This window comes from Parus major, chromosome 12 (assembly GCF_001522545.3).
Source record: "Parus major isolate Abel chromosome 12, Parus_major1.1, whole genome shotgun sequence".
NCBI classification, from domain to species: Eukaryota; Metazoa; Chordata; class Aves; order Passeriformes; family Paridae; genus Parus; species Parus major.
The window spans coordinates 5,104,619-5,176,707 of record NC_031781.1 but is presented as its reverse complement, the minus strand read 5'-3'; the positions used below and the strand labels follow the sequence as shown (position 1 = coordinate 5,176,707).

Genomic DNA, 72,089 nt, shown 5'->3' with positions numbered 1-72,089 from the left:
TTCAGATTAATTCCCAAAACTGTAAAAAGAATAAATTAATGGAAGAAATGTGATTTTTACCAGCCATGGTGCTGTTCATTTTACAATATAATTTTCCTCTGCCTTTTGTTTAGTCTATTTAGACTTACCTTTTCAGAGAGTTTCAATTTCTACTTGTGTAACAGCTCCCTATGTATGAGGTCCAGTGCTAGCTGTGTTCCCCAGGTTCATGTTAGTAATTAAGATATTAGGAATTTGCCATACTATGGAAATATTCATAATTTTTAAATTTTTAACACAGTTGAAGATTTGCATGTGGAAGGCACATCATACAGGTCACAACAGAGAGGGAAAAACTTCTCAGGCTAAAGCCTGGGAGAGATGAGGGGAGAAACTATGAGTAATCTTGCAGTTTTCCTAAATTATAGGCAGATGTGCCCTTTACCCAGCTCACTGTGTACTAAATAGGAAATTACTGCTAACTCTGAAGATCTGTGATGCCTGGTACATGAAGTTCTACTCCTTCCTAATGTAGTTCCTTCCAGTCCTCTCTTTCTTTTTGGTAAAAAAAGACCTTTTCCCAGGTCTCTGTGCATCTCCTGTTGCCTCTGGAAGCTCTGTGAGATGGCTCGGGTGAAACACCCCATCACATAAGAAACAGTGAAACAGACCCAAAGAAACCCTAACAATGACCTAGCAAAAAGCCATCACCCAGCTCTGAAGGTAAAGCTGGAATGGGAGCATTTCTGTTACTACTTTAATACATTTCTTTATTTCCTTGGCATCAAAGAGGATGAGAAAGTTCCAGAGGAGAAGGAATTTTCTGCCACCTTCTTCCAGTACGATTTTTGTAGTAGGCACCTGTATAGCTGTCATAGAGGACTGAAATATTGTTTGTGCTTGCAGCAGCCAGAACACATGAACATTTAGGCCCTACTTACTTTTTCATGTCCCCATGGTTTTATATCCCTGCAGTGTGGGCTGTCCCCATGTCCACATTACTGCAACAGAACCAAGGTGGACTGCAAACAAGGAGAGCCAGGCCCAGTAAATTCAGAACAAAGATGAAGCAGAGGGGAAGGAAGTGTGGCCACACAACTGGGAAAAGATAAGTATAGAAATACTCCATAAAGAAGATACTATGAGGACTAGAATATTCACCTTTAGAGAAAAACAAAGCTCCTGTGTTTATATGATATTAACTGTGCTCTTTATGGTTCTCATCATTCCTATCCACTTCCCAGCTTCTCATACTATTACAATTAACCTCTGTACAAGATAGTTTACATCAACACCCACTGCTGAAGTACCCTTGACTTCAGTCAGGCCATACCCTTCCCACTGTTAACTTTCAAATATTGCCCATATTGTCAGTATTTTCACTGTATTTGACTGTGATCTTACCAACTGCTTAGTAAGTATTTGCAGGAAGATATACAGGGAATACTTTGGAGTTTTTTCTAAGAGACAAAGATGGAAAAGAGAGGCAGACAACATGCTTTTTCACAGTAAAGTTTAGATACCACAATGTAACTGTGCAGAAATAGTATTATAGTTTACCTGAGAACAAATTTACTGCTTTCAATTTATGGGCAGAGTGATTTTTTTCCCCTCAGATTAAAAATGTTTATGTAGTTTTGGAAAATCCTGATCAGGCCAAGTACAGAAAACCATACTAGGAAGACCTATTATAAACAGCAGTAAAGCAGCCCATCTTGTTTCATTATGCAAGCCAAATGAAACACAGAAATTAAGCCAAGAGCGGGAAAACAACTAAGACTTAAAACTGTGTTGGGAATACTCCAAAGACTCATTAACAGATGAAAAAGTATTATTATCTTATTAGGAGTACTACCACCCATACAGAAGCTCTGATCAAAACAATAATTAAACCACCAATAACAATCTCCCTGCATCATTAAATACTTTTGTACAAATAAATTAACTCTGCCAGCCAGAAACATCAAATGAAGATAATTTACCTCAACCAGCTAATAAGTCCAAATACTCAGAAAGATTCTTGCATTCTTACCTGGGAATTCGCTATCATTCTTCTTCCAAAAAAAGCTTTTACAGAAATGATTTTGACAGCATTCCTATAAATTTCTGTATTTACTCCACCACGGATAAATCAATGAACCATGTGGCTTGAGATAACAACCTGTCCCTTTGCCAGTGGTGAAAACTGATTCTCTTCCAACTAGCACATGCAGCTGGGCAGGAATATTTATTTCTGAGCAAAGTAAATGGACACTCAAGTGCAATTGTTGATATGCAGAATCTGGCAACAAATCAATACTGACTTTAAATACCCACTTCATGCCATTACTTTTTAATACCCATGAATCTTGTTAAAATCCCATAGCATGATATCCTGAAGTGACACAGCCTGCTTAATTTCTTTTGGTTTGTGGGTTTATCGAATTTGAGGCTTTAAGAATCCTGTTATTGGTGAGTGTCAGTTTCTAGCTTTTCTCTTTTATTGGCTTCCTTTGAAATATCTCTGGAGCTCTTGTATCTTCAATTTGATTTTTTTTCTTGTGTCTGAGAAGGGTGCATGTCTAAATTTGGCAGGTGTGTATTACTGCCTTGACCTTACAGAGGCAACCACTACTGATATCTGGGGTTTTAGGGGCAGATACACTGCCTTTATTTATGCTCCTTTGAGCAATCTAAAGAAGTGTAAATATATTAGACAATTTACCAGATCATTCAAAACTGCATTCTTGAGCCACATATATAGCAGTGCTAATACATGTGTACCATGTTGTAGTATAATTATCAAAAATCCAAGATCAGGATGAATAAAATTGGTCAGGCTAAAATCTGGACAAGTATGATGCAGAAACCAGGATCTGAAATTGCTATAAAGCAGAAACTAACCTTTCCAGATGCACTACCAAGGGTAGGTCAGGGCTGAGATTTATCAGCAAAGCAGCACTTGTAGGGAACTTGAGCCACTCCTGCCCACTCCGGACCTGTGTTGGGGAAAGCAGAGTAGTGTAGCATCAGAGGTGTGTTACTCTGGAAGCTTTTACTAGCAAAAAGCTGAAGAGATTTTAAAATTATTCTTTTGAAATAGATTGGATCCAAGAAGCGTTGTGTTACCATGAAGTCTTAATACGTATTTTTAGGAGCACCCCACAAGACAAGTTCAGCCTGTTCATGGAAGTGAGGAGACAGGAAACCCCACTGGAAGAACAGAGGAGAAAGAGAACTTTGTTTTCTGGTGTGCTAGACTCTACACCATCTTTGACTAACTACTGTTTCAGCCTTGATTTGTGAATATATTAAGTGGTGGAACAGGTTTACATATTTATTCATTTTCTCCCTTAATTTAAGAGGAAATTGCACAACAAATCTAACTGTACTGCCCTAGGGAAAATCCAGGCTGTGTCCCACAAGAGATGCAATGATCAACACAGCCACGAGCACCTGTATTATACCTGTGTTCCTGAGGAAATTCTACAGATTTTTGGAGCACTTGTAATGTGCATAATTCACCTCTTGCTCACCGGTGTAACACAATTATTGCTGCACTGTTGGAAAGCAGACCAGTCCCTGGAAGTGTCACTGAACACTTTACTATTTTGGGGCTCATTTTGTGTTCTTTTGTGTCATCTCTAAAGAACTATCTCTGAGGAGAAGATAGTAAAGCAGGAGGACTGGTCTGATCCATTCTAACAATCCCAATATTCCTAAATCATGCTCTTTAGTTTCCCAAATTAACTTACCTCACGGTTCCCCCTTTGTGCCTGGAAAGATTTATTGTTTGTATTCAACCTGAAAATCTGCTGGCATTAGATATATTAGGATACCCACAGGTGGTTCTTTTGTCATCCTATCACTGCAGTGGGAAGATAGCAAAATAAATCAATAAAAACAATGTCTTGGCTGATGCTTGGGGAAACCAATCTGTGGTTGAATATATAGCTCAGCAGCAGACTGCCCTATGCACAGGCAACACTAGGTACCATGGCTTCCACTCACTGGAGATCTCAAATAAGGATTCTGAGTTTTATTTAGTGTTTTCCCACCACTCAAGTTTCTTATTCTGTGTCCTCTTTAAAATAACAATGTCTCATCTTTATTGTTTGTTTGTTTCAGATATGCACCAGAGTGAGGGTTATTTTGCCACAAGGTCAGGTTTTCTTTCTTTGACTTGAGCACTGTTGCAGCAAAAGCCTGATATAAAGCTGGTTTTCAGTTGCCACTATCTGAGGCTCGTTTTCAAAGACTATATGCAAATCATGCCAGTGCTGCCTTCTGCACTTCCTCCATTTTATTTTCTATTGAGACTGAATGTGAAGAGCTGCAGTCTATTTAGAACACCATGGTTCTTGCAGCAAAAAAAACCAAAGCTATTTCCAGAAGTGGAATTTCTTAGAATCAGTGTATTTTCTTCTTCTTATAATAGAAATGAGTATGAGCATTCTGAGCCTTTAGTTATCCTCCCAGGTCTGAGAAGATGTGAGGAGAAGCAGAGTGGGTATGGAAAGAAAAGCAGTTGATTAGTAAATCCATTTAAGGATTTAAGCCTTTGTTAAGGAAGCAGCATTGAGACTGCTGGAGTGAAGTGAAACGTAAGAGAAACAAGTGGCAATTTACTCTATAGCTGCATTCCCCAAATTACTTTCCCCTGGGGATGTAGTGGACATCAGCAGGCACAGCTCCTGCAGGGAACAACTCCTGGTTGAACTTGTACCCCGAGACCCCCCAGCTCCAGGGCACACAGGGCAAGGGGCAAGGCACTGCCCACCATGCCACGTGCCCTACACAGGCACTTGTGCTTGTTGTCCTGGATTATGGGGGTCTTCTGGAGTCCAGATTAGCACAAGAAATGTGGCTCAGAACTCCAGCTAACCCAGGAAGGAATGCAGCAATGCCTGTCAGGATCTGTGCCCAGGTAAGAGCGGTGCTTTGTCCTACTTTTGCCATGGATTTCATACTGGATATCTGAAAACTCATAAAGATGTAACAAACCATTTAACAATCAAAGCCATTGAAGGGCCTCTACTGAGAAGCAGAGCTTTGGTTTTCTGATGTCCTGTTAAGGGAAGACTGGCACCATGGGCTTTGCAGATCTGGGTGATGAATTTCTATTTTTTAGCTTGAATACAGTGTGCAAGTACAGATCTAAAATGTGAAATACAGAAAGGACAAACAACGGCTGTTCCTTTACAGGCTCCCATGCCTACCATACAGAATATTTTTTACCTTGTCAATCATATATAGGAGGTATTCAGTGGAGGTAATCACACAATAGAAACATGCCTCCTGTTTTCCAGAGCTTTTAGGTTTGAATTCCCCTTTGTGCAGAGCCAGGTGTCCCATGTTTCTGTTGCAGGAGTGAAGCCCTGTGTCTCTCTGTCAAGGAAAGCATTTGTTAATTGCTTCCAAAAAAAACCCCAAAACGCTGGAGTGAATAAACATTTAACTAAATAGCTAAAACATGCATAAGGTGTCCTACGCAATTTTCAGCACTCTCAGCTGCAGCACAAGATGCTCGTGTAGCAAGAACAGCCATGCCAGATGTTAGTTAGGAACCTGCTTGTTTTCACTGTGGCAGGGTGGTTTTGACTCGGTGATAATTGTGCAGAGCCCTTGCAGAGGCAGAAAAAGCCTCTCTCAGCATATCTGAGACTTCTTCAGCATCAGTGTTTGTGCTTTGTTTGCATCCAGCCTGAATGGTCAGGAAGCCTTGCGGTGGGTTCAGGAGCTAAGGCTTGGTTACCTCGTTTATGAGAAACAGAGCCAATGCAATTACCATTGTGAAGCAGGAAAATTTGTTGGGTTTTTTTTTTTTTTTTTGGGTTTTCTGGGTTTGTTGGATTTTTTTATTGTTGTTTTGTGTTTTTTTGGTGAACATTCACTGCATACTGCAGCAAGAAAGAGTGTGGAGGGTTGATTACCAAAATTATTCAGTCAAGAGTTTGATTGACTCCGTTACGTCTCCCTTGCGGTCCGATTGCCGGGTGTTTGGGGGGTTTTTGTTCAACAACTGGACAGCAGAGGGTGCCAAACCCCAAGAGGGAGCGCACCCAGGCCCCGGAGCTCTCAGCATCCCCTGAATTCCCCGCTGGAATTCTGCTGCAGCGCCAGCGCTCCGGCTGCAACCTGGAGAGCCGCAGGTTCCCTCTCGCTGTGCTGGCTCCGGGCTTGGGATGTGTCAGCACTTCCAGCCCCGTTCAGAAGCTCTTTCTTTGTGGATCAATCCAGGCTCTTGCCAGCCAAGTCTTTTTCTCTCTGATGTGCAAGCGGTGCTCAGTGTTATCTCAGGAATCTGAAGCCACGTTTTGTTATCAGGATGTTGCAGGGACGACTCACTAAATTAAAAGCCAGCACTTGATCATAGAGAGCTGAGCACAAACCTTTAACACGTGCTACAAACGTGACACAGCCACTGAGGAACTAAATCTGTTTAACTCGACGTGGTTCACACACAGCATTTTATTTGGACAAGGAAACATGAGATTAAAACATCAGCAGCTCTGAAATCCCATTCTCATCCTATAGTGAATTATGAAATGAAGTGCCATTATATTAGCAGGCATTTCTTCCTGTTCTAGTAAAAATATATGCATTCTACATTTTCTGCAAACACTGCTCGTGGGAATGAGAAGGAAATTGGTCCTTGAGTAGTAACTAGTTACAGTAGCTTCTAAACAAGCCTAAAATTATTCTGATTGTATTTAGGAGCCAAATCCCGAAGCCTCTATTGTATTCAGATTCCTGTTCTTTGCTGGAGTCAAAAATTGCTCTACTTGGTCCAGGCAACATTTCTTACCTTCTTGCCAGTCCCTGTCCTGAGGATGAGCACTGTCAGATGGCCAATTTTACTGCTCACATACCTGATACACATCACTGGCCCATTATTTCTACGCAGGAACGGGATCCATCATTCCTAACTCAAAACTGTGCAGATAACAATTGATAATTTGTAAACAGTTATTCACTTTGAATGAGTTATGTAGGCTCTGTTTACTTAATCCAGCTATTTGTCAGCTTTATCAGTCACTTATCAACAGAAGCAGAAAGCAGGGCACACATAACCCATTCATCATGCCTCCTGTTGCTGCAACACACACAATATATATTGCACATGCCACAGCACTGGTGAAATAGCTCACAATACTACACTGCCAGCACAACTCAGTATAAGAGTTATTTTCTCAATGCCAAAAACTTGTGGGATGCTTCACAGAGGGGTAATGTTCCCACTCAGCCCCAACACTTGGGCCTGACAAACAAAGTGATTGCACAAGTGTGGCAGGAGGGTGGGCAGGGGTCTCAGCTGGACTGGGAACACCCAACACTCTATACAGCAGTGTAGGAGAATATTTTATAAATTTGGAAAAGAGCAGAAGACTCAGCTTGAGAGGCCCTGTGGTTCTTTAGGGTCCAAGGATGTACAATATTTAATTGTACTACACACAGCTTTGCACTTACAAAGCACCTCACAGGACTCGGTTACCCCTGTCCCTTCTTCCCTACCTCACACTTCACCCCGTGCATTTATTTTTACCTCTGAAATGTCTCACCTTGTCCTCCCTGGCAGGGCCTGGCCTGGCTTCATCCAGCCCAGGTGCTTCTGTTACAGCTTCAATCAAAACAAAATTGTCGTGAGCCTTTAATAAAAAGACTTAGTGGAAAACCAAGATTAGAAAACCCCCAACTTGCCCTTGTCTGGCAGTAAACAGTTCATCACTGCAAAAAAGCCACACAGCACCAGCCTCATGCAAACCCAGGGCACTGGGCTCAGCACACAAACAGTAAAACACAGGAAAGAGGCACTGGTGCTCTGTAACCTTTTCAGTAAAGTCTGGCAGGGAGATGGAGATTTAGAAGAGCTTTGAAAACATAAGCCCTTTCTTCTTAGGTCTTTACAGAGAAGGTGGAAAGCTGTTGTAAGGATTTAAAATATGGCATGAAAACATTTTTGCTTGAAAAAAACCCTCAACAGCACATTTTAAAAAGTTATCATTTTGTAGTTCTTACAAATTTACTATTATGATGTTTGCTCCTTATTCCCCCCCAAGATGTTCCTTTGTTTCACTTGGGGAAGAAAGTTGTGTGGGTTACTACTGTGACTGGTAATTTCCTCTCCAAGGGAAAGCTTCTGCTCTTTTTCAGTCCAAAAATCCACATGCCCCTTTTAAGATTGAAAAAAAATTAAAGCTTACAAATAATTCAATAATGTCTTCAAATTTAGTTAAATCACTTTAAAATGAGTTAGCTTTGGCATAGAAGCTAACAGGCTGAGTTGGTTCAGCTCCTTTTACACTAGTTAGGAAAGGGAGGTCTTGCAAATCCCCCTGGGATTTGTGACTCCCAAAAACCCTACTTTGAGTAGCCAGAACCTCCTAAAAAAGAATCTTCCAGGACACTGCCAAAGGGATTGTGGAACAATGTTAAAAATCAGTTAATGTGGCCAGGCAGTCACTGATCCTTAGCTCAGTTCAGACACTTGTGAATTCTGCAGTGGAGATGAGCCTTTTGAAGAGCTTCATACATTAAGAGAATCCATTACTTTTTTTCTGATTTATTTTATAATGGCTCATTTACATGCAGTAAGAAACGGTATTTTTATACTAGTTGGAGAGGCACAGATTGCCTCTCTGCAGTCATACAGGTTTTCAATTTTAGACAAGATCTTTAAAAAATTGACAGTATTATGAACTTCCAAGAGGCTTTTCAAAGTCACTTAGGTTTTTAAAATCTATTACCGTTATTTTTTCTGTCATATTCCAAAGGTTTATATTTTTGGACTCATGGTACTAACAAATCGTGTTATATGTATTGAGCAATATGAAAAATAGGGCACTAATGTTTTAAAGTCTCTTAAACATTTCTCAAATTGACTGTAAAATGTGGCATTTCTACAATACATGATTGTTTGGCAGGATATAAAAGCTTACTGGTTCTCATTTTGGGTGATTTGCATAACTTGTTCATGGCATCATTTGTAAATATTATGCCCATCCCAAGCTGCCACTGATAAAAAGAGTTAGATTGCTTTTGCCAAAGCATGTCATAATATAGATGAGGAAAAAACCCTTCCTGTCTAAAAAGAAGGAAGTTATACAAAGTGAGTTAAAATTTTATACTGCATTAATCTCAGAAATCACTTTTCATGTCTGTTAGAGAACATAAAAATGAAAAAAAAAATTCTTTTCACTGTGCAAAGTGGTTCTACAAGGGTTGGACAAGCCAAGAAGCAGTGGCTGTTCCTGAGGAGGTGTTTGCTGAGGGCAGGGTTCCTACCAGCACCCAGAGAGCCCCTTTGCCTGTGTGCCAGAGAGGATGGGCTGGGCTGGGAAGGTGGTTCTGGCTCCCCAGGCTCACTGAGGGTGAGCACAGAGTGAACAATTCTGCTTCAGACAGATGACAATTCTGTTTGCCCACTGACCTGTGCTGGCTCCTCAGTACTGACAAAACCAAACCACTGCAACAAATCTATTTCACCCAGAGAGACTCAATGCAGGGGGAAGGCTCATTTTATTTAGCAAGGCGAGGCAACTTCCATACAATCATTTTAGAACTTGATTTAACGTTCATGACTGTTCTAGAAGGTGGCAATTTTGACTGATGCTACAGAGTTGCCTGTGCTTGCTTAGGAAAGGCCCTTGGAGAGATGCTGTATTTCTATGGATGAAGGCTGTGGGGAAATGAGGCTGGCTGTCCTTGGAGGCTCTGTCACAGTCACCAAACAGGTGGATTTCTGGAAAGCACATGTATTTGTTTGCCTTCACAACCAAGAACATGTCATTGTGGCTGTCTCATGACCACATGAATAATTTTTGTCTCTGAAGTTATTTAGTGGGAAGAAATGAGTAACTGGGATACAGAGGGCTACGATGCTTGCTTCTCAGAGTTTCAAACTCACTGTTGGCAGCTGTGCCAGTATTCTTGTGCTATTTTTTATGCAATTAGTTGAACTAGCTGTTGTAAACTTCAAGTAACACACCAGGTCCTGAGAGATGGTGACATCTGTAGGTGTGAAGGTACCACTGTAACAAGGCACCATTTACACATGATCTGTAACTAAGCTCTCATATTACCATTGTGCTGCTGAGCAGGGATGGTAATACACTGCTCAGCCCCACTAAACCTGACATCTGGCCTAACTAAAGTGTTTGTCTCTTCCACAATGACCACGAAACAGCAAATATCTCAAAAAAGTGCTCTGGCTTCTGAAAACAGTAAAATTTAATGGCTTGCTTTGGATACTGCTTTTTCCCCAAATCTTGCATTTTTCTACTTCCTAAATTTAACAAACTACCAATAAATGGCTTTTTTCAATCAGACCTTAAAGCAAGAAAAGGAGATTGTAAGGCAGCAGCCAAGGCAAAGGAATCCCCAGGGAAAACTCTTGGTGTTATTTCCTGTTGTGAATCTTTGCCTGCCAGGTTGAATTTGGGCAAAGAGACAGAAAAGAAAGTTAGAATTTGTTTTTATCATGAAAGACAAAAAACAAGGGTCGGTCACTAATTACTTCTCTAAGGTGAACATAGTCTACTGCTTTAGTACAGAGTACTAACCTCAGGTATAGAACAGTGCTGGCACTTTAGTAGATATAGCAAATGAAAAGTACTATAGATTGTGTTCTTCCCATCTCAGCTGCAACTAGATTCAAACACAATTTCAAGCCCTTAAAGCCACAGTGTTTTGCCAAAGTGAGATTGCAAATACTTCTAGGAACATAATATTGGATATACCTTTCTTATTTTCTACACAGCAAGATTAACTCAGGTAATGAATTCATACTGATGAGTGGAGTTCAGGGTTGGGGATTTTTGAAAGCAATCTCACTATCTGGGCAATAAAGCTTGGAAGTACATAAAAAAATCTACTTTTTAAATAAGCGTTCTAATCAATAATGCTACATTGGAGTGTAGAAGGTGCAATTAACTTTTCAACCTGATTCTTGGAGCTCTGTATGGCTGATTTTTAGGTCAAGCAAAGCTTTTCTTTAAAAGCTGTGAAGACAAGGCTTGGTTTGTAAGTGTATGAAATAAGGCAAGGTAAGGATTTGTATTTTAGAATTTGCTCTGAATTCAAGCTCCCAGAAAGAAGAGGAAATTGAACCCAAAACTTTTGCCTTAAATACCAGCAGCTGGTTATTCAGGAGGTTGATCCAGCTCTCCAGGTTTAATCAGAATCAGATACACAAAATTATTCTTAAAAGTCTTCCCACAAACACTTAGCTTTGACAAGCCTGTACTCTTAATGAAAAAGCAGGGTATAAAAATGCTTCTGAATATTTTTTCTCTAGATTATACAAATAAAGTTACTTCAGGATCCCTACTTAATTACTGCCATACATGCAGATCAGCACTGGGTCCAGAAGACTCACAGAACAGAATTAAAACTAGATGAGGGAATAAGCAGCTAAAGAATGGCTCTGCGAAGGGAACTTGAATAAAACCAAGCAGCAGAAAAGCACAGAACCAGCAGTGCCACAGCATTGTCTGTGCTGTGCCCTCCTGACCTGGCTCAACAGAACATGAGAGGTCACTGCTCCTGCACAGCAGCAGCCACACAGAGCAGAGGTGATCCCAAACATGGTTATTTCCCAAAGGACATGTTCTGTGTGCTGCAGCCAGCTCAGCTGAAAGCTTCTCCTTCAGACTTGAGCCTCAGCTGGGATTAGTCCTTCATCAAGCTTGGGGATGGGACCCAGCAGCTGAAAGGAATACCAACCTGAACCTTTTCCAGCAGCTCAGGAGGGTATAGCTTTCAGGAGAGCACTGAAACTTGTCTGGAAAAAAAGACCTAGAAGAATTAGTCACTGACAGCAAAGCCCCTGCATGCAGGTGCAAAACCTGAGCTTGGACCACAAGAGAATGCCAAGATTATTCACAGGTCTTGGCTGGAAAAATGGCAAGATAAAAGAGAGTAAAGCCAGCTGAAGCTGTTGGTGACCTGGACTGGCTGACAGCACACAGCATCTACCTAGTAAACAATTTTGTGTCACAGAAATGAAGGGTCAATATTCAATGAAACTGGAAAAAAGCTGGAGCTCATAGTGGTTAGCAGGCAGGTTAGCAGGTTATGCAGTGGCACACACACATATCCTCAAAAAACCCAAAACACTGCTCTCCACACAGTTTCTTCCCAACAAAACTTATCCTAAACAGCAGCTGGGAACAGGTCCATCCCCAGAGTTAAGGTGTCCAGTTTGGTGAGGGCTGCCAGTGTAACTCAGTGTCCATGACATGAAGAACAAGACTGACCAGTGGAATGAGTGGTGAGGTGAGCGTGGCTCCAGCACAGACCCACGGTCCTGTGCCTGAGAGAGATTTAAAGCACCTTGAGCCAGTCTCAAAGAGCTGGTGTGGACCTTTTATTTGACTAAATCTCCCTCTGCACCAAGGCTTAGGTAGAAAGGCAACAGCTGGAAATCAATAGATAGGACCAGCAGCAGGAGGAAGATAAACATAAATTGCACCTGCAGAAAGATAGTGATGTGCATGTGTTAATCCTCCTCCAGTATATAAATCCAGGAGCTATTGCAATTATCATGCTGAGCAAGGAAAACCAAGAAATGTAATGGCAGAAGCAGCCTGAGAATATGCTACGTGCTCAAATGAGACTTTTTTAAGGAGTCCCTCACTTTCATTTTATTCTTACTGAACATAGAATGGTTTCTGGTTATTTAAACTCCACTGGACAGAATGCAAGCTTAAATTACAGGAGGAGAAGGAAGCACAGCGTCACAGCTGATGCTCTCCCATGTTTGCATAGCTGCAAACACTATTTTTTGTAACGCTCCTCAGTGCTCACTAACCTTTGGTCTGAGTGAGGGACCCCATAAACTGGTGAGCTGTGCTGTGGATGAAAGGAGAGGGATTAATTCTTTGAGCAGGACTGGGATTCCCTGCAGTTCTATCGTGACAGAGCATCTCAAAAGCCTGGGCACAACACTCTGTTGAAGGACAATACAATTTGATTTTTCTTTTTGTAAAACTGTCCTTTGTAGCATCAAAATAGTTTGAAACAACAAAAGAAACTATAAACATTTGAAAACCAGGCTGGAAGGTCTGATTTCAGGACAGCAATAGTTGCTACCCTGACAGTTATAACACAACAGGTTGTATTTTTATTATATATTATTTTTCTATTCTTAAAGGACTGACCAGAAAATAAACCTTGACATAGCCAAAATTGCATGGTACTAATGAAGCACCCAAGAGGACATCACGCTGCTCCTCTGTGGGAGCAATAAATGATTGGTAATTAAATAGCTGTTGGGGGGGTGCCTGATGTATTTTTATTAACTTTTTGTGTCTGTTGCATACATGCTCCTGGGTGACAAGCTAAGGTAGGTTACATGGCATTTGAAGCTGGATTTCCTGAGGTGAAAACCTAATAACCTGCCAGAGCACAGCACCAGAAGTGCTTTGACCTGCTCATTTTCTCATGGTGGGGGCACAATTAATTTCTGGTCTGGAAGGGCTGACTGACATTTACAGGCAGCACAGACACCTGCTTTAGAGCAGGGATTTCTTTCTGTTCCTATAAAGTGCAATACACAGTTCAGGTAATATCAGATAAATAAGGTCTATAGAAAAGGTTGCAGCTGCTTAGTGGTCTTGAGATTTTTTTTTCCTTTGATAGTAGAAAAAGAACATACCTGGTACAAAAAGAAGGGTTTGGTTTGGGGATTTTCTCAAATGAGAGTGTTGTGCAGTACAAATAAGTTTTACAGATAAATGCCGTAATATTTTACACTGAAATCCAGAGATTAACTGAGCCCAACCTGTAGGATGCACAGCTAAGGAGTGAATATTTAAAACAAAAATCTTGTATTTTTGTTTTGTTTTATTACTGCTTAGCAGAAGGCATAGAATGATCCAAGAGAACAAAATGGGCACACACAGTTTTAAAGACTTTAAGCTGTTAAGCAACCTGATCTGAAGGGAAGATTGCAGAAGACAGGCTGCCTTTTAAAGGAAAATACCAAATATTATCACAGTAGCAAGTAAGAAGAGATGTTGATGATTTGCCAGATATTTTCAACATGAACCCCCAAACAGCCTGGGTTGGAAGGGACCTTTTAAGATCCTCCAGTTTTCACTCCCTACCACACCTTTCACTAGACCAGGCTGCTGAAACAGCAGCTCTTGTTGCACTCAAAGTAAGGCTTGATGAATAAGGACTTGTAATCCCTCCAGGAACAGGACCAGAAATACAGGCAGGGGTGACAGACGTCAGAAATCCCTTGAACACTGTGGCAAGTCTGGTGGGCTTTGTTAGAAATGTCAAAAGGAATATTCAGCACATGGTCCTTAACACAAATGTTCTACTGATATCCTGCTTTTCCAACAAAAAGAGAAAAACACAAAGCACCTTAAATTCAGGTTTTGTCAGTACTTCTCCAAGGAATGCCAAAATAGGTTTGTTCCTTATCATGAGATGGGACACAGCTTCCATCTGTGTGATTGTTTTAATGGATTGAAGGGGTGTTTTTGCCCAGGTCCTGCTGCTGTGGCATCACTGGAGAGTGGCTGATGCTGTGAAGGATCACCCTAGAGGAGTGGGCAGCTCTTCAGGAAGTCCTTTATACACAATACATTGTACTGTGTCACTTAACAATCTAATATTCAACTACTAAGCTGCCACGTTTTCAACCAGTCTTGGAGAAGTGAAGGAATCCTATCAAAACTGCAGCCTTATCACTCCTTAGAAATTTTCTGATGTGCAGAGGGCATGCCCTATACTGAGAATAAGATCAGACATTTCCTTTGCCTGACAGCCAACTGTGCTTAATGGGATTCTAATCTAATCAGAGTACAGAACAGGGCAGATGTAACACTGATAAATTATAACAGGGATCAACATGCAAGAGCAGTGAGGGTAGGACTTGCCTTGGAGAGTGACAAGTGCAGGAGAAACTACAAGTGCCTATAAAGGACTTTCCATACTTTTCATGTGGGTCAGTCCCACAGCAGAACAAATGGAAGCACATCTGGATTTTAAAACTGCTCTGAATGTTCTTATGTACTGTGCTCTGTGCAGCCCTACCTGAATGGTCACATCATTTCTCAAAGCAGGCTGAGTTGTTTCAAACAGGACCATAAGTGCACCTCCATTTTTTAAAGCAGACTAAGCTGTAAACACACAGCAGAGAGAAAACGTGAGACTAGAACTTCTCCAAAACCTTATTTTTTTTGCTTTGCAGCTATGGTTTTCTCACTGAACATGAGTTACTCCTTCTTGCAAGGCTTGGATGTGTGGACATCCCCTTTATGCACCCCTGAAAGCAGCCCAAGATGTTCCATAAGAGTTGCTCTACACCTTCCACCACGTAACCCCTCTCCTGGAAATGATGCTTCAGGCAGACAAGTAGGATAAACTGGAAGAGGATCCTCACTACCACTAGGCCTCCTTGCCACATGCTGTTGTAAATACAAGAATATAGAGATATACAACTTCCCAGGCAGATTAATGGGAGGAAGGTTCTTCAAAACAGGCACATTCACTGGTTTAGGAATTATGCTGCTGACTGGGAGCGTATTTTGGGCTGTATCACTGCATACTTGCCCTGTCTCTGTGCTGTTCACAGCATTTCCTGCAGACCAGAGGCAGATTATTGAAGTAAATGGGTATTTTCCTGACTTGATGGCTTATTATTTTCTGCAGTGATGGTAAATGTCCCTGTCCAAAGATCTCAGTGCTTTACAGTAAACATGTGGATGTGTTTTCCTTGCAGTGATGATTAGCTGACTCAGCTGCATAAATTAACCTCCCCAGGCAGCAAAGACAAGCTGAGTGCTGTGTGGGTACCTGAGAGGCTCAGTGATGCTGGGCTGCTCAGGGAGGTCTAGTTGTTAAACTTTAGCAAGGCATCTTTAATATATGTAAATAGGCTTTTTACAATGAGTAATGTTGCCAGATTTTCCAGATTGCTAGCACTGTCCTCCATTAAACTTGAAGGACAAATTCACAAATACATTATTAGGGGAGGCAGCAGTAATATTAGTGAGTGAATCTGGTGATGTTCTTAATCTTGGAAAACAGAGAAAGGATACTCTTGCTTCTTAGCAAGGTCAATGTTATATATTGTCAAACTGCTAGAAACAGTCCATGGTATTGTTTCAGCAGATATAGTCAGAATACACAAAACTAAGTAAATCCCCAAAGAACACTATCATAAGGGCTAAAAGAAAATATTCCTGACAGTAAAATTGTGTTACTTACAGGATAATGCAAGTGATCCAAGTCAGAATTTCTCTCAAAAGAAATCTTTAAGTATGAAATATTGCAAAGACACACTTAGACCTACCACAAAAAGAAGAAAACATTGAAATTGCCACATTGCTAATGTAGCTTATTTTAATCTGGAGGCAAAATCTTCAACCATCTTAAACATGTGCTATGTGACTTCACAGGGCAGAGTTAAATTTCTTTAAATGCTAGAATTATGTATCTGAGAAGCCATCCTATATGGTCACTTCCCTTCAATTTCAAGTCAGTAAAAGATAAAAATGTAGAAGAAACTTGTCTGTGGCAGTGTAGATATTTGAATGGATGAAGCACTTTCAGTCAGCAGTGTGTGAAGAAAGCAGTTCTAGAAAATTAATGCTATGAGCATTAGCCAAAACAGATTTTGGATCTTCTTTCAACACTCCATTCATCTTTCTTAATCTATTTCATATTTTATTCATGATTTGAATTCAACCACAATACTTACCTAAATTGGAATGTTGCTAACAGACCTTTTAAAAATTCTCATGAACTCTTTGTCAAGGTGGTATCAAGGAACATATTACTGAAAAACAGCTATTCCATAATCCTTGGGAAAGCTATTTAATAACTGCAATAACGCACTGAAATGTAATAACACACCCTATTGATCTGATTATCACCAGACAAACACATTCCTTGGCTGGCTGAATGTGCCAGGCATAATGCACACACTGCAAGGAATTTGGTCTGAGTGCTCTTTGTGACCACGTTACCTCAGAGGCTCTAATGGGATGAGTCTCCTTCAGTGATTGCCAAAATTACCTCCCTCTGGAACCTTTTGTGAGTAGCAACAACAGGAAAGCCTTGTATGAGCACCAGAACTGCCCCATTCAGGTTACCTTTCACTTCAAATAAATGCTGGTCAACAAACTGCCTAAAATTCAAGCTGAGCTACATCATGGTAGAGGATTGAATTTCTGGTTTGAAGATTTCTCATGCAGTAGTTAGGTAGGCAAAGTATTGTGGGATGGCAGAGCTGGAGGACCACCAAAGTGCATAGTGCAGAAATGCCCACTAGAAACAGCCCAAGACAGGTAACTCATTCCTGCTGCAGAATCCTGCAGAGTCCTGCTCTCCACAGAGAGCTGGTGAAAGACAAGACCTCCAAGAAAGATCATGCTGATACAAATACTTTGTGGAGAGGAATCTTACACTGAGTGTGAACAAAAAATTTTACCTGACAAGTCTAAAGTCTGGTCTAGCCATATTCTTAACCTCACTGGCTAGGGGATGCCAGGGGTGGGCTGGTTCCAAGGAAGGTGTTTGGCTGAGTCCTCAAAGCAGACAGCTGTGTCAGCACAGAGTGATGGGTTTTGCTTTTAGAGCTACCAGTAAAGAAAGAAATATTTGTATTCTCGAAGACTGTGCCATCTCAGTGCTCAGGGACAATCCAGATATTGGGATGTACCAGGGAAGGAATGGGGACATCCACAATGCATCTGAATCTTGACAGCTGTGAGCTGTTGTGGTCACCAACCCCCTCAGGAAGGATTTACTAGAAGTGGAAAACACCTGAAGATGAGCAGTAATCACAGTTATGGAATGGCTTCTACTTGTTAAATGACTTCAAGTAATTGAGCTGGGACTGCTAATGCTGGGGAGGATATGACTGCAGGGAGTTTGGTCACCCAGTGCACAGCTCAGCTGTGGAGCCTGTTGCTGAGCTGTTGCAGAGGCTAAATTGGACATGAGCTCAAAGACAACTAGGCAAATTAATAGGAAAAAAAATTCACTAGGCAAACAGGGACACTGATACCATCTCTGACTCAGGGAAGCAGAGCTGCAGCTATTTGGCCCAGGAAGAGTATTGCCTCTGCATCCCTGTAGTCCTCCCTGTGGACTCTGCTGTCAGTCTCCAGTTGTGACAGGTACTGGTCTGGATGGGCTTTGTGTTACCTATTCTGTCTGGTTTTATGTTCTCCCTGCAGTCTCTCTGCATAAAGCTCTACAGTCACATACTGAAATATGCCTTTACTCAGTTGCTTTACACCTGGGGAGTGGCAGAAAAACCCAGCCACCAGGGAGGAAACTTCCCCCAGGCCCCTCAGCTGTACATCAAAATGCTGATCCTCTTCCCTGCTCAAAAAAGCTGACATCCCAGAGCCATACCAGAGGCAGGCTGGTGTGTGCACCCACTTTCCCCAGAAGAGCCCAGCAGTGTCTGCTGCACCTGCTGGAACCCAGCATTGCAGCCCCAACAGAGAGCAGCATGTCTGAGCACAGAAGAGGAGAGTGAGGTTCAGGCAGCTGCAGCATATGGGCTGATGTTCTGAATCTCTCCTACTAATTTGTACAGCAAACCTGCAATTTCTGTGGTAGCCATGGAAACTGAGGTACTGGAGCACAATGAAGCACATGTGTGAACGCTGTTGCCACCACTGAGTGTGCATCACTCAGCACTCCTCGACAGCAAGGGCAAACAGGATATCTGAGCAATCACAGGTTGGTTCTGGGCACTGGGTCTGCACCAGGCTAAACAGGTACCAGACCACAGCAGCTCTTCTGCTGGGACCAGGGTGGGGGATACCTGCTGGAAAGCAAGGCCAGTGCCAAGGAAGACAACCCTGTCCACTCCAGAAGAAAAGAAAAATAAGGAACAGCTGGGATGAAATTCTCCCTGGTGAGTTGTACAAAAAAGATAGAAATCTGCCTCGTTTTGTCTGCCTTCACATTGCTAGTAAACTCAACACCCCTAAACGTTTGGGGTTTGATGGTTTCTCAGTCAGTGAACTACAGAAGTCAATGGAGTCATGTCACCTGGAGTGACAAGCAAAAAATATGCCCCTGCCAATCCATTTTCTTGTGAAAGAAGCGTCTAGAAGCTGGTGAAGGACCCTCACTCAATGTGCAGCATAAAGCTGTAAAGAACTGCAAACAAAGGAGGCTCATCCTATAAAATTAAAAAACCCTAAACATTATTTCCTTCAGAGAAGTTCTCTGCAGACCACTCTGTAGACCCTTTGCTTAACCACTGTTATTGAGGCCACTGTTATAATTCTGCCCAGTCTCATGGGGTGTGTTGGTTTGAGTGGGCTGTGCTGCTTAGGATTTTAAATTTGCACAGATCAGGTCAGTCTGGCCAAAGGGATCTGAGGCAGAGCTGAAAATGGAGATGGTGACTTCTCAGGGTGGTTTACATCAAGGAACTTGAGCTGTACAGGCTGGATGAGAATTTCAACAGGGAACAAACACTGACAACCCTTCAAACAAATAAGAGTAAAGCAGAAATGCCCTAACCAAACCTGTACTGTTTAAATACTGAGGCTGTGTACAGGTAAGTGACAAAGGGGCTCAAAAATAGGGCAAAGCACAAGAGATTCCTTATAATTTCTAGCAGCTGCTTGGCTTGTACCTGTAGGCAAGTGATGCAGGCTGAATTGCTGCTGGTTGGGCAGAGAGGGGAGCAGGGAGCCAGCTCGAGGATCAGTCCAGTACAGGCAGCTGTGCTCAGCACTCCCACCCCACAGCCTGCAGCACCTGCTCTCAAACACAGCAATTAAGATTTCTAACATGAAGAGGTTCTTAACATTCATCAGGTGGAAGCTGAGCACGGTGGTGGGGATGCCATGTCCTTGGCAGGGAACCCCTGCATCATAATTCGTAATTAGGGACCCCTGAGTGTACCCTTTTAATGGGTATGAGCCTTGTAACCTACTCAAATCCTAAAGATCAAAACATAAGAAAGAAACTGCTATGTGCTCAGGTTTCATTTTTACCTTTGAAAAGGGAAGATCTCTGCCACCGCTGCCTGCCTGTAAAATCTAAATCCTGGAGTCTGGATGTGACATTTTTTCAAGCAGTGTCACTGTCCTCTGTATTTGTCCTCTAGCCAGTATGTGTCTGTGCATTAACTGTACCTACACCTGTGTGTGAGGTGAGGATTGAGCAGAATGGGTTCCATTTCATGGGTATTTTTGTACTTTGGGCTCCCTAACTAGTTCACAGATACCTTACAGGGTATCAGCCTCACCAGCTGCTGGGTATCTGCAGCTTAAGAGAACAGACACTGTAATTTGGGATGCCAGATTTGCAAACACAACAGCTCTGTGGCTGGATGGTCTCTCCAGCCCAGCCTGGCTCCTGAAGGGGCCTGACTGGGGATTAATTTCACAGTCTTACAGAAGTGGTAAACTGGACACCAGGAGAGGAGGATGGATTACATGCATGAAATATCACAGTATTTCATATGGGATCCTCTAAGTCACAGACTCCTCCAAACAACTTTATTTCTGTCAACATTAATATTCCTAAACAATGTGCAATTTCAGAATTAAGCCAAGATGTAAGTTTATAGAAATAACTGAAGTATGGTCTATGTTCCAAATTCTGTTCGCTTTACCTTTACCTTTCTCCCTCTCAAAACTCATTTAGCTGAACTTTTATGTCCCTGAGTACACTCTTCACAATTTTGGGAGGTTGAAGATTGTCCCATTTCCCCAGAAGCACTTTTCCCACAAGCCCCTGTTTCCTGCCTGGCATTTCCAGAGACATGTAATATTAAACCACAGCAGAGAGGAGCAAAGCATTGCCATGGGTTACAAAAGAGGCACTAAAATTGGATGAGCCAAACTCTAAGCTCAGCCAAAGGGACAAGGCTCTACAGGAAAAACTACAGTAAATATTCCCTGGCACCTGAGGAAGAAAAATGGGCATTTAGTTCACTGGTCACTGCAGAGAAGCAGAGGGAAGAATCACAGGTTAATTCTGCTCTGAACTTGAAAGGCACAGAAGGAAAAGAGATCACAGATCCCTTGTTAATCTTCTCCTTTACAGCTACAACGTTGTGGGGCTGTGGCAGGAGGGATGTGCTTATTGATAGATAGCCAGGTTACTCAGAAGAGCAGTGGTGGGAGGGAAGTGCATGAAAACAAGCTCCTAATTGCTGTTCCTTTTCTGCTGAGGATCATGCAATGCTCATGGGCAAATTAAAGTTCAGATTTTTAGCAAATTCACAGCCCCATTGCAAGTGCCCCATAATTTCTAAAGTGGAATAAATAATTTCCAGTGAATAACTCAGCTGCATTCTGCCTATGAAGCTCACACAGATCACTGTCCTCAAATTATTCCTGGTCAATTAAACTTCACAAGTTCGACTTTACAAGCTGTGAATATTTGAAATTTGAGCTGCTGCTCAGGGGTGATATTGATTCTCTTCTCTGTTTGGTTGAGTGCACAAGCTTGTGTATGAACACTTACATTTAACAACTGAAAATTCATCTTTTGCAAATACACAGGTGCAACTGAAATTTGTTTCCTTCATAAAATTTGGCTACTAAAATTCAATTACTGAAGTTAGGGCTTAATTTGATGGTAGTTTTGTGTTACAGAAGCACCTAGAGTCAAGTCCAGCCAAGGTTAAGGTACTCTGGGTACTACTAAAGCAGTCTGTGTCTTGCAAATAAATGTCCTAGAGCCACATAAACATTTTAGAAATGGCAGTACCTTTATACACCAAAGAAATCTCAGAAATTTGGGGTAGTTGCATTTTTTCATGTATTTTATGGCTTCTGAATAGTCACAGAACAATTTTGCATACCTTGGGAGACTAATAAATTACAGCATACAACACAAACTCTCTACACGAAAGTCTGTTACACAGTTTTCAGTAGTAATTCAAGCCTCTGCTTAAGCAGTCTCAGCCTTCACAAATGAGAACAATATTTTGTTATTTTGGGTAACCAGTCAGGCATTTTTAACAGAAAATATAAGCTCAAACAAACTGCAGTTGACCAGACCGAGACACTCAATGATTTCTTTTCTAGTGAGGCTGCAAAAGTGAGAAGCAGATTAGCTAAGGAAGACAGAAAGCAGCCCCTGTGGCATCAGCAGTACCTGGCTCAGCATGAGGATGTCCTGGACTTGTGGCCAGCAGGTTGGACCTTCAGCACCTTGGGAAACCACGGAGCGGGCACAAGGCCAGGGGAGCAGCTCAGCAGGGATTTCTTTCTGGCAGACACTAAAACACGGCTCTTGTTCCATCTCTGGATGTCTCAGTGGAAGGCAGGAGGTTTGCAGGGTCTCCCCTGGGTTCTCTGGAAGAAGGGTCCCCCTCTGGCACCAGGGTAGGGATGCAGATGCAGCCAGGAGTGATGAGCAGTCCACAGTCCATGCTGTCACTCCTTTGTTACCACTGGAGTTCTCCTCAGACTGGAAGTTTCTGGTTTTGGAGACAAATTTGCAAATGGCATTATGTACAATGGGAATGTAAGGTGCAGACCTTTCATGTTTTCTTTGTTATACCCTTTCTCTAAACACAAAGCTTTAGCCTTTGTAAACCCCCCCTTGTTTATTGAGAATTAAGAGTTTTTGAGTTACAGAATGCAGCTGTTTCTGTCCTCAGCTTTCTAATGCCCTCAGAAATTTGCCACTTGGATAGACTGCTTAATACCGACAGTTTATAAGCCTAAAAATGTGATTTTGAGAGGGACAAACACTGAGTTTTGGACAAGGAAACTGAGTTTGAAGAGTGTGAAATGCTTCTATGTTCTTTATTTAGATTCCTTCTCTAGATGGTGAATGGAAGAGGCAAACAGGCCTGGAGGTACACTAGGAAAGAGATCTCTTTAAACAACAGGGCTTTTTTTGCTTGCTCAGATGGCAGTTCAGTCATCATGCACTTGGTTTTGGCAAGAGTGAAATTTTAGAGCACTGAGACCTGACACATTGGGAAAAGAAAGCAAGAAGGAATCCAGTGATGCACAGAGGATACAGGATATGGCTGTAGTAACTGAACTCTACACTTTGCTGGCCAAGGCTCTGATAGCCAAAAGCAGCTTCCCTGTCACTTGGTTTGGAGCCCATTTGGGCAGTGCAGAGCCCCAGTCAGGCCCTGCAGAAGGGGACTCCAGCTGTGCTGTGCCTCTCTCCTGCTCCCCAGTGCCCACCTGATGGGACCTGTCCTCACCCAGCCCCACGGCCCCGCTTCCACCTCTTCTGATTAAATTCATCAGGTAGCCAAAACTCTTCTGCCCTTTGGAAGTTATTGCCTCCCAATAACCTAATACAAGAAACATCTGGCAACCTTTAGAAGTTCAGATATTTCCTGTCTGATTTACTGCATGAAGGGAAAAGGATCAGAACTGGGAGACAGAAGGAAATAAATACATGGATCAAACTTGGCAACTGAAAGCTCTGCTATAAGCACCATGTCTGAGCAGCTCTGCTGGCTCTAAATTAATAAGATTATTATAAATTTTGTATTCATTAGCATCTCCTCTCTCTTTTTCTCCAAGCTACATAGGCCACTGCTCAGCACTCCTTGGCTGATATACAAACACTAAGCAGCTCCTTCACTGTACAAAATCATCCAGGTACATTTAATGCCAGATCCAAATTTCTGGATCCTGGCCTCTGCAGTGATTGAGAACAAGTTTATGGAAATGGTGGCCCTATTATAAAGGAGACACCAGCTCAGAAGTGCTCCCTCCACCTGATCTGGAGGGTGAGCCCCTGACAGGGCAGCTGCAAAGGAGATTTCTGCAGAAAAAGGCTTTCTGCTGCTGTTTGAGAGCTGGATTAGGAACCACTAAGCCACACAATCCTGCATGCACACACCTCTTCTGGAAATACAGGCTGACTTTCAAATACAAGGTTCTGTAGTTAGTGAAACCCTCTGCCTTTATTTTATGCCTCCTAATTTATTTTAATTATTTTTAATATTTGTTAGTAAGGGAAGCTTTACCAACAAATTGTACCTTTAGTATTTTGTCATTTTTCCCTAAATTCACTTACTATTTAGATTTCCTCAGCCCTGCAGTTACCATACACTCTGGCAGTCCATAAAACCTTGCACAGGTTCCCACAAATGTGTTTTTTGTGATGTTTCCCCCTCCTCTGTCACGATACTGCAGGTGCTCAGCTTTTAAATATTTTCCCTGTTTGGTCTAGGAGCTGTCAAGCTAACCTCATGACTACTTCATTCTTACTTGTTTATTTTTTAGTTTCTTACTTGAATGGGAAGCTTTTGAACTTACCAATGAAAGGAATAAAGATAGGAAAAGTAGTTATACTTGAATTTAAAAAAATATCATAGTACATTGCCTGCAGTGGAGCTGCTGTTTGAACATAGCAGGGTTTCCAAAGCTGGGTGGCAAGATGCCAGCAGGCATCTTCACACCTGAGCAGGAAAATGCTTTACTCAGAGATTCCCAGCTAAATTCCCAGCTTGAAGGACTCTTTACCCTCTTGAATACAAGTAGAGCCTTCTAGTCTGCACTGTAGCAGATTTGTAGTCATCAGGATTAAAAATATTTTTTCCTAATTCAAAAGCAGATTTTTTTTTTTCCTAATGTGAGGAACAAATAAAGCTGATAATACACATTCTCTAAACCACAGCAACAGGGCATTGGAAATAGTCTGTGCAGCAATAAGGTACAAGAGCAGTGGCTTTGCTGTGTTCATAGGTGAACTGTTCTGATGTGTGGTAGAGATTCAGTTAAGAGAAAGCCTGACCTGGCATGAGCTAAGTAGAGCTCACATATCTCAGAAATTGAAATCAAATCCTATTTTTATACAAAAAAGTAATTAACTTCTGGTACCTGCCTTTTCAAATCAGAGTTTGGAACCCCTGTGGGCCCAATTTTAAAGCACTGAGCAACAGCCCATGGAAAAATCACTTCATTATGTCATAGGTTGGGAACTTCAGAGATATTTTGGAGAAGCTAATCAATAAAGATATATCAGCCATTCGACCAAGAAGACATTACTTTAGCTGAGACATCAGCTTATGTCTTTCTCCCCATGAAGAATTAGCAATTTTATTTAAGTGCATCATGAAGAGAGAGATTCCCTATGACTGGAAGAAACAGGGTTGGATTTTGTTACACTGGGATACATCTAAGAGGAGCTCCTCTCAATTCACCAAATAAACTTTATCCAGAGATTAATAATGAAACAGGAGATGTGGCAGATGGTGATGCTCATGGAGAGCATGGTCCTATTTACATTTTCTCCCACTAAAAGGAGTCATTCAATGATTTTAAAAAAGAAGGGTCCTGGCAATGGATTTGGAAACTTCTTAGAATAATCCATTTAATACAGGAGATACAGAAGAATTATTTCCAAGGTGGGATTTGACATTTACACTAGCAAGAATAATATCTCTAATAGTACTGGGGAGTTTGAAGACACAAAATCTGTTAATATTTCCATTTCAGTACACAAACTTGTCATCAACTGGGGGTAAAGAAATCACACCACACTTAATTAAACAAATTAGGGAAAGGGTACAAGTGGAAAGAGAAAAGGGGAGGGGACAGGGAATGAATCATTCTTCTTTTCCCTGAGCCCATCCATCACTGGTTGCAGTTAGCAACAAAAAATCAAATTAGTTGCACCAGTGGTCTGTTCAGACCTGACAATTTCTGTATTTCTAGTTTAAATTAGAGTAGAATCAATGGGAGTTTTACAAAGATAAGTTAAAGGCAAAGCTTACAAGGCACAGTGTTCAATCTGCTTGGCAAGACAAGGTTTAGCCTTACAGGAGTCATTAAGGTTAATGCAATCTATACTGATGTGACGGGGAGATGCTCCATTTTCATTACACCAGAAAGCAGCTCTGATTCACTGTGCTTAGAGCTAATTGACAGTTTCCAAATCACATGGCAGTAATTGTTTACAGTTGTAGGAAGGGAGTATATTGTTTTCACTGCTGGTTTACTTGATACATTTATCCACTTAATCCCTCACACTTAATTTTCTTTGATAGGTGGAAATAAAAAATAATTTAATTGTAGTATCCTTTGACACTTTCTTTTCAGCTAGCAAACTGGTTTGCTTTCCAACCAGGAATTCAGGTCAGGGGAAGAGCTTGAACACAGCTGCCTCTTCCTTCTGAGAATGATCAGCCAGCTCACCCAGCCCTTTGATTCAGCTTGTACAAATCAAAAGCATCTTCAGAAAGCTGAAAGATGCATTCAGAGTGCCACAAGCTTTCTTACTAACAAAACCACAGTGCACACTCAGCCTCCTGCACATCTGAGTCATCTCCTCTACCTCCTCGTCCTGCTCTTCAGACCCTGCTTACAGCAGCCTCTGGTTTGCTGCCATCACTGCTCTCCTGGAGGATGTCTGCTGCCGTACTGCTGCGCTGTAGAGACTGTACACACAGAACTTGTTCAGAGCAGCTCTTCAAGCAAGGACAGTCTGAAGGGGCACTTGGAGGAGGTGGTGGGTGAGAAGCAGCAGGCAGAGGCAGGGCCAAGGCCCGGCGTGGCCGGGGTTGTTGGGAGAGGAGCCCACGAGCGAGCGCGGCTGCCATGGCTGAGGGCCGGGCCCACAGCAGGGCCTTGGCCCGTCACTCCTCACGCCGGCAGGGCAGCAGCTCCAGGAGAACACGGGGCAGTGCTGCTCAGCAGGTCTCTAACAAACTTCAAACCGCAGCAGTCTGAAACCATTCTCCTCAGAATTATTCTCCTTCAAGCCCCCCAGCTTCTGCCAGGCGCAGGGAGGACATTTTGCAGCACGAGCCCAGAAATGCTTGCAGCGGCCTGTGCCCTGCGTGGCCTGTGCCCTGCGTGGCCTGTGCCCTGCGTGGCCTGTGCCCTCCGTGGCCTGTGTCCTCCGCGGCCTGTGCTGTCCCACACAGGAGCAGCCCGAGCTGGCTCTGTAAGCGCCCTGCTCCCCAGGGAGCTGCTAATGTGAGCTGCACATCCTGCTGAGGGTGGGGGATTGCCGCCTCAGCCTCGTCTGCTCCGGGGGCTTCCACAGCGACACACACCCCACAAAGGGAGCACAGGGCAGGCCTTCACCTCCAGGACAAGTGGTCAGGTGGTTACAGAAATAAAAGACAGGAAAAAAAAAAAGAAAGGAAGGGAAGAAAGGAAGAAAAAAATCTATTTATACAGTAATAGCTCACGAGGCCTGGGTGACAGGGAAATAAAACTGGCAAGGCTGTGGTAGGTGTGTATTAGGTATCCCTAATACAGAAAGGAACTTTAAAAAATACATAGGTGTTACCATCTATAAAGTCTACATTTATTCATCTAGTACAAAGTCAAGTTCCCCCCTGAAATACAATGAATTCTGCATGAACTGAATAAAGAGTAAACATGTTGTAAGCTCCACGAGTAACCTTGACTGCTTCATGGTATGTAAAAGTGACCATTCTGATACTTGATGTCTTTTATAAACTTCAAAATGAATTCAGGAAGTTTCTGCTATTGAGGATGGCACCATGTGATGTTACCTCTGCTGAATCAGGTATTTCATGCTGTAATAAATCCTTTCCAGAGTCAACTGTGTCTAAATTGAAAAACAAAGGTGTAAAATCAAGTTCATACAGTCAGGTCTGTGAGGTACTACCCTCTATGTCCAGGGTAAAATATGAAGAAAACAGCTAATTGTCAGATACTGGAAGTTAAAAGATGAACATAGTACCAGGGCCCAGGCAGCAAATCCAGTGAGAGCTGCTAAAGGTGATTAGTTTGGGGGGAGATATTAGACTCAATTGTACCAAATAAGGCAGCCAGAAGGTGTTCCAGTAGCGTCTGTGATGGCAGTGAAGCAGTTAAGAGAAGCAGTGCTGAAGAACAAAGTTAATTCTGCTTCTAAATCTGTGAGTTAAGGTGTTGTCTGTTTGCACAAGAGGTCTCTGAAGCATCTGTACACACTTCTTCCAGCTACTGCTTTATGAATCCTGCAATTTTCTCTCCACATGAAGCTGCAAACCTCTGTAATTCACTGTCTTTCCCTGCGTGTGCGAGTTCAGCAACTTCTCCTCTCTTAGGCTGAGTGATGGGATTTGCCAGGGAAATTCAGCACAGAATTGCTTCTTCCAAACACAGGCATTTTCAGACTCTGTTTTAAAGCAGTAATGGAGATGGTAGTTGGCCCAAATCATTTCAGGACCCTACAAAATCAGTATCTTATGGCCACATTCCCACAGCTGCAGTTTGACTGTATGTCCCTCTCCGAGGCTGTCCTTTAACATTGTCTGTTGTTTTAGGATCCCTGAATCAATGAGTCCTTCAGAAGGCTGTAATGTATGTAACTTTTAAAAATGTAGACTCATTCAGTTTCAGTGCCCAGGACTGACAATAGCTTCCTTCCTCTGACTATGGTTCTCACACAGTCTTTTATCTGACTCACTTAGCAAAGAACAGGGTGATTAAACACATCCTCTGCATCTCCCACAACATCACATCTCAGCTCAGATTACGAAGTCAGGCATTATTATGCTGCCCTGAGCAGGCAGTACTGGAAGGTATTTCACACTCTCAGGTGGCTTCTTTTTTCATATAAAGTTTTATTGTTATGTAAATGGAGCATTTGTTTTCCCTTCCCTAACACATTTTCCTTCCTGCTCAAATTTAGTTGAGTGCTGCCAATTTTATTTGTGGCTGGTTTTCAAATACTGAAATATCTGGTATCTGTCAGCAAAATTCCCACTGGTTTCAGAAATCATTATTTGGTCTGGTTGAAATGGTGTTGTTGCGTCATAGACTGGACTCAATGATCTCAGAGGTCTTTTCCAGCCTAATTGATTCTGTGATTTCTGTGAGCTTTCCATCCGTGCTGTTCTCTGCCTTCCTAAGGTTCCAGGTAAAAGCTGTACATTTACAGAAGCTTTTGGGGTCTTTGATACTGTCCTACACTAAAATACAGCCATCTGGTGGCAATTAGACCTGTCAATAATTACTGGAGCTGAGTGAAATGAGAAGATGTAAACTGAGGTTTGTAACCACCTCCTCTGTCACAGCAAAGCAACACGAGTGGCAGTGCCCTCCTGACAGGAATTAGCTGTTTCACTTGATTTCATAGCTGGCTGAGCCCCAGGCTCTGCTCCCAGATCTGCAGAGGGCTCCCCAACAGGATGGATCCCTACAGGACCAGTTCCAGATGTGCTAACACAGCTGTTTGCAAGTGCTGGAGCTTTGGAAGTGCTGCACACAGGAAGGGAAAACTGGAATTCAGATTCTTCTCATGGGTACACTCACCATGGCTCTCCCAGTCACCAGCAGGGCTAACCTGAGTGTCCTAATTTCAGATGGAAAGGTCCAAATCATGATTTATTTTCAACTGTAAACACAGCTTTGAGCTAACTGCTCAAAGACTGATTAAAATTTAAAAACAAGCCGTGACCAGACTCCTCACCTTTACTGGAGTGATTCTGTCAGGGGTTAAACAAACTTGCTGGAAAGGGAAATAACTGCAGATTTTCATACTGTTTTGCCAGCTACTCAGGGGTTTACTGGAGCTGTCCAATGCCCAGATACAAACAAGAGGCTTTGCATGGTTCATACTCGCCCCCAAAGACTTTTCTCTCTCAGGCCCAAGATTTGTTAATCCTGTGTTGCTCAACACACGTGTGAGATCTGCAGTGGCTGCTGAGCATTTCAGCAGCTCATTCTCCTCCCAAACCATGTGAAGCTTTCCAAGCTTGAGCAATTTTCAAAATTCATCTCAGGTCTGGCTGAACACAATGTGTCACATTTTCATTCTGACACAGCAGATGCCTGGCCCTGCTACACCACCAGATGAAACTGCTTTTCTGAGTAGAGTTTCACTCTGCATTTCCACAGGTGGAGACCCAAGGAGATTCTTACAGGGTAAATAAGTAAGTTAAGAGCCTACAGGGTGCCTCTGTTGGGTTTTGCACAGCTCCAGCAGGCCCTGATGTTTAATGTTTTCACTGTCATCACCCAAAAGAACTCGTGCTGCTAATTACAGCTAATCCAGTGCAAATGCAGAGTACGTGTGTGGATCATCTCTCATGTTTGTAAGCAAAATACAGACTGAAGGGACTTCTGCAACCTTGGGCAAAAAATGTGAGCATGAAATGCTGCACCTGCCTTTGAGAAGGCCTTGTTGGCAATGGCCATGATCTAACTCAGCAATCTGAATTGGGCATTGTGAGCACTGTCTACATGTGGGAAAGAGCAAAACTCCTTTGTTGTGTGAAGCTCTTCCATAAATCCTCTTCGATTCCATCCTCTGGGAAGGGAGTACCTCTAAGACAATTTGCTTACACTGCTCTGTCAGCAAGACTCTCAGCATGGTTATGGAAATTTCAACTTTCAATCAATAAAATAGGAGTCAGACCTGCTTATCTTTGGAAAAGAAGGAACTAAAAAGAAAATCCTGCCTTACTCAACTAAATAAAGGTATTTGTCTTGGATCTCATGTGAATGCCAGCAGCAACAGCAAATAGAAATTTGGGAGGTGAGCATTTTTATAATTTCTTAAGCTATTTCTAATACACTGCTACTTTTGTTGACAACTTCTTTAACAGGCTGAGGAAAAAAATGACTAAAACCCCACAGTGATAGCTGAGACACCAGTGTTGGCACAATTTGGCTGGTGAAGCTTGCAAGGATACATCATGCATCTAACACAGGGTCTGTAATCCTTCCTGTGCACGTGGGGAAATTCTTTGGGGCTTTCTCCCAGCACAGCTCATCTGTGCAGCTACAAAACACAGGAAGCAGTGACTCAAACTGGCACCACTTTTAGAGAGAAAGATGTATGTACTGAAAAGATAATCAGAGAATCAGTATGAAAACTACTCCTGTAAGACTTTGAATCAATTATATCTACCCTTTTCCTCTAATCATGCTGGCCTTTATTTAAAACTTTCTCCCCAGAAAGTACTGCTTTCACAAAAAAGAAATACTTACCTTTCCCTGTATCCACCTTCCAAAATGCACTACACTGATTAATAATGGGCCATTTGCCCCTCTAACTATGCAAAGAGCAATTTTATAGTAGTTTTAAGCCTAAAAGATAAGTTTTGGAAAAAACCTGGAGTCTTTATACCAAATTCTGCAACAAAGCCTTCTGCATATTTAGTGCTATGAATTGAAAAGATCATCTAAACCTGAAAATGCAGGTAACTGGAGAATCTTCTCAGCCTGGAAAGCAGCAACCCCACTCTTGGAAGGCTCAGCCTCCTGCATGATGGAGGAGCATCAGCTTTGCTTGGGTTCACTGATGAGCTCCAGTCAGGCAGGTCACATGAGTGATGGTTATTGTTTTGTTCCTGTTTCAAGGCTGACTGAGATTTTTAAAACAAAAAAATAATGTAGAAGACACATTTATATGCAAATACTCACATTCATATATAGATTTACATGTTTGTACAAAAGCAGTTGTTTCCTGCATGAAATCAAAACCTTGTAAACAGATATTGAATATTATCATAAGGAGAAATGCTTCAAAGGAAGGCTTACAAATACAGATGATCTCGGTTTAAATTTATATTCAACACCTAAGAGATGTTATTTTTTGGGTGGTGGTGAAAAAGAAATTCCATCTCCTTTAAACAAAAGGCTTAAACCACTCCTCACCAGAAAACCTGCACTAAAAACCATTCAGTCTGAATATTTTTAAACCCAAACACTTTTATTTTGACCCTCCCTACCTAAGTGATACGTAATTCCTGTGAATTAATAGCCACCATAAATGAAAGAGTACCATATAGGTCTGCAGGGAGCTAATGCTCCAGATGTACTTTTTTTTCCTGTCCTCTGTAGCCCTCTCTGCTTTGAACATGGATTTTGTTATTGCTCTGTGAGCCTGTGGCACCAAAGCATTGCTGTACACTTGTTCTCTGAGCTTGGCGTGGCCACGCTGATTATATTAAACCTCTTACAATTTACAAAGTGTTTGGACTCATTTGGTCTATCCATTTCTGCTGCCCAACAAAAGAACTGAAGAGAATGAATCAATTTTTAAAACAAATAGGACTTGACAGCAGAGACACAGATTTTTGTGAATGGCAAAAGGTGCCTAATTAAGAGCTCTAGGGATGATGAGCCTTTCATTTCTCTAATGAAAAGGAGCTCTGTAGCTTCCAAGTGTTATCCAGCTCCAGCAGAATGGATCTCTTCTCCAGGGAGAAAAAGACAATTAATTTTTCATTTTCACTTAGTTACTGTTACTCTTTTTGCCTTCTGTGTGAAGCTTGGGTCAAAGCGTTCAGGTGACAGTAATTTCCAAATGCTCAAAGATACCTGGAATGGATGTTTTCAATTTCCAGGTAGCACAGAGTGACATTTCTAAAATAAAACTTGCTCACCCTGTCCCCTACCAACTTGCCTTAAATACCTGGTGTTTTTCTCAGAAAAAGGCAAAAGATCCCAGTTCTTTACTGTGTGTGTTGCAGGCATAATGGCAGCATCGGGGCTGGATATAAATAAACCTGATTAGCCAAGCACACTGGTTTCCCTGCTCTCTTTCATAATAAAAATATACAGAACATAAAATAAAAGTTAATAGGCAGGGTTGCATCAACTTGTGCACAGTGAGGAAACCAGCAAGGAGGTGGCTCCAGCCAGCAACAAAGCTTGCTCTGAACACGGCAGCTCACTGAATGTCCCCCAAGGGGACAGAACAGGGTGTTTCCACATTTGATTATTCCTTGTAGGATTAAACTCGGCTTGCTTAATCCTCACCCACAGCGCGCCTCGTGTCTGCCTATAAAGCCCATTTGAGTCATTTAGAGGATGCTAAAACTGAAGAAAGAGCCCTTAAAGAAGCAGTTTTACTTGTTTTGTTTTGTGGGGTTTTGTTTTGGTCTGTTTTTCATATAAAGAAACTGGCCCCTGTGTAAATAGGGGAGGGCTTGGGGCTGCTCTGGCCCACAGTCCCAGTCCTGGGCAGCTGCAATTACTGTGTTTGTGGGGGGCTCGGGGAAGGAGCCAGGAAGAATCCAAACTGCTGAGTTTCCACTGTCTTTGCAGCACTTAAACTTTCTGGAAATTGCAATAACACCAGCATCCAAATCGAGCCCGTGGTCTGCAGAAAGAATTTTATTGTACTGTTTCTTGAGCAGCAGAACCCTGGGGGCAATATTATTTACAGTCTCTGGATGAGGCTGGACTGCTTTTTAGCCCAAGAGAGCACTTTGATGTGCCTTCCTCAGGTTATTCATACCCTTTTCACAGAGGTTGCTCTTTAACCCTCCATTATTCCTTGTGATACTCTTGTCTCAATAATTTCTCTCTGAAATGAGATTAATGTAGAATAGCAGGACCCTCCCTTGTGTCCTGAAGGTTCCTTGGCATCAGTGAGGTGCCTCTGGCACTGTTTCCCCAGGAACAACTCTGCAGGAACCCACAGCAGCACCTCCAGTGTGGCTGCACCCAGGCTAAACCAGATGTGGCCACAGAAAACCAGGAGCAGAGTTAAAAATGCTTTTGTTCCTCAGAAAAGCCATGATTTAGTGACAATCTGGGACAAGTCTCAGATCTTTAGCAACATCTGAGTTTGACCTGCCTGCAGGGAAAGGACCTTGTTCTGGTGTGGAGTAATTCCTTGTGAAGAATCACCCCAAAGAGCCTGGTGTCCAGAATGGCAGTGAGCAGCCAGCCTCAGGCAGGGGGCAAACAGGGCAGAGCCTGATGCAGAATATCTGTGTGCTGTGGACATACCAGTCCATACAGGTGATACCACTGGGCATTTTGTCCCCTGTAGCCATAGGAAAGGTGCCTGCCAGCAAAACCATCTCCTACACCTCTACAGGCAGCAGGGAACCTGGGGCGGTCAGCACAGACCATGCTTGTGCTTTCAGTCTGACCTTACTCATGACCCAAGAGAGAAACACCTCGGTTGTACCTAACATTGAGAAGCAAAGCATAAAAGCAAGTGGCAGAAAAAAGCCTTTCCCCTCTATTTAGGCAGCACAGCTGCTGGGGCTGCAAACCCAAGCACAGAGAGGCTACAAATGGAAGCTCAGAGAGAGTCTGTGCACAATGATGGATGCTCTGCATCCAAATAGGCACAGAATGGCGACTTGCAGACGACAACACTCTCATCTCAGAGCCCAGGTCACAGAAAACAGAGCATAGCTCTGTACCCACCTACTTATAAAATATTAGAGGTAATGAACTTAAACAAAGCATCTTGTTTTTCCTGGCAAACAAAAAGGAAAGTCATTTTACCTAAAGTGGCTTAAGTGAAACATGAGGAACTGCTGCCAGCAATCCAATTTAGGACTTTGCTTTTCTCTTTCAGTTCATAACCTTTCGAATGTACCCACTCACTGAGGATGACTTTCTGCTGAGTGTTTATTGCACCAGCAGTCTTTAAAGCTCAGTGGGGATAGTTTCTTCCCATTTTCTCCAAGACAAAAAATGATTAGATGGGTGAATATTTTATAAAAAGGAAAAGGACAGACAGGTGTGCTTACTCAGCTAGATACCCACTCTCCAATCTGAGCTATCACACACACACACACACCATTGTTAGCAAAAGTTAAAGACAAAGGAACCTCCCTAAAATTCCATTCAGCATATAAGTTTGTACTTAACTGGATAGAAATAGTGACAAATTAACTATATGATCCCAGAATATTCATAAAGATTAAGAACTTGTCATTTTGTGAGCTCGAAATAGAATCACAGAATTATTTGGGTTGGAAGGGGCCTTAAAGACCACCTAGTTCCAATCCCTCTACCATGGGCAGGGATCCCACCCACAGCATCTGCTTGGACTGAGGGTAAATAGAATACACAACTAGATTTCTAAAGTACAGCCTGACAGCTGATGTTCCAAACCTTCCCAGAAAAGGCTAATTTTGAAGATCTCAGTAAATATGTACACTGTTAGAAATTTATTAGCAAGAAATAAACCAATCTGACTCTGCAGCCCAGGAATCCATTTCTTTCATGTCTTGGCTCTGAAATGTGGTCTGCAAAATAAAAATTATAGCCAGATTTTCATCTATGTATGTAAATATTTGCACTTTTAAGTAGCAATTTGGAATTTTGTAAATGCCTCCAAAGTAAAAAAGCTGGCAATCATTTTAAATAGTATTATTATAAGAACTCCTCATGCTGCCCTCAAAATACCAAAACCAAACTGAATTTGAAGTCCATCTTGAAAATTTTCAAAGTGGATTGAATGTTAAAAAATGAAAACTTAAACAGCTTGATTGTGCTGAAAAGGATTATACTTGAGAGCAAGTAAAGCAATGGTCCACGGGGAAAATGAGGAGCAGCTTCAACTTCCTCCTTTCAGGTTTCAGCTAAAGTATTTATCTCCACTCGTGCTATCTGGAAGTATTGATAAGATCTGCCAGTTTTTCAAATCTGGTGTTGGTTAATTTCTGCTCTAACACAGAACAGACATCTTTGCATGTTTTGGCAAACAGGTGACTCACATTTCAGTGCTGATGACTCAATTCGTGGCTTCTCAGGCTGATTTAAATTGAATTTCCCAAGTTCTGTTTTGATTTTCAGAGGATTTTTTTCAAGACTAAGTACAGAAGTTGTAAGCCAACACCATTTTTCAAACCATACGAATCACCCAGACCTTTTCTCCTTTAATTCCTGTGTATTCTGCCATCAAGCACCCTCCTCTAAGGAACTTCATGGAGTGTCCTGGAACTCTTGAGCCTGAGGAGTTCTGGATGCATTCTCTGAACAAAACATGGCAAGGTCTGACTTCTGTCTCTGAAGTAACCAGAACCTTTTAACTCTGGAAAGAATGAGCTTTAAAAAAGGAAGAGAAATTCCACAGCTCATAGGTCATATAGGCAGGGACTAGCAGGTGCTCCCAGGAAAATCTAAAAAAAGACAAAAGGAAAAATAAAAATAATGAGTGTAAGAAAACCCCAAAGAACCTACTTGGTTTCTTCCAATATCACAATGTTTACTTTAGGCTCAGCAGGAGTTTTGAGCCAGAATTAGAAGAGAAAACTCTCAGAACTTGTTTTTATCTTAAGCAGGTTACCTTTTCCTTTTTTATTCCCCCACACAGACATTCATGGATTTAAGACCACAAAAACCTCTCAAAAGGCTGCAGAGTAATAGTTACTATTTATTTTCTTCTAACTGAAACTAGGGACTACAGCCTTGCCTCCAAGGGCAGAATTTTCTTTGGTTTTATATCCACACCCATTTGAACAATCGACTTTCCAAACAATATTTCACTGAGTTACAGGCCCTGAGTAATGCTGGAATAAAATGAATTATTGTTAAACACTTGGCAGTGTTTCATTTTCTCCCTGGATTGCAGACATTGCTCACATGAGGGACTGCTCCAGATCTCCAGCTTCTGAGCCTGACTGTCCCCTCTTACCCCTGACAGATAACACATCCCCTGTGTTTACTCTCACAGTGAAAAACTTTGTGCAATACCATAAATTTGGGGATATATCACTGTGCCAATTATTCACGACATCTGTGTTCTGTGTGGGGTGTTGTAATGGTAAAAAGGAGTTGTACTCTTGTGTTTGTTTTGTGCAGACATTTCATTATATGCAGCCTTATCCATGGGCTACTCGGAATCTTGTTTCTTGAGTGAATAAGATCCAGGCTTCCTCATCTTCCCAGACCTTTCTTTAGGATATTTGCAGACTGTGGCATTCAGCCTCACGTGCAGATGGAAATCAGGCATCCAGAGGGTCTGAGCATTGAGCACCACCAGCCTGTGGCTCAGGAGGTTCTGACATGGAGCTGTCTTTTATCCATCGGCTTTATTTCAGTATTCAGAAGGAGGAACTGCTCTTAAAATGCAAAGCAAAAGTGCTTTTCCTTTTATTCTTTCCCCAGGCATGGTTACACACACACACACACAGACATGGAGGGTTGCAGGGAACCCAGAGCAGCAGTTGGAATTTCCCCCTGAACACATCAAAGCAGGGATTGAGGAAGCAGCTGATCACGACAGCAAATGGAGCAGGTTGTCAAGGGAAACAGATAACCAAATGTATTTTAAATACTTTATTAAAATATTATTTTATTTAAAATATTTTGGATGTTTCTAAAGCAGCACCTCATTCTGCACAGTCCTTGTTTGATCCTTGTGCTTCTGTCCTGCTGTGTCAGAACATAAAACTTCCTCCAGCTCTCACCAGAACTTCAGAATCTTTACCAAAACCCAAACTTCCAATCCAAGGCTTTTTCCTTTTCTTTGGAACTGTCATTTGTCCTGAAAAGCAGAAAGCACCCACCAAATCTGCAGTTCTCTAGGAACTCCTTTTCCCAGTGGAAAGATCAGGTTTGAGCTGATTTAAGGCAACACTTTTCCCTTGGCAGGGATCTGATATGCTATAAATTTACTTTACTTGGGCTGGTTTTCTGTCAATAGGAAGAGATAAGAAAATGTTATTCGTGGCCATAGTTATGTTTTCCTGGGTAGAATTTCCAGCACTACAATCCCCTTTTGAGTGCTCATCTCTTCAATGGATGTGCAGGGTTACTTCATCCTAACAGACCCTAATCTGTTCAGCACAGTCCAGTCCCTTCAATCTGAGAAAGAAGTTAATTTTATGGTAAAATATAAAAGTGCAAAAATCTGAGATTATGACATTTTGTGCCTGCTCATGCTCCACTACTAACAGACTGAAACAGCAAAGGCAAAAATCTTTCTTTATAGATCACCCGTCCTACAAATCAGGTGCTGCACCTACATACACCAGGATTCATATTTCTACTGCAGGAAGAATTATGGGTTAAATTTTGTACAGCAGTTAATCTAAGAATGCAATTCTGAATAACCTGATTTTGTATTTAAATGAACCAGAATTCTCCCTGCCAGTTCTTCCTTCTTCTCCAATATAATGTAAATAACACTTTATAAATTTCATTTTTATGGTCTCTCTGATTGTATCTTACACTTCCCTTCAACAGCAAAAATTATTCATAAATAATAATACATTTTCCCAGTAAAAGGAGAACATTTAGATTATTTTTTTCTCCACTCTTTCAAACACCTTTACATTGTGTGACAATTACCCATTCACTGGACTCCTGCTGCTGGAACAATTTTATGATTTTATTTCCTTGCTCTCAGGCTCAGAGGGAAGGAAACCCAGTGCAACATACAGATATTTGTGAACTCATTTCTGCCAGTGGCCAGGAAGGACAAGAGCCCTGTGCAAGGGAATGGTGCCAATACAGGCTCTTTCCTAGGGAATGCTGAATGCTGCACAGAGCAGCACAATTTCAAAATACTTTCCTGGCATTTCCACACAGAAATCTCCTGTCCATGGGCCATTATTGTGAATAATTATGAAATCTGAGGCAACTCTGAGCAGATCATACCTGGAAGGACTCTCTATCCCTTATGTTCTATAAATGATCCCATTTATAAGGACAGTGACCAGAAATGTTCAGAGGCAGATGTCACACAGAGGCCTCGAGTGTAACAACAGGAAACATCAGGTGGCAGCTTCAGCACATCTAATTCTGTGTGAACCAACTCCTTACAGCTGTATACGGTTTTTTGTCCTAAAAAACATGAAATGAACACAAAATTAGAAAGCACCATGCTATTAGTCTCCACCCCAGTAATCACTAACTTCTTTAAAATGCTCTAACAGCAACAGGTAGCTTTCAATTTTAAGCGATCACACGTTTTCCTAACAATGCACATAATGTTTTAAGGAAGTTTTATATTAAAAAAGGATAATGAAAAAAATTGTGCTGAAAGCTCCTTTGGTTAAAAAAACAGACTGGAAAGCCAAAGCTTAACTGCTGCAGGCAGGAGTGGAGAAGCCTGTAAGAATTCATAGTAGAGAGGTGTGGGAGATTCCAGGGCAGCCCAGCCTCCCAGGTAAGATGGAGAAATGGAATTTACCTGGCAGTGGGACATATGGTGACCTTACAAAACACTTTGCTGACTCTTAGTGAGCCTCAAGTGACCAGTTCTCAGAGAGCTAGGTCCCATCTAGGTGGTGGGATCCTGGCAGTATGTGCCAAATCCTCAAGACAAAGGGTTTTCTGTCCTCTCCATCTCCTGCTGCAGCACGCCTCCAGCAGAAGAAAGCAAGGGGAAAAAAGAAAAAAAAGGGAAAAAAAACCCAAAAAAGAATATGCTATGCTATTAGTGTTGCTACAGAGACATTTCTAAACCATCACAGAAAAGGGAGCTGCTTTTGAAGCCTGTTGTCTCTTGCACTACTGCCAAGAATTGGAATCAGAAAGTGCTCATCATATTTCTTTCCAGAAAGAAACCCCCACCCACCCTGGGCTGAGTGTCTTTCAAGGAAACCAACATTTTCTACTGCCAGTAACAGAGCTTACACCTAAAAATCAGAAGGGAACAAGAAAGAAGGGTTTTTGGTCATGTGATGGACAACCTGCACTTCACAGCACAAACCAAATGCTTGTGGTAGCTCAGAACAGCCCGAAGGAAAAGCTGCCTACAGGGAAGGTCATCACTTCTCTGAAAAAACTGAGGCCAGCTTCAGGTGGTGTGCAGGAGTACAGAGGAGTTAGAGATCAAGCCCTGCAGCTCTTCCAAGTGTGTCCCTGCATGGAGAAGCACCACCAGCTGCCTGCCCATCCTGCCTGGCTGTGCTTGTTCCTCCCTGTGCATCCATAAAGGATGAACAAGGCAAAGGGACCAGGGGGTTAAAACCACTCCAGCAGCAGCTGTGTTGGATAAAAGCATGGAGAATGTTCTCACTTAGATCAGTGTAAATCAGCAAAGCCTGCCCTGACAGAGTCTGTCGGGGTGAGCAAGGCTGGAATCAAGCTGACAACAATTAGGACTCTCTCGCTATTTTTCTCCTCTGCTCCAGTTGTTTGTTCCCCACCTGCTCCCTGCTTTTGACATGGCAACAGAAACGTATTTATTCACAGTCTCATGAACCCTTTCTTCAGAGCTTCCCTTGAAATGTTCAGATTTCAGATGGTCATGGAGTGTTGCCTTTAGATTTCAAGCTCCTCAGGCCGAAACAATGTCAAATCAGTGTGCAGCATCATGAATGCTAATGAGGCCACAGGAAGGGCGACTATGTACAGTTAACATGGCTCGTCTAATCCACATCCTTTAAGCACTTTGTAATCCAAACTGCCAAGAATCAAGGGCAGAAGGAGAAGGGATGTCTTGCTCCTTCCATTAGATTTTACAGCTAACAGAGTATTTTTTCTGGTGTGCTGCAGCACATCCAACTCATGCTCAGCCATACGCTGTGCTCAGTAATCGAGAGATCTTTCTCCCCTTCTGCCACGTGTCTTAAATCACTGGCTTCAGTCACTTCCAATGTGCCACTCCTTGGAAAAAGTTAATAAGACTCCATAAAAATGCTCTATTATTACAACTTCTGGCAGTGGCCCATCTATACCAATCACCTCAATACAGGATTTTTGGCAGGTATTTACACTTAATTCTCTACTTAAACAGCTCTTTTATTAAGAGTTCGCATGTAGCTGCTTGGCGTTTCACTTGAGCAAGGATGAACTTGGAACAGACACCTGCTGTGACAGTGGGTGCTAGGCTGAGAGCAGACACAGGGGATAGCAGAACCCAGAAATCCCATTCTCCCACTCCAAAGAATGGGGATCAGGAAAATCTCAGTGGAGATTTCCCATCCCAACCCAACACCACGACTTCAGGCAGGCACGACGGGCAATCCTTCACTGAACACCCCAGGATTTCAGGATGGGCAGCTGAAGATTGTGTTGTTCAGGAGCCTTCCAGCCTCCCACAGGGCTGAAGCTGAGTGAGCTCCTGTGCTGCTGAGGTCTTTTCTGCTGCCCTGAGTTCATCCTCACAGTTTCAAATATTAGCACTTTAATATCAGAATCTAACACAAGCCAGCAGTTCAAAGGTGAAAAGCATTTTACAACAGAATGAAAATCATAACGGTGTTCAGGAGACTCAAAATGACTCATTTCCCAAGGGGAAATTATTGGTATTCCCTTTCCAACAACTCTGCTGGTATCAGTGTCATTAAAAAGAGGGAGTGGGAAGACAGATAAACAAAGTCTTAAAAAGCAAATACGTTCTAACTAGTGGTTATCACCACACTTAATAATTAGGGTACTAATTAAGAGGATAAGTAACACACTAGCTATTAGCTTCTAGTAATTAGAGGTTTTTTTCCTCTAGATAATAACAAGCTAAAAAGAAAATAAAAAGACCTGAATCCATTTCACCATTCACCCTGTCCACATCATGAAAACCTATTACACATATTAATCATGAACACTATGAAGCAAGACTTTCAGATTCTGCATATAACTCAGTGTTTAAACATGTGACTTTTTGCATGAACAGGCTGGACCTTGATGATGTCTGATGGGGTTACCTTTACATGCACAAATCAACCCCTTAAACCACCCAGCCTTAACTCTAGAACACCAACATGCACACACAGATGACCCAGAGCTGGACAGCACAATGCTGACACAGGAGGGAGAAAGCACAGAGAAATTCCTTCTGAGAGCAGGGCAAACATTTTCCAGGGCAGTGTTCTCATAGGTGGCAGAAGGGGATTTAAATACCTGAAGCTGAATCAGACAGGGAGTGAGGTTGAGTTGTTCCATGTCTCTGCCAGGTTACACTCAAGGATAATTTACCCCATGATTTACAGCCCTTCTGTCTGACACAGGATTTCCCTGTCTTCCTCCAAAAACCATGGTCTTTGAGTGCTGTAAGAAGCAGAGAGCAGTGCCCAGGTCCAGCTGTGTTAAAAAGTGGGGGGTGATTTCCTGGCAGGACACAGCAGAGCCTGCCCTGCCCCTGCCTCGTGGTTCTGTTTGTCCACTGGGAGCCTCAGTGGTGATCAGATATCAAAAATTGGTCAAGAGCTGAGCTACATTCTCTGTGTTGGCCTTTAACACAAACCTTTGTGTGAGGAGATTAATACTCTCAGATTTACCCATGGATAAGAATATCCATGCAGCTCTATTAGCTACAACAAATCAATAATGTAAAATGTACTCTCTTGCTAAAGTGCCGTTTTTTTTCTAAACAATATGTCAAATTACTGTCTCTGGACATCATGCAGAGGTGTGAGATACCACAGAAATAGTGTCCTGCCTGGGGTAAAAGAAAACCACTCTAGCTAAGTTACACAGCTGTGGTCAAAGACAAAGAAGAAATTGTTCCATCTCGTGTTGCTTTTAGAGTTACCTGTAGCATGGATCTTCTCCCACACTGCTAGAAAGCCCAGGAATGGTTCATTCTCTTCTGTTCTCTTCAGTGAACTGGACTTTCCTTGACTTTTAGAAAAAACACAAGACTTGAAACAATGAAATCAAGAGTTATTATCTGCTAAGCCACATTCCTATGCTCTCATACTTTTCAGTGCCATTTTATGAGCAGACACACACACGTGCACACACATTGGTCCCACTGGGGAAATGGAGTTATTTTAAAAAACCCACATAACTACGAGCAAATATGAGCTTCTTAGAGGTTTTTTTTTAATTGGTATTAAAAATGCATCAGTTGCTAAATTTAAAATTGTTGGTAAGTAAACAGTAGGTAGCATTATAGAGAGCCACTTCATAAAATTCTAATTATCCCTTTCCTATTTGTTGTGACATGCCCTCGCAGGGATTATGGGCTTGGACTAGTGCCCAGTCCTCTGTTTTGAAAATGCAAAGTAAGCAGGAGGTTTGTGTAACCTCCAGTTGGGTTTCTGAGCGTGGTGAGGACATTTTGTGAGGCTGCTGCAAGTGAAGGGAGCTCGGGCTGTCTCACCTGCTTCTCCTCACTCTTTGCCCACCCTGAGCCATCAGTGTTTCCCCCCACTGCAATGGGCTGCAAAGTGCAGTTTCTCCAGACCCTCGTTAACAGGGCAGGGGTGATCCCCACAGAAATGCACTCCAAAATCATTCATAAAAGGTATTTCTCTCCAGATACCCTCCAGGGGCCCAGGCAGCATCCTCTCACTTCGAGTCTGTCCATGCCAGGCTGTTGTGTCAATGCAGAGCTTTTCAGTCACTGCCCTGCCCTCTCATGGGAGAACAGCTCCTCTTGGTGTTCCCATCCACTCCCTGGGATGCTGGAGAGAGAAATTCAAAACAAACACTCCTCTCAAGTCATTCAAGTTCCAAGTGGGAAGTAAGGAAGAAGAAAACCCCGTTGGGTTTGGGATCATCCAAACCCCCCCATGTCTCTTCCAGATGAGCTCTTTGTTTTTGTGCCCCAATGTTTTGTGTCCAAGTGCACAGGGTAGAAGCCTTCCAAGAGCACTGCAGAGACAACTTCCCCTGAGCTCTGTGAGCTGGTGCAGTGCCCTGAGTGTGCCCAGGGACAGCAGTGGGTGCAGTGGGATGGGCAAGAGGGACCAGTGGCCACAACCACGAGTCAGCTCTGACACAGTGCTGTGTACTTAACCTCAAGGCTATTACCATTATCCAACTTAGCCAAATGAATGGAGTAGAAAAACATTTACAGTTGCCAGAGGATTAATCTTCTGAATGATGCATGGAGTTTAGAGAAATGCCTTTGATTTATATAATGCTATACTAGGGGATATAATTTCAATTAGTAATTACTAATTTTGATTTAGTATGTTACATACTGGATACAGCAGGTTTATTATGGTTATATTATCTAATTTATTATGATTTATATTTACCTTAATGGGAATATATATTAATCAATAGATACTTTGATTAACTAGGGACTATTAACTATCCTGCAACACTGGAATAACACAATCAAGCCAGTAACAGACACAGAGTATCGTCAGATGTTGTGACTGATGCACCTTACTCTCAATTTTACCATGGAATAAATACAGAAAGTAGATAATGATTATCAGATTCATAAATGAATATATCTGTTTTAACAGGCAGCATGTCAGATGCAGTAGCGAAGCTACTTGCCCACAGAGTCCAATTCTTCTCCAAGTGAATGATTTATATATTTTAATATGAAATGTATCACTCACCAAACAGCTTCTTTCACTATGTGATATATAAATTCCACCTGTCAAGCACATTTTGATATTGTAATATATCCTGTTGTCTTGCTTCTTTCAGAAGAGTCTGTTTCTAATTCCTTACGTGTTTCCTGTCTCAGACTGATATCAGCAGCATCTTTCATAGCGTTACTGTCATGATGGCTACACAAAACCTCTGCTCAGGGCTCTGCACAGAGGATTGTCCTGGGGACACGAGGACCCGGCAGAGATCCCTCTTGTGCTTTGCTCCTGGGCATGCCCCTTGCTGCTGCCTGGCATCACGGGAAGCTGCTAAAGGAATAAGGAATAGGGAGTTTTATCCAAAAAAACACTCTTTGTCCCAGTCTCTGATGAAAGGTGCAGAACTGTAAGACTGAGAGAAGAGGGACAAGTCCTCTGACCCCCACCAAAACCCTTAGGAAGGGCTGTTTGTGAACCTGTTCCACTGTTGAGATTAGAAAAATGTGTAGTGGGAATAATGTGGGAATAAGGGCTCTGTTTGGATCTTTGGTTTGAAAATACCTGTAAACTCCAGCCATTTTCCAGAGTTTCAGTGGCACTCTGCTGCCTTCATGGGCAGTGCTTCTGTGCTAAGAGCTGGGAAGGAACTCATGAGATTAGGCAAAGACCCCTCATTGCAGAGGCAGGACAAGCATCCCTGGATGTTCCCTCTCAGGGATGTGAATTCCCTTCAGCCTGTGAATTATTTGACACATGTCAGTGCGAGGAGCAGGACATTCCCAGTGTCAGATGAAGGGAAACCAGCAGCCAGCTGTGGCATGATCACAGCTCCAGTCACACCTGTAAGGGAAGGGTCCTCTCCTTTTGCCGTCCTTCCTCTAGGATTCCAGATTCTTCCTCTGTCTCTGCTCTGCTCAGGACCATCCACATGTCCACCCACGGGAGCTGCAGCCCTCTATGGATCTCCTGCATCTGCAGCTCCCTTGGATGGAACTTTCCTCAGTCTGTAATGACTCAAACAACACCCTATGGTCCCAAAATCTGCTTAACTGCTCCTCCAAAACCTTCAAAACCTTCCTGCAGCACTTTGCACTCTCTCAGCCCCCAACAGGCAAGAAACATACCTAATATCCACCTTGCATTTTCTTTGCTGCAAAATTTGCACCCCTTTGTCTTACTCTTATGGAGAAGGAGGCAGAGGACAGCAGGGATAGAGCCCCTTCACCTATGGGATGGTGACTGTCAGAGCTGAGATTTTTCCTTCTGCTGAAACTCTGCTTTTGCTCACAGATCATTGTTTCTGCCCTCTCCTTCTTCCTGCAGGTCATTTTGCCTGGGATAAGAGCAGACATTTGGCTGAATCACAACATGCAGAGGACCTGTTGTGCCAAGAGGGGAGAAGGAATTGTCACCTGTGGACATCAATGATTATAAATCATGCCAGTGGCAGAGGGTCTCTGTCAGCTGAGATCTTAAGCAAGACTCACAATTCAGCAACATTAATTGGAAAATTTGAAGAAACAGAGGAGAGGGTAAGCTGTCTTTTGATTACCAAAACCAAGCTCTTTAACTCCTCTTCTCCAAGGCAGATCAAGAAAAGAAAAAATGTATTAAATAAACTGGACTTCCAGAGCTGAATGTGCCAAAAAATGCACTATTTTCAGAGTAAGAAAAAGCATATGAAGAGCATATGCAGCAGAGGAAAACAGAGGCTAGTTCCAGCAATTAAAAAACCCACCAAAATAAACCAACCCCAGAATAAAGACTTGAAAACCATATGCAGGTTTCTAGGTAACCAGCCCAATTTTTCTGATGCATTGCAGGCTGACTAGTTCCCACTGAAATCAGTAAGGGGCAGTTGATTGCCTGGCACTTTTGAAAATCAGGCCAATCCTTCAGGAGCATGAGCAGCGGTCTGAAATGCCTGATTATGCCCCATTTGAAGTCTGATACACAGTCTGATCCCATCTGAGCCTCAACACAGCACTGTGCCTGCTGTTCAGAAACTTGTCTCTCAACATGCACATCCTCTGCAAGGATGAGAGCAGAACCTTCCTGCCACAGTCAGACAGATGATGGAAACTTCTTTTTCCATCAGCACACATTCCATCCCCCTTATAAAACTGAATAGATCAGCTGCAATTAGGAAAAGGAAAACCTTTCATAGGTGCTGCAGGTGTATGTTGCAGAGATAAAGGAATGGAAGCTTACATGTGCAGGTAAATAAAACCTGCATGTAACTGTGACCTGTTCTAATCTACTCACAGGCAGACAGTGAGCAAAAGGTGGGGAAGGGGTGAGGCAAACAAAATTAAATACAAGTCTGACAGAATATATTTCCTCATTAAAAAAATTCTCCAAATATTGGCTGTGAAGTTTTATCTTTCCAGTGCTGGCTACTGCTGTGCTTCAGTGAGCACTTTGGACTTGGGGCAGGTTCTCTGCTCACCCTTCTTTCCTTTATTCCCATTTGGTGCCCAGTGGCTGCTTAGGAATTGTGCTGTGTCCTTCCACGAGCACCTTCCCACCTGAGGCAAGCTCTGGCATCCACAGGCAGTGATTTACTGCTGAATCACACAACAAAACTGGCTCTATCCTTTATAAATTCATAAATCCCAAGTAGGACAGTTTTCCCATTATGGCTCAGCTTTGTTTCAGTGTGTAACCCCCATTGCTGAAGGAGACACAATAAATCCTGGGGCTGTGAAATCCATTGTATTTATATATGAGGCTGCTTTTGGTCTCCATTTCCCAGTCACAAATAAACTTAAAATCTTTTGAGTTTGCCACAGGGGTATTTATAGATTGCAAATGGTGGCACATAAAATCAATTTGCTTCTATATTTTCTTTGGGACATTTTATTGTTTCCTGTAAGTCAATGAATATTTTCCCCATCCTACAGACTCTTTTCCATGTGGAAAAAGTCTGATCTTAAGTTTTCTTCATAGTCTTATTTTATACTTCTAAGGCTGTGATTTATGCATGCACAGTCCTGCCCTTCCTGCAGCAGAAAGAAGCAGCATGAGAAACTATTTTTATTATAATAAAATGATTTTTTGTTTGCCACTTTTCTGTCTTCTAATGCTTCTCCTTGCAGTTACTTGGATAACATAACCACAGAAATTTATATAATGTGTTTATAATAATGATCAACCCAAGTATTTTTGAGAGTTTTGGGCAGCACCATTGTATCCAGAGGTGTTAGACATGGTCCCATCACAAAATGAGTATTTCCCCAGGTCCAGCCAGCACGCAGTATAAACCTGCAGGATTTACAGGAGCTGCAGCCACAGTTACAGACACTCCTCTGGTCCCCAACAGTGAAATATCAATAGTGTTACAGGACCACAAGAGGGAACAACTCCCATTATAAAATCACTCAAAAAGTGAAGGAGAAAATGGAGCCCATTAAACTCACCTGAGCTGTGTGTGAGCTGTGTGAAGGGAACTTTTCTCTTTCCAGACTAAATCAACAAGGTGTGCTGGGGAATGGAGGCATCCTATAAATGTAAAAGCAGAAAAAGAGTATAAAAACAAACACAGATTGTATCAGTAGTTAACTTGATGGAAACAACAGCAAATAAATCTTTTCTTCTTTTACCTCCTGCCAATTGTGTCTTTAGACACAATTCAGAAGAGAGGCTCTGTCTGTCTATTGAGTGCACATTGGATAGTCAGATATCAGTGTCAGGTTCTGTGCATGGACTGGTCTGTAGTAGTGTGGGACATGCACAAGTTCCTGAAGAACAAAAACCCCTCTCAAACTTCTGTTTCCTTGTCCTTTCCTGGTGTGGCTCTGCTGCCCAAAGGGTTTATCAGGATTTTCTCTAAATTCAGCTCCATACCAGGGCAGTTTTGCAGCAATCCTGTCAACTGCAGTAGGACTAATTCACTGGGTGTTGATGAAAAACTCAAATGTTTGAAAAGTGCTGCTTTTTTTACTCACATAAAGGGCAATAAAGGTCAAGGATTTTTTTTTCCTGTTAAAGTAAACGCATTATACTAAAATACTTGAAATAAATTTTGCTTACTGCTGAAACAGCTTTATGTTTAAATTACTAAAAGATAAAAAATGAGTTGTTGAATAGTGTAGCTTATCCTTACTCTTTGACTTATTTACTACTTTTCTGCAGTACTTTATAAACATTACAAATAATTCTATAATTCTCTGCAATCATATTCCTACATGTGAATACATTTGGTGTGGAGATCTTGCCTTTTCTGTATATAGGCTTGAGCAGGATGTCTGAAGAGTATCTGGAGCACCAACACACACATATCTGGTAAAAAAGAAGGCAAAAAGCACTATAATTTCTTCTGCATCTGTCAGCCAGAGGTGCTCATTATACAGAACATCAGTGACAAGAGCAGGAGGAGAAATACAGGGTGCAGTATGTGCTCAGGTTAAGTGAGAAGTGATTAACATGTTTTCCCAGTCAGATTCTGACTGGTTTGAAGCTCTAGTAATCTTCTGGCATTTGATGAATCTTTTCATTTTCTAGAGTATCGGCTGTAAAGATCAGAATTTAGACAGGACTACAAATGATGCAAGATTAGCAGGCCTTGAACTCCTCATACAAAGGATATAAAGCTGCTAACAGGGTATAAATAGGTGTAGCCCCACAGGAGGCTGAGAAAAGCTGAAGATGATGATCACATCTCCAGGCTCCAAGAGACCATTCCATAGCAGAGAGATGTAGAGGGCTCTGTTTACCTGGCCACAGATTCCTGGCTCTGCATTGGGAAAAACAGCAGGGATAAAGAGGTAAAATAATAAAGTGAAGTTGAAATAATGGTTTGATTTGGTGCTCTGTGCTGTAGACAATACAGTTGTGCTGTAGATTAGTTCAGCCCAGGACACAGACTGCAGGGAACGTCACAGGAGATTGCTTAGGATTGCTCAGATCCAGGAATACCAGCCAGGAATACCTGGACACATTGCATCCCTTTCTAATACTCCAATGGCCTCTAGGAGAGTTATTCTGACTCCCAGGACTGCCTCCCACCCCACACCTGCTGCATCCCCTGTGTTTCACATGGCCCAGCACTTCAGGCACCACCCAAAGTGTCCAGGCCAACTCTTCCTTTTAGATTCCTGCTTCTCTTCCAAGTGTGCACACAAACACACAGACAGCATGGGCTCAGCACCTCTGCCTCCCCTTTATCCTCTGCCTCTCCAGCTGCCAGGCCATCTCCAGCTGCAGCAGACACAGACAGTCAATTCTAGGACCAAAAAAGGGCAGGAAAAGTGAATACAGTAGGAATTTCAGACTTGCTTTTTAGCTGCATCCTTCCCAGAGACAGTGCAGGCACCTTCAGGTCCCCTAATTGCAGACCTAAAAACCCTAGCCTCACCTCCCAATAGTCAAGTGAAATTAGCTATTCTGTAAAGCTCAAAAATGCAGCAATTAGACTGAACTCACTTTTAAAGTCCCCGCTAGCAGCTGATCTCTGCAGGACAAGTGCAGTGTTTCCCTCTGATTTTCAGGGATCTGTAGAGTACAACAATAGCAGGCGAAAGGCTCGGGTGCTTTGAACCAAAAATACTTCGCCCATGCGCTGTCGTGTCCGGCTCACACAGAAACCCCATGTTTAGAGAAAGATGTTTTGATGAAGAGGAAAAATGATCTGTTGCAGGTAGAGGAACCCCACTGGAAAGGTGCGGAGATGAGAGAGCCTCAGTGCCACGCTGGGAGTGCGACCTCCCTGCTCCAGGGATGGGGGAAAGGTTCCTTCCCTTGCCCTGCCTCGAAGCAGCCCGCTGGAACACCAGCCTTGCTTTTCAGAGGACAAGAAATTAGGTCAAAACTTTCTAGGAAATTTCTGCCGCCTGTTTTAGAACATGGTTCAAAAGATCAAAGGAGAGGAATTCTACAGAACCCCATGCACAACCTCGTGTGGAAGCGAGGCATTAACAGGAAGAAATCCTGTGCCCGAGCGCTGCTGAGCTGCCAGCCAGGGCCTTACCTGGAATAAAACCTCAGCACAGCTCTGCAGCAGCACAAGGGAAGGCAGAGAGAACCCAAAAACTGAAAGCAGCCCTTGCATCAGCACCTGCCCCAAGGACAGAAACACCACTGATTCCATTGTGGAATCGCTCCTCGCTGCTCCCAACTTGGCTGCAAAGAGCCTCCTCAGGTTTTACCACAGCAACAAATCTTCCCTGAGATTTGTTAAAGTGCAGGTGATAAAGTGCAGTCTTTATCAGTAGTTAGAGCTCCTCACTCGTGTTCAGGATTGAACTGTTCTTCCTTCCAAAGCACTATTTTGATTAGGTGATCTCTTCCCTGAGAGGAAAAAAAACCAAACCAACAACCCTAAACACACTTAGGGCCAGATTTAAAAAAAGCTATTAGACTCCTGCTTAATTTGAATGCATAACAGCAGGCAACTCAGCCTAATTCTCCACTTGAGCACACAGTCTCCTGATTTATACACACAAGTGGAATAGCTTTTGCAGATGCATACTTTGCCTTTTGCTTTATCCTCCTTGATTTTTAATAACTTACCTTTACTTATCATTTCCTTAATTCAGACTTAAATTAGACAAACAATCATTTGGGAGGCAGCCTGCATTGACTGATTTCCTCCAGTGGCTTTGAAAATGGAGTTCACTGGACTTCTTTTATCCCAAGTCACCTCGTGGTATTTTGGGGCAGCCCTATCTTAGAGAGAGAAACCTGAGCCTTGCTGTGAGTCATGGGGGCAAGGGAAAAGCAGAGGGTTTAACTCCACACATCCTAATCTCCTCCCAAATTCCCAGAGGAAACACTGAATTGCACACTGAGAAGACTTACAAGTCCTCTTTATCACTTATTTATCACTGATAAATCCTCCTGCAATTTCCACACTGATGTCTCCATAGATCCCTTTGATTCATGAGGTCATTTGTCTGTTGACATTTGATTGAATTAACTACTCTAGAAGAATATTTCTGTCCCAGAGCAGGTAAGGGGGTTTTAACTCTTTTTTGATAGCCATAGTTGAAACAAGTGGTTAGACATGAAGCTCATCTCTACATAGATAGATTTAAAAACATTTCAGAAACAACTTTCTTTACAAGATTCAAAAGACACAAAGAACTCCTTGATCAATGAACAGTGGATATTTTTGCACAGAGGAGAATAGTGAGTTGCAGGATGTAATATTAGATAAATATCCTAAGCATATAATTACCACTGATTGTAATTTATGGTGTAATATAGCTTGGCTAGCATTAGTTCCCAAAACACTTCCACCTGATCATGCAGCTCTTTCTAAAAAGATACCAGAATGTGGAAACTCAACAACTCATCCTTGAAAGTATTCTTAAAAGACATGTCTTTGTGGGTTGAACTCTTAATTGCCATAGTGTTACTTTCTTGATGCCCTAAAACATCAGAATTTCAGCATCTACTCATGTAAAATTATGCTATTAAAGTTTTTATTTCATTCAGTATTGTACTGCCTCTTTTAAGACATGAGTTGTACTCCATTATTAATATTTTCTTGGTTTTTTCCTGGCATTGATTCCCCAATCTTTTTTTCTTCCTTTTTTGGTTCACAGCTCACTCTCAAGGTCAAAACTCCACAGGCAGGATTTCTATCAATTTTAGTTGGAGTCTCACCTGATTAGAAAGTGCAGCAAAAAGTTTTATGACTGCACACAGAGCCTTGAGGTTTTGGCTTTTTCCGATGTGTTTTTCCAGATTTGATTTCAGTCCAAAGTGTATCTTTCTGTTTAGAATTAAAACCCAGTTAATTTTCAAAATTCCCTGTAAAAGAAAAGACATTGAAATAAAAATGCTAAAAACAACCCCCCCAGATTAATATTGAGGTGATTTGAAACAGTCTTTTATTTAATTGTTTATGTTTCTTGTTTGACCTGACTGTATGACACAGCAGGAACAGCATTGCTTTCTAATAACAGCATCAATCACAGAACAAAAATATTTCTTGGTAATGTACAACAGTTCTTCTCAGCTGAAAATAAAAAATAATGTTCATCTGCCTACAAGGTTTAAAGTAAATAAAAATGAAATACACTATTGGGATTACAGCATGGGACACGATTGGAAATGCTGGCGTGATTTGACATGTAACAGCCCACTTTGCTGGTATTAGCAGGCTGTGAAATCATATAAAAAAATGGAAAATACAGAAGAAAAAAATAATGAGTTTCATAAAAAAAATTCACTTTTTGATCTTTTTTTCCAAAAGAAACTTTCTGTTCTGCATTTTGTCCCACACCACTTTTAGGGTTGTTAAGAAGGAGCCTTTTCAGCAACAGCACTAATTAGTGTTGTGGTTTAACCTGGCAGCAGCAGAACACCACAGAGCCCTTTGCTCCCCACCACAGGATGAGGAGAGAATTGGGAAAAAGGTGAAATCGTTTTCTAGTTTAATAGGTCAGAAAAGGAAGGAAAACCAATAATAATGATAAAAGAATATACCAAAGAATTGCCTGATGTAATCTCTCACCACCCCCCGGCCGTTGCCCAGCCATCCCACTCCCCCCTTTCTTTGCTCAGCATGTCTCTTTTTTCTGTTTGTTCAGAACACATGCACATCAATTTTATATCACAGGCTCTTGAAGTGTTCCTGTGGGAATGATTCAAAGGCTCTAAATGTGACACCAAAGTCTGTTGTTTCATGGGTGTGAGTATGAAAGGAAGGGGAAGCTGCAGGGAGCAGCTGCCTGGCACCAGGGGAAGCAGGAGGGCTCCACCAGACTGGCCTGGCCACGTCTCTGAGCTCAGGGCACCTGCAGGAGGATGCCCAGGAGCTGAAGGAGCCAATTTGGACAATCATTCCCCACCTGCACTCACCAAAGGCTCCAGCACCACAGGAATAAAGGTTCTCCAAGCCTGAACTGCCACTTCACAAGGAGCCAACGGCAGGGAACCAACCCAGAATATTTCTGTAGGATAAAAAGGAGACAAGACTTTCAAAACCATTGCGTTCTCTCTCGTGTCAGAGACACTTCATCAATGTTTAGCAAAAGCACACCAAGTAATTTGGTTTAAAAAGCACCACGTTAGTACATTTTGGCTTTCAAACACGCTGTTTTTTCCCCCAGATGATCATTTTTATGCATGCAAATACTTCAAAGGGAAAGATTAGAAGAAACAACACTTCTTATCCCTCCCCTATTTCATGTATCATCAGGATGGTGATCTTTAATACCAAATGCAACTTGCACTTCAGTCAGCACTGAGGCAAACAAGTCTTATCTGCTGAGCAACTTCATCATTTCAGCAGCAGCTCCTCTGTTTCACTCAGGAGCTCCTGGCCAAGGCACTGCTTCTGCCTGGAGCCTGGTTAGTGCATTCACCCTGGCAGGACCACAGCAAGAGGCACATGAGCAAAGGTCCTCAGAAATGGAAATTACTCATGAGCTTTTAATGCAAATAAGAAGAGGTCAGCCAAAAAAAGCACACAGAGAAAGCTAATTGGAAGTGAAATATGGACTCAAATGATAAAATATAGCTCAATTTTACACAGCTCGATGCTCACATGCATTTACCTCTAACATCCAAGGGCAACGGTATGGGAACATCAGCCTAAGCAGCTGGTTCACACTTTTCCTTCTGTCTGTAGTGATACCTTTCAAGCACAAGTATCTCAGGTGGGGAACATTATTTCGTGAAGAATTTCACCCCAACTTCAAAATATTTTCTTTCATTGACATCACAGCCATGTAGGCATCATTGACTGAAGTAACCTGTTAGCCCACAAAACCTGAACACACTTTAGAGATAAAGCTTTTGGGTACAATGACAGTTTTTAAAATTTGGAAAAAAAAACCACACAAGATAAAAAAATACTGAGAAACCCATACAAAAAACCTCCACAAACATTCTGAGGATGAGGGCAAGCAAGCCCACATGGTGCTTTATTTCCAGTTTAGGACCCACATGGAGCACACAGATATTTTAAATTAGGAGTTTTAATAGGACCAGTTTGTTTTAAAGGTTAACAAATTTTGCAGTGAACCTTCTCAAAAGCAAACCCATGTTCCTTGCTTGGAGGAAACTGAGGCTGCCAGCTCCTGCCCAGCCTGAAGGCACAGGGAGGTGCTCAAGCAGCAAAAGCTGTACCACTGAGCTGGAGGGCTTTCACCTCCCTCCAAAGCCTGCAAGAATAAGAGAAATGGCCAGCCATAATACTGTGAATTCTTCAGAAATTCGGGAAATTAATTCAAACCTAAATCCAGACCTCTGTTTCACAGCAAATCCACATCTATTTTAGAGCTCAACCTGAGGCATGACATTCTTTTGTACAACTGAAATGATGTAAGGGAAGCTGCTGCCCAGGCTGCCCCTGTCCTTCCAGCAGCCTCTTCTCCCAGCCTCACTCCTCCTGTACAATTAAAAGGAATGACCAGACTGGAGCAATGTTGGGGCACAGAGAGGAACCACTCCAGTGTTCTGCTAATAACTGGTGAGCTGACTTTCCTGCAGGTACACATGTAGCTGTTAAATAAAGAAAATAAGAGCACCAGGCTGGCAGAGCTCTCCTTTGGAGAGGTCACAAAGCACTCGCCTCTCCAGCAAGTGCAAATCACTGCAGGAGAAGGGGGCATAGCACCTGACCAAACACCAACTGATAGTGGTGAATGTATAAGCATCTGTTTCCATGAGCCAGATAATTGGGTCCTTGGGAAGCAAACTAACAAGAGGAAGAAAATCTCTAGAATTCAGATTTTGTTTTAAGCCATTCACTTTTTGCCAGCAATCATTTTATACAGGAGCAGTGACTGGGTACAGATGTAATTGTGGTTGTCCTGTCAAGGAACCATCTGTTTTTCCTGGGTCCTGCTCCTCTCTAAGGGGCATCATTTCCCAGAGATCATGGTGTCAGAGCACTAGCACCTTTAACTGTAATCTTTTTTTTCCACCTCTTCTTTCTCCCTGCACCCACTGAAACCTGTGTGAACACCTAAAAATACATGACTTGGCAGATCTTTGCTGGTGCTCCTCACACATCAGCAGTTTGCCTAAGGCATTGTGTCCAAAAGCTGAACATCATTATAAGTTATCCAACTAGCTGGTTAAATGTTACTTCATTTTTGTTTCAATGCATTGATTTCCCCCTTGATGTGACAGCCCAATCTCCCACTCACTCACTGTCAGCCACTGTTTTCCTTTGATGTTGACACTCAGTCATTCAGTCTTTTCAATACACACCTTCCTCAGCACTAAGTGCACTCTTGCTGTGGGTTTGGTATGCTGGAATTGCTTAGGAAAACTTTCTTACTCTTGTTTAAAAATAACCTAAAGTATTTCTTCATTGTTTAAGGAAATCATTTCCCCTTGGAGAATGACAATGTGCTGTCTCTTATATGTATACTCTATATTGTAAACAAATACCTTGTGTATATTTATATTATATATACCTGCATTTTATCCCTTTTATAGATATAAAGGCAAAATCTTCAGTGACCACATGCACCCATCAGAAGTCTGCACTCAGCTGCTTGCCCAAGTTCCAGTAAGGTAATGTCCACCTGCATCCTTGATGTCTCTAAAATTCCCAGCAGAAGAGATGTGATTTCCTTCCCCAGCTACAGTAACCATCCAGCTCAAGGCACGTATTTTTGCTGTGATTCGAGCTGGCAAACGAGGAGGCACTGAAAGGCACCTGCAGGTAATTGCATCTTAAAAGAAAATCAGCATTCATAGACTGAACATAGCATATTTGTTTGATTTGACATCTCAGTTCTTTGCAGAAAACTGGGAATGTTTAAAGCACTGATGCTTTGATTTCTAGGGCTGACGGTTGCCTGCATTGTGAAGTTGGTCTGATTCGTTAAAACATCACACCCAGCCTTTGGATGATGAGTTTTCTGTTAAGAGACTGATGCTCCTTCCTTGAGCCTTGTACCTAAATAAAGCTTTTGAAAGAGTCTTTCTTTCTACACTCCAGCAATCCCAGCCCAGCCATTCACTGAATGTTTAAAGCTGTCCTCACTCTTTATACAAGACAAAGGGTATGGGCATCTGAAAAACAGACTCACTTTGGCTGCTGAGTTCAGCTATTCACCCCTGCAAAAGCACCAACATCACATGCTGTCTTTAATAAAACCCAAAATAAAATTAAAAAAACCCAACATCAATAACCACAAACATTTTAAAGAAGGAGCAGTTGATTCCACTCCCATTGCCCACTTTGAAATACTGTTAAAAACTTCATTTTCTCAGAATAAACACTGAGCCAGTTTCAGATTATTAACTCCTTTATATTCCATTTTCTAAATTTTCTGTAATTCAGAGGTTTTTTTTAAGGAAATAAGTAGATTGACCTTTTTCTTATAATACCTACATTAGGTGAGTTCTGATCACTCTCTGCTCCTTAAGTGGCACTTGGCACATCTCAATGGTAACTCCTACACATCCTTTTCAAAACAATGAAAGGAAAACCAGTTCAGGTATGGCTGGGCAGTGAATGTGCCTGGTTTCTAATCACAGTAAGTGTGATTAGAAGCAATGATTTAAGGAGCTGTCACATCTGGAGAGCACCTAAATGGAAGTTGACTATAAAACAGATCTTCATTAAACAATGACCTGACCCCATAACAGCACTTTTCAACATTTCTCTTTGCCACCACTATCAAAATTTTAGGTTGCTTCTTGACAAATACAGATGAATGTCTAAAAAATTTCCCTTAATGGCTTGGGGTTTTTGGGTTATGGTTCTGGAACCACTTAGCACTTAAAAAACACTTCATTAGAATTTTAAAAATGAGGCAAATTTCCCTGGTATAAACCTTCAGGAATTTTTAAGAAGAGGGAGCTATATATTAGACAGTTTGACTTTTGTGTGTGTGAGTATTGCATCACCCCCTGCTTGCATTTCCCAGATGTGATGGGCTCAGTATTTCCCTTGTTTGACCTGTAGCTACAGTTTATTAAGGATAAGGAAATGGCAACTGTCAGGAAACCACAGAAAATTCCAGTGCAATCACAGAAACCACTCCTGGTGCCTTTCCCTTACACAAAACCAAGAGAGGATGGGCACTGGAGTCAGGCTGCCAGGACAGCCCTCTGAGAGGTCTTGCAGTCTGGACTTGGTATTTATTTTAATCCAATATGGCCTCAGCTATGTGGGATTTGGCATGGTGGAAAAATCCCAGGTTTTATGAGATTTTTTACAAGGATATGTTTTACTGTGCAGAGACAGAGAGTGAACAAGAATTCCTGTCACTGCTGCTGGCAACTGAGTCCAGCAAAGGATGTGTTTGACAGCAAAAGAGATTTCTGTAGTGGCCCTTTCAGCCTAAGGAAAATGATATTAAAATCTGAACTAAAGGACTGAAGGTCAGATTGCAAAAGAGCTGGTATTCCTAATTGTAAACAGATTTTGGGAGAGCTCCATCTATATGGGCCGAGTAATTCTCAGTTTCTGACCACAAAACAAAACATTAAACTTTTTTAAAACCTCTGATGCCTCAAGCCATGCTAGAGCCTATATTAAAAAAACCTTTTTAATATTTCAAGGTTTTCTCAGTGCCAAGCTATTAAACGTGTAGACTGATTTCCTTAGAGCAAAAGCCTTCCCCAAAAACCTGGTCAGAATGTCAGTCAAAATAGTTAATTACCAACCAATAAAAAAAAAAAATCCCAGTAATTGACTGCATGGATTTTAATTTTATGAGATAGCCTTATCCTTGTGAGAACTCTCCAATCTGAGGCTGGAGAACAATGACTCCCTGAACACAAAAGCAGTTCCCAAATCACAGCAGAGATGGTAAGGTTGAATTTGACCTCACTTGCTCCAATAAAAATTCAGGTTATGTCCATAAAAATGAGCAAGAAGGAGGGAACAAAAGGGGTGACAATGAGAAGAGAGGAATCTTTTTGAGGGGAATTTGCAAAAAGCTACAGCTAAAACTACATTGGGCCTTTCAGCAGCAATGCTCTCTAGGAGGTAAACAGTTTAGCAGACTGCTAGCTACAAAAAAGTCACTACAAAAGCACCTCAAAAGTGGTTATTAGACAGATTTCTTGCATATTCTTTCTTCCCTGCCCAGCAGTAATTGGTCTCAAACAGGGAACAGTGACAATGCAAGACCTCCACACCGGGTGACAGGTATTCCCACAAAGAACAGCAGTGCCCATTGTCAACACTTTAGCTCAAGTTTCATGCCTGTTTTTTTTCCTAGAGGCCCTGCATTTATATAAGAGTCACCAGGAGAGTGTTTTAAAACTATTATTAAGGCTCAGAGTTGTGGGGGAAAGCTCTGAAATGCAACACAGAATAAAAGCTGCATTGCCAGTGCTCAAAGCCCAAGGACGACTCAAAGGGCCCCACCAGCCCCTTGCTGTTCATCACACTCTGCACCACCTCCCTTTTCTCACAGACTTTGTTTTAGAAGTGTTTCAAGGTTCTTTGCCTAGATGCCCATAAAGCAAACCCAGGTGCCCCTCAGAAGGTGCCTGTGGGGACCTTACCCAAAGGCTGGACAAGCTGAAGCAGCAATTAGTAGAAGCAGCAATTAGCAGGAGCAGCAATGAGTAGAAGCAGCACAGTATCTTTAGATTTTTGCTAGTCCCAGCAACATGCAGCTTCAAAAGTGAGAGGTTGTTTATCCCCTCTTGGTTATGCTCTTTGGCTCAGCATGGGCTTTGATTGTTTCCTTAACAATTTGACACAAATCCATGAGTTAAAAATAGAAAACAATGCATCCATTTTTCCTAGCAAAAACTGCACATATGAATATTTGAATTCTGTGCAGTGATAGACCAAGTCTACACCCTGTTCTGTGCTGGACTATGACTAATTTTGCCTGATTTGTTGTTTTTCTTTCCTTTTATTGCAAACAAACTACTAAAACACACCGATATTTTCCTTCATAGGTGTCTCTTTGTATTCAGTTCAGCACACCCCAAACCTGTGGATAAAAAGCTCAGTAGATACACTGTTGCCTGCACTGAGTGAAAAGCTAAACAATTAACAAATAAACAATGAATAAACTATTGTCAGTGCTAATGTGACTGATATAGAGATGCTCTCTGCACTGGACAGTTCCTCCATCTGAAAACTTGCAGAATAAAATTTATACCTATACTACATGTCAGCAGCAACTGGAATGACATGAGGCTGACAAGTGGCAGGTTTGACTGCAGCTCAGTTACTTCATTAAAATAGCTGTTAATTTAAACTGAAAGGAAAATCCATCCTTTTGGCTGCCCACCAGAAGTGCTTCCCACAAAAGGGGAGAAGCAGCAGCTCTGCTCATCAGTTCAAAAGTTCATTTGAATGATGCACAGGAGAACACTAACACAAAGAAACGCAAAGGAAACCCTGTTTATAGCTGGTTTCACAACTGGACTCCATTAGGAAAAGACTGACATGATATTTTAAACCCCTAAGAAAATTTTAAGCAGAACATCTTGAACAGATCACTTGAAATTTTGTCCACAATGCTTCTGGCTCACGCTGCCATCCTGGTGGCTTTGCAGTCCTGTAGTTCATCTCACTATTCTCCTTCATGACCAACTTCTATATTTTAGTAGCAAAACAGGTTTCCCATCTGTTGGCCACTGCAGAGTATTTAGGGAGCTCCATATAACAGTTTACCTCAGCAGGTGCAGTTTGGACATGGACACTTGCTCAGACAAGAGACTTGAAGGCAGAGACCCCCCTCTGATGTCTCAGATGTCCCTTCTGCTCTGCCACCATATCCAAATGAAAAGGTTTAAATTTTTTGATGAAAATGGCATACGTAGAAAAAGGACAAGGAAAAACCCCATAGGAAATCCCACTGAAACATCAAAAAAAAAATCCACTTTTTGACTAAAAGAGTTCAAAACACCAGTATCTACCACAACCCCCCTGAAAATTACTCTGTGTTCTGCTGTAAATTAGAACATAGAAAAAACTCCTTCTGATTCATCCTCACATATACACAGAGGCTCTAAAGTGGAGGCAGAGGTCTCACAGACAGGGTTTGTTCCCCAGTTCATCTGACACATGCAGCAAAGGAGCAGAGATCCCATGGAGGAAGCAGAGATTGTAGAAGCAGAGGATGATCTCCAGGTGCCAGCTCAGGGCAGTTCAGGAAATAAGACAGAGCTTTTCACATAACTGTTCACACACACAGCTACACTCAGCTAAATTTAAACTCACCTGAACAGCAGCTGAGTGCTGCAGCCTTCCTCAAGCTGGACAGAGATTGCAGGAGGAAGAGTGAGTGACTCAATTACCCAAAGGCAGCTCTTGGCAAGGCTCAGCTTCCCATCAGAGGGATTACACAGGCGGGAGAGAAGCAGTGTAGCAAAGAAAAACAAAATGAAAGGAAACAGAGATGAAACAAGATTCTCCTATTGATTTGCACAGAAAGATGAATTACTTACTTATCACTGCAGTTGTAAATGAAAGCTGTGCCAAAAGGGTGTAGCTTCTACAGGAAACCAAATTAAATATATTTTCTTCCTTGCTTTGTATGGAGAATGTGCATGACTTCAGAAAGTTACTGCAGCAAGAGCTGAAAAACAAATAAAACGAAAATAAATGTGTCCTGCACAGGACACATTTGAGCATATGAACAGATTACACATTCAACACACATGATAGAGAGTGTATGACTCCAGCAGACCTACAGCCAGAGCCATGCACTGCTCACACCTCAGGCACAGCAGTATTTCCACACACAGGCAGGGTTTCCCTGACCTCTGAGATCACAGACAGGCTCCTCTGTGGGCTACAAGGGACAGGCCACAAGGGGAGCAAACTGCATCACCCACAGGGGCCAGAGCCAGGGGAGGATCCCCACCTCTCCCCCCTCGAGCTGCTGCTCACACCAGCACTGCTGCTCTGCTCTGTCATTGCTCCTGCATGACTTTCCATAAGTGAGGCCACACACTTTAGTGGTCCTGAATCCCACTCATAGAACACATTGTACCCTCACAAATGACTCAAAACTAAGTTGGCTTTGGTGCCAAGGAGCCTTCCTGTGGCTGAGAGAGAAAGCCCAGCTGATATGGAATGCAGGGAGTCCCCTCTCCAAGTGAAAACAAGTTTCTAACCCAGAACTACAAGATAATGGACTTCAAAGCACTGGGGTTTATGCATGGAAAACCTGTCACTGGTGCAGGACTGAAACCTGCTTATCTTGCCCTTTCACATGGTGAAATTTGACAGGGCACATCTAAAGTGAAGGAGATGGAAATGCATCTAACTGTACTGAATTTATTTACTTATTTTTAAATAGTGGCAGGACTTCCTCTCTTCAGCTCATGAGCAGCCCCTGTAGAGGTGGGTAGTACATGGGGCACAGCAGGTGGTAGAAGGTAAAATCCTTCGCAAGGTTTGCCCAGACTGGTCAGAAATATATTTGTAAGATGAAGAAATCATTATACTCCTGAGAGTCCTTGGGTAGGAAAGGAGTTTATCATTTGCTAGCAAATTATTTTGACCTTTCTGGCAAAGGTTAGAGGACAAAGATATATTAACTGGAGTAATTTAAGTCAAGTGTAAAGTAACTAAGAGTTACATGGCCTTGGGGAAGAGTCTGGAGTCTTAGTTGAAGGAGATGTTTCAGCATTTGGTGGAGTTTACTACTTTAAGAATAAAATTATCATCATACACTTCTGGAGTGTTCCCTGGATGGGCCTGTGACAGTTTAAATCTCTGAAAGAAATTTATTGCCCACTTCATCTGTCACTGAATACCTGTACCACAAGGCCCTGCCAGGCTGCCAGGGTTATGCTGGCAGCTCTAACAAGGGTCATCTTTGGGATCACAGAGCCAGCATTTGCACTCCACTACTGAGGTGAGAACTCAGATCCTCAGGTGGCTGCATGAAGAGTGCCAGATAGAAATATTTTAACAGATTCCTCAGTTTCCCCTGTAATCTAAGACTTGTTGCAACAAGCAGGAGCTCCTACAATGGCCTGCTGTCACCTGCATGTCCCACTGCACATGCAGTGAACAACAGTAAGGTTTTCTTGAAAAAAAATGTTTTTTAAACAAAAAAAAACCACCCCCAAAACAGCCTGACTACAAACCTTTCCCAACATCTAAGCTCCTCACTTTCCTGTGTTTCCTTCTGCTCCCACATAATTCTAGGTGCATTAGGAAACAAATGCAACCTTGATTTCTACCTGATTTCTAAGATAGATAAGGTCTGGACAGATCAGAAATTATTATTATCCAAAATTATCTAAAACTTGCTTCCTAATTTTTTTGTTTTGCTACATTATAAGACTACTTCCATTGAAACACACTTTACCATAACACCAAAGATAAAAGCTTGCTGAAGCAACACCTAAATCAATACCTAAATTCACCACCTTAAACAGTACATCATTACTTTCTCAAAATCTCAAATGGAATGCAAAAATCCCAGTTGTGCTCAGATGCCTTGAACTTTGCTAATTCCTCATGTGCTACCCAGATTACTGCTCCTGATGGCAGATGAGTATGTGTGGTCCTTCCCTCTCCCTCTGCAACCTAATGAGAACCAGCTTATCTCATATCAGCTTCTAGAAGAGTTCAGCTATCTGAGATTACCCACAATGTGCTCTATTTTCTAAGCTAAATTAATAATTAGGGGGAAAAATAACATGAGAGATGCAGATTACTGAAAAACAACCAGTTGGGAAGTCAGCCCAGGATAAAACACTGATATTTGAAGGCAATGCACAGAACAGCTCCATGTCCAGTCCTGCTAACACGGCTTTAGAGGGTTATCTAGAAATAGGAGAGGCAGAAACAGAAGCTTGGGAATATGATGACTCAACTCTTACCCAAAATATCAGCTAGCCAAGCCAGGGACAGACATTTCTTCCTAATGCTGAGAAAGGGCATCCCAGGGAAGGAGGTTATATTTTGAAAGGGGCTTAAGTTCTCCCATAGTTTTCAGCTGAATGATTTTATTTTCAGGGTAGACTCCCAGAATGGAAGGGGACAGTAAAACCCTTCTAACCAACACAACGAGGACATTTACACAGAATATGGAGAATCCATCTATTCTCTATTTCACAGCAAGGATTTAAAACAAGTCTTCCCTTTTCCAGGAAGTGTTTTCCCATGGAACAGGAGTGTGTCCCAAGGCAGTGCTGTGTAAGCCACTGAGCACATCCTCCTGGTGAGCATGAAATGACTTCTTCAGCCACCACTCTGCACCCAGGGAAGCAGGAGAGCAAACTCCCAGGCCTCTTTCCCAAGCCTCTCTGCCTGGAGCTCATCCAGTGTGTAACACAGACCAACAGTGGCTGAGCTGGCAGGGGAAGGAAAGTCTCCCTGGCCTGATGAGAACATCTGCCTAACTGGCAGGGCACTGAGGTGGCTTCTGCTTCATGAAAATTCAAGTTCTTTAGACAAACTGAAAGGGCACCAATGAAAGGCTGAGAACACCCCTGCAGTCTCTACCGTGGTGGCTTGAACATCAGCTGCTGAGGTCCTTTGGGGTAGGATTTTGTCCTGTCCTCAGCACCATCACCCCAAAGTGCAGAGTCTGAGGAGTATCTTCACTGCTTCCCATCTCTCTCCCTCACATTTCAGTGTAAATCCAGCTCTTTATTTCCTTTGCTGCTCTGATGTTAAAGATACATTTGAAAATGGGAATTACTTTTTTCCAGACTACATCAAGGATGTGATCCAAATTAATTTCAGCCTTGGGGTTTTTTAAAAATCTTAATTAAAATAAGTATTTGTTAAACTCCAGACAAAACTTTTTCTTTTCAGTTATAAAAAAGATTCACATGGCAATAACTCAGACATCCTGAGATTACAGCCAAAAAACGGAGAAAAAGAAAAATGCTTTAATAATAGTAACAATATTTACAGTTTAAAACTACTTTTCGATCTCAGTGTTACTCATGTTTTGTCTCAGAGAGTGAAACTGATACACCATTCAGTAACTCACACTGAAGCCCAGCAGAACACAACCACGACTCCAATGCTGTAGATCATGCTGCCCTTAACACCATTTGTCAGTGCTCAAACAATTCTCTGTAGTCAAACATGAGATGAAACACAAACTACATTTCATAAGATACTATCATCACTCTTTTGACAGCTCACAGAGTGAAACCCTTTGGTTTTTTCTATAACAAAACAACTGTTCCTCAGAACTATGTGTTATTTCATAGTTCTAATCTAAAAAAAAACTCTGGCTTACATTCAGTGAAAGACCAAGTGGGAAAATGAAGAATTTTCAAGAACCGCACCAAGGTCTTGCCATACATTTCTGTGTTCTGGGATACTCCAACATTCAGCATTTTCTAGTGGCTTTTACTGATCCTCTATTCATCTGAAAATTCAAGACAGGTGTGTATTGAAAGATTGGGTCCTGATGTTACCAAGGCCCAAATTTTCACTTTTTTGAAAGTATGAATGTGGGGGAAAAAACAAATCACAGCATCTTTTCCCTGTGATCTCTGCAGCAGCTACAACAATCATAGCTGCCTCTTCCACCTTCCCCAGAAATCATGAGCCCATTGTATATATCTAGAATTTAGACTGTATTTTTGAACTGTAGAATGGGCTGGAAGGGACCTTAAAGACCATTCAGTTCCACCTTCTTCCATGGCAGGGACACTTTCCACTGTCCCAGCTTGCTCTGAGCCCGTCCGGCCTGGCCTTGGGCACTGCCAGGGATGGGGCAGCCACAGCTGCTCTGGGCACCTGTGCCAGGGCCTCACCTCCCTCACAATAAAAAACTTCTTCCCAATACCCAGTCTAAACTTGCTTCCTTTAAGTCTGAAGCCTTTCCCCTCGTCCTGCCACCAGGAAGGGCTTTGGAGGGATGAGGAGCCCCTGGCTCCTGGCAGGAGAGACATCACAGAGAGCGACGAAAGGCCGAGATCTCTGTTTCAGAGACAGAGGGAAGGTGGGAGTCAAGGACTTCAGCCCCGGCACAGAATATCACAAACCCAACAACCTGCCGGGAATTAAAAATCCATCTTCCACTTGGGAACGTACCTTTTTTCCCTCCAAAGCTGCAGCCCCTTTCTGACTACTCTTCACCTCCAAACAACCGTCGGGCCTCAAGCTCAGGATTCTCTTCCCGGCTTGGCCATAACAACCCTGCCACTTGCTGACAATTCCCGCAGGAATTCTCACAATGCAAAGGAGCTGAGCTGCCCTCTCCTGGGAGCAGTGGAGGCAGCAGGGCAGCCTCCCACAGCCGAACACATCAGCAGCAGGTGGGGAAAGCTGCTGGAGTGGGAAATGGATGCAGGGGGCAGCCTCCTCCAGATGGACTGCCCGCTTCTCCCATTTCCAGTTCCACTAAAATTGGACTGTGGGGTTAGGATTCCGCTTCAGCAGCATTTCTGCCACAGGCTTCACAAAGAGGTCGTTTTGCATCAATTTCTTCACAGGTTTTCCAGATTGGAGCCTACATGGATTGTTAGGTTAAATCAATAGGGCAAAGATTAAGTGAATGCTGTGTCAGAACAAGAGCTTACAGAGGAGTTTAACGGGACTGACAAAACACAGCCTGAACAGGTACCTGGTGCTGCTCATGGCTGGAGCATGTTTGCACTTAGGATTTTCCCAAATCTCCTGTTAATTTACGAGAAAGAAAAAGGATTCGAGATCTGTGAGTGATGAAGGGAAGGAAATTGGCCTGCAGCTGTAACCCAAAACACAGCGAAACCCTGAGCTCGTTGAAAACAGAAAGAGTTTTCATTGCTACATGTTTTTATTACACCAGACTTGAAGCAGAGAACTTGGAGCTGGGGGACAGATTAGTGACAATATCATAATACAACTTTAGCAGCATCAGCCAGCCCTTCCAGGTCCCTGCTCCCCATTTGGGATACACTAGCATAGACAAAAGTGAGGAGTTAGCTCAAAAAGGCTACAGCATAAAAAAAAAAAAAAAGGGTTTGGTTTTTTTTTTCCCCTGAATGTGATGTTTTAAAGTAGTGATGAAAAGCTGGGATTTCCAGGAACATTTCTTCACTAAGCTGTAGACAGAAATCACAAGGTGGATGATTTCTGCAATTTAAAGAGTGGGAAATGGCAGCCAGTATGCTAATTAGGAGGAGTTCTAGGAAAAACATCTAAAGCAAAGTCCACCAGGAATAAGATGGGTATATGCTTTTAAGATTTAAAAAAGTATTTAAATTGCCTGCTATAGCCTCTGATGGTTTTGTTTCTTAGGGGGATTTTTTGTTTGATTTTACAAGAAAGTTACTTTAATAACTTCTTCTGCAGGCATTTGGGATAAAGATGGTCAGGTGAGTCACTTCATGAATATTCTTTCATCCATATGGCATGTACAGAAAATCCATTAGAATTAATATATCTTTACATATTTATCTGAGTAAGCCTTTGCCTCAAAGCGCTGGTGTTGTTCTCTTAACATAATAATTCTGATAAATTGCTCTTTTCTTCAGAGCCCCATAAGCAAGGAACATAGTGCTGCTGTGTGAAGACCCATTACAAAGAAAACTTTTGAGCACATTTTCCCCAAAAAACAGATGCCTCTCTATATTTTAGAAGCTGCAGATGCCATTTTTAAGTGAGGGGGGGAAAAATGTCAGCTATCACTTGCAATTATTAAAAATTCATTTGTTTCTGACTGCTTATTGCTCCAATGTATATTTGGACATAGTGCCATCCATTTCCTGACTCACCACAGGTGCTTCCAGACTTCCAGTCTGCCTGGGGTCTTTGGCAGGGCACCTGAAGAGATACACACATAATTAGTGAGCATTCTGCATGTAACTGGATACAAGAGCTAGATCCCCACTTAAATTCAAGCCAAAGTTACTCTGCTGGGTACAACTCAGCTCAGAAAATCGCTGAGGATCTTCAGTGTGACCTTCCTATTTTTGTTTGATTCCATTTGAATACATTTTTATGAAGAGAAATCAGGGGATTTTTTATTGTGGTTTGTTCATAATCAGGTTCACTAAAGACTCTAGACAAATGGGCTTGGAATGGGTTTGGAAAGGTGTGAGTAGGCTTTACTCTTCTTGTTTAGTGTCTGGATATCATTTTTCACAAGAACTCCCTGTAAGCTGTGGGAGGGAGCCCACAGAACATCACATGGAAAGTCTGATCTTGGCAGGACCAGCAGCTCTGCCAGACACAGGTCACACAGGACTGAGGGACCACAGCAATTTCTGACCTTTTCATCTTCTCTTTCCTCCTCCTCCTCCCCAGCTGGCATCCTCCCTTAAATGGCCAGTACTGGACTCTCAAGAAGGGGAAGGGGTAGACAGGAAAGCACAGATCTGGCAGCAGAAGCAGAAATGGCAGAAGAACCCAAAGCCCTTAAATATTTGAGGAAAATGGGATCTTTTCCTGCCTGCCACCAGCAGATGGGATGCAGAGCTGCTCACAGGAGACAGAGAAGGAGAACCAGGATAATAGCTACTCTCTGGACTTCAGCAAAGTAGATAAACCTGTGTCCTCCTCATCTTGCCCAAAACAGACTCAGTGGCCAGGAAGACTTTCAAGGAACAAAGCACTAGCAGCAGGTGGTGCCATCTGTCCTACTCTAATTCCCTCTTGCTCAAACAATTTATGTCCCAGTCAGTGAGGAAGGTAAAAAACAGCAACAAAAATCCAACCCCAACTGCTAAATAGCCAGGGAGTGGGAGAACAGGAGGCAAGGAAACAGAAGGCTAATTTTAGCTGAATAACATGAAATGAAAGTAGTGTCAATAAAAATAAAGAAGAATGAAAAACGTGATTGCTAAATGATGCCTTCTCCCTATGGTTTGCTCTTTTGCACCTGTGCCTGAAGTGAATGATTAGACAGAAAATCAAACCACAGTATGGTTTTACCCTGAGCTGAAATGCAAAGTCCAGGGCAGTCTGGGAGAGGCTGCATCACGTCCTGCCCTGCTGAGCATTGCTGTTATCACTGCCCAGCTGGAGTTTCCCATGGTGCCACCTCTATGAAACTGCCTGGCACATCCTCCCTCTGTCACCTGAGGCACAGCAGCCAGGTTTGCATCGCTGCCATCGCTGTTGCTTCAGCTCTGGGCAGTGGAAGGGATTTTCCTGTCAAATCTGCCTTATATGTCACACACTATCCCTTCCTATCTCTATTTTAATATGCAACCATGTATTAAGCTCTCTGGAAAATGCTGAACAATAAATATCAGCTCTGCACTATAAGCAAGACACTGTTGCTACCTCAGCAAAATTATCCAAGAGCTCTTTGGTTCCACAGTGCATGTAGCAGCAGAGAGGCAATTTCTTCCACTTGGGCTAAATCAGCTTGAAAGAAATAATGGTTCATTCTCCTGAGCTCAGGACTAAATTTTGAAACAGATATCAAAATAAACACTTATATACAAGGTAAATATCATGTTATAACAAAGCAGCAATGCCCCTTCAATTTATGAACTGCAAGAGTTAGAACTAAGTTATGAGAAAAATGAAGGGATTCATTTCTGAAAGAGAAGGAAGAAATGACAGAAAGTATTTGGCACAGTTTAAATGAGTTTTGTTTTGAAGCCATTCAGAATTTAGACCTTGGACAAATACCTTACTGAGACGAATAAAGCATTTGTTGGCACCACAAGGAGAAAAATCCTACCTCAACAACTGAAACAGGGTTTGATTTAATCTCCCCAATGTTGCAGTGAATAATATTCTTTCTAGGTCTGTGTTTCCCCTGACAATGATTGTGCTTGACGTGCCCACACTGCAGACATTCTGCACAGACTGCATTTTGCACAGGTTGAGTTCAGAGGATGCCACCACGCTGCCATTGCACCTCCCAGCCTCAGCCACACAAGCATGAACTGGGAAATGCCATTTCGTACTGGCTATGCATTGGGATAAAGATAAGAGAGAAAGGGTTGGGGGAGGAAGGATGGAGAAAGTAATTCCCTTTCTGTGCCATATACTTCCTACAAGTGATGCCTGAGCACACTAGAAAAGCAATGGGGGGCACATGCTACTTTGCAAGTGGAAATAGAGGAAAAAAAGGTCTAAACCAGCAGTTTCTGACTGGTGAGGAAGGAAAAGACTAGACTAGAAGGGATTCTACACACCAAACCAGTGTAGTTCCTGAAACAGCTCCACAACAGGCATTTATTCCAGAGATTAACTGTTTCTGGTTTTAATTTTCACACAGTACCACAAACACCCTTTATTCACTATCTGGGTATCCCTTCTCCAGAAACAAACATTTAGCAAAAGCACAGCCTGGGCCTTGCTGCCTTTCCATCTCCACTTCCCAAAGGCACACCCAGCTTTTGGACTTGCATAGCCACTGACAATTTTCCAGAAGAAAGAAAACATCCAGGGCTTTACCCTTCACACCCAGCACAAGAACAGCACCCTTTTTAAACAGACCTCCAATATTTGGCACAACAAATTTTCTCAGGCCAAGACTTTACATTCAGTTTACAGAGGGTGACAGCACAAGCAGGAGCCATTGAATTCCACAGAGATGCTCAAAACTGTCCTGAGGATCCTCCTGTGCTGCTGAAGGATGTGTGGAGCACGACTGAAGGAACAAGGACATGTTGCACACAAGTTTTCCAATTCTCTGATGGCTGCACCACAGAACTCCAGAACTCTCTGACCAGGGTATGATAATGACAAGTCTCAGGAGATTTCATGTTTGCTATTCCTCATTCTTCCTTCCTGACATCGATGGCAATTCTCAGCCCAAAGCAGCTCTGACACTTTCTAATGGAGCAGGAGCATAATACAGACCCTCCTCTTATCACAAGCTGGGCTTAACCCAGCAGCCCTCATTCTCTGGGGGATGCTCTGCTCCCCACATCACCATAGAGCTGCAGCTCTTAGCATTTTCACCAAGACACCCAGGGATGGGGCTTGTGTGCTGCCTGTGGGGAAGTCCTGAGCACAAACACCTCCCATTCTCTCTCCTTACCCTATGAGTCCAACTGTTCACAGCTCAGCAGCAGAGGAGGGAAAAGGGAGGCACCAGTCACCAGTAACCAAGCACATCTTACTTCCAGGCACTGAAAGACATGAATAATAAGCATAAAGGCGTTCTCTGTTCCTTCTGTATTGCAAGCACTGGAGTATGAAAACTTCAGACCTCCTTTGAAAGAGTCCTCAAGCAAAAAGAAGTGACCCAACCTAAGGCTGTTCTATTCATCAGTGGTGAAGCCATGAAAAGACAACATTTGCCTTTCTGCTGTCATTTTGAAGTCTGTTTACTTGTAACCTTAAAAGGAAGTGAATTACCTCAAAAAAGAAGAGGAAGAAAAGAAGGATGACTGCCTGGTCTCCTCAAAACACCTCAATACCACAGTTAAATGTTTCTCTTACAGAAACTAGTATTAGAGCTCTTGGATGGCATCTTTCATTCTGTGAATTGCCTAAGAAAGATGTTGTGGCATTGTTGGATGCTGACAGAAACTCATTGATCTGTTCCCAGACTTAGCAGTGCACAAAGGATGGGGAACACTCCTGGCTCCCACTTTCTACAATGTGCCTTATTGTTTCTCTGAAATGCCAAACTCTGCACTTATTTACAAACATGTCTCATTGCAAAGCCCCCATGCATAGAAAATGCCTTTCCCATTTATTTCCTTTTTACTGAAACATTTTGTATGAAAAATTAAATCAGCTGTAAGTAATAGACATGGATTTTTACTTATGTTTACCGTGCAATTTTACCCAGAGAGAAGTGAACATGGATTTGTAGAATGCAGTGATTTTTCAGCTCTATCAGAGGTTTAATAAACTTGTTCAGACCTGAATTAAGAATGTTGGGCTCCATGTGGTTTATTGATCACTTTGTCTGCCCAGGCTCCAGAGGTCTCCCTTTCCTTGCAGGTTCTGTCCACACAGGACACACAGGAGTCAGTGATCCCAGTGTTCCCAGACCTGCAGTGCACAACCACTGTGCTCACAAACACCCAGAATGTATTTGAACTTACATAAAATACATTTTTCTTGCAAAGGTCTGGGATAGGAAGAGTCTGGAAAACACTCAGTTGCCACAGAAAAACTTATCACTTATTTTAGGGCTCTTTCAAGCACATTGATGCCTTACCAAGCTTATTGTACCCAACACAGTTTTGGTCTTTTCACTAGGGCAATTTCTAGTCAGAAAGATTTTGTTCTCTGAGACATGCCTGTTCTCTTCATACTCAAATTTTTCACTGATATTGCTCAGTCTCAGAATGTGATTTTTTTACCAACACATTTCTGCTCATACTGTTTCCCAGTTCCCTGCTACTGTCTTAACCACCAAGCTTACTTAAAGCTAGTAAAGAACTGACTTTTCCTAAGAACTTCACTTATTTAACCATAATTCTGAAGCAGAATAATGTCCTTTCATCTATACTAGACATAAAATAATTGTGTTCATCAGGCTTGGTAAGAAACTTCTCTGAAAAACCACAGAAAGCAGATCTGCCTAAGAATGTATCATTTTCCACGGCTGGCTTTGGAATAGATCAAGATTTGCCCCATAGTTTTTTTATCAAATTAATAGGTATCACAGCCTTCACAGCACCCCTCTGAGTAGAAAGTTGCCCAATGGGCCACATTTGCTTTCATTACACCTGCAACAGACTGTGAAAAAAGTAAGGCAGGAAGCAGTCATGACATCCTAATGGTTTTATTCCAGTGTTTCCATGGGCTTTCATCAGAACAAAGAATACTCAGCAATACTGAGCAGGTGCTGCTCTCTGCAGGGTAAATATGATTTCTCCTACCTTCTTCTGAGGCAGAGATTGATCCCCAGACTGGCACATCCTCTGTAAAGCTGTTTTGGGACATGTAGGTCCCCTGCTCCAATCCTCTGCAGAGCTCTGACATTTCTGGGCGTTGCCTCTGCACCTCCTCTTTCCAAGCACAGGGTGCTCAGGGTCTCCCTCAGGGCTGTTGGCACACAAAAACTTCCAGAAGGCAGCAGTGAAGGTCAGCAGCTCTCCTGAGCAGCTGAAAGGAGAAGGATAATCAACAGCAAATGGGAAATCATAGAAACACAGAATCATAGAATGGCTTGGGTTGGAAGGGAACTCACAGACTCACATCTCCTTCCAATCCCCTGCCATGGGCAGGAACACCTTCCACCAGACCAGGTTGCTCCAAGCCCCATCCACCCTGGCCTTGAACACTTCTAGGGATGGGGCAGTCACATCAACACTTGCTTGTTTGGGCAAATGCATCATCACCCTCCCAGTAAAGGATTTTTCTCTAATATCTAGTCTAAACCTGCTCTCTTCCACATGGTCACTCCCCCTTGTCCTGTCCCTCCATGCTCTTGCATGATCTTCTGAGGTCTGCTGAAGAAAAACAGAACAGAGGGGTAAAGGGGAGGAAACCACCCCAAATTCTTAAAGAGCACCTTCCTCTGCACACATCAAGGGGCACTGATTTGTTCCCCAATGACTGGAGAAGCAAGCACTTACCCCA

The 72,089-nt window shown here is 42.4% G+C and overlaps 1 long non-coding RNA gene across 6 annotated transcripts; it reads right to left on the bottom strand.

Annotated features, from left to right (window-relative positions):
• Nucleotides 1–25,345: 25,345 nt before the first annotated feature.
• Nucleotides 25,346–64,905, bottom strand: LOC107210355. 6 transcript variants are annotated; one of them, XR_004499242.1, is made up of 10 exons: nt 64,692–64,905; nt 59,892–60,249; nt 52,589–52,680; nt 51,389–51,535; nt 47,200–47,281; nt 42,802–45,159; nt 42,037–42,125; nt 38,217–38,402; nt 36,946–37,101; nt 25,346–35,734 (listed from the first exon to the last, which is right to left on the bottom strand). It is a non-coding gene; the product is annotated as an uncharacterized LOC107210355 (long non-coding RNA). The 6 variants fall into 6 exon arrangements; XR_004499240.1 differs by having other exon boundaries at nt 36,946–38,402; nt 59,892–59,995; nt 60,119–60,249; XR_004499239.1 differs by having other exon boundaries at nt 36,946–38,402; nt 42,772–45,159.
• Between the last annotated feature and the right edge of the window lie 7,184 nt (nt 64,906–72,089).